The sequence below is a fragment of the Oculina patagonica genome, chromosome 2 (assembly GCF_052425735.1).
Source record: "Oculina patagonica isolate OP01 chromosome 2, crgOcupat, whole genome shotgun sequence".
Classification (NCBI taxonomy): Eukaryota; Metazoa; Cnidaria; class Anthozoa; order Scleractinia; family Oculinidae; genus Oculina; species Oculina patagonica.
The window spans coordinates 30,909,280-30,980,593 of NC_135759.1; the positions used below are offsets into that span (position 1 = coordinate 30,909,280).

A 71,314-nucleotide genomic window follows, 5' to 3' on the forward strand; every position below is an offset into this window, starting at 1 on the left:
TTTTCAAGGCAGGTGTTTTTGAAAACCACTCGAGAATGAATAAATTATCAAAATTGTACAGATCACTAACAAATAAAACTTCTATTTTGGCAACATATTAGCCCGAGTTCGGTTAAACCTTGATAGACGTCGTTTCTTTATCCTTAACTGAAAATAATTTTGACCGAAAATTTAATTGAAACATGGCAAGGACACATAAAAACGACAATATCCAACGAGGGAGTCACCGCATTTTGCTGCCATACTCCAAGATTCAAAGTAAACAAATCCAAGATGGAAATTTGGTATCCTCTGACGACGTGAAAAGTGTCAGGGATCTCTTCATCTTTGGCGAAAAACACTGCGAGCCGAAATCGTTCGGGAAAATGGAAGCTTGGATAAACGAAGAAAGCAGAAAAACAAAGCGAACTAAAAGGGACTTTCAACACTCTGGTAACTTTCTTAGGAGTCTGAAAGCCGAGACGTCCAACGAGGTGACTTATAAATTTGTGCCTTCACCTGAATTCAAGCCGGGAAGTTACTTTCTTTTGCCAGAAAGCTCTCCTGGTTTGGAATACGACGCAGTGCCGTTAGACAGATGCGTTCCCTCGTATACTTACATTAAGCCTACCGATCAGCTATGCAGGAACAATGTTATGAGAAGGGAGTTTTGTGAAGTCGTTGGAAAAGAGTTGTGTGTTGACTGTAATGGGGGCAAGCTGAGACAAAGATTCAATCACAAAATGGATTCTTTATACCCTTGTCTTGAATATAATAAAGAAAAAAGGCCTTATGGATACTGTCCAAGAGCGATACGTCTTACAGAACCATTACCATCAAAAATCGAGCAACGACCGAAAAGCTTAAATTTATACGGAAGAGGCCGCACTACTTTGAGCGGGGATATCCATGGGATCCGCCGACGGGATGAATGTGATGGTGATACACCGATTAAAGTTTTTATCAAACCGCGACCGTTCACGAGTTAAACTAAAGGACATGAAGCAGTTGGTGAGGAAATTAAGAACACAAACGTAGCCGAGTTAGTGTAACGCAAAAGGAGTGTTATGACAGAAAGGTAACCGAGGCACTCTGCGGCTACTATGATAAACTGAACCACTTTGTTCAAATCAAAAGGAATACAATTAATTTCATTCCCATTTCACTTTCAATTTTTTTTTTCTATTTACATTTTTCAATTATACTGTCCCTAATATTACTATTATGAATGGCATGCACCAACCACGCTCTATTTTTTTTTTATCTGTTTGATACTCAAATAAAGCTACTTCCTTACTTAGTTAAACTTGAGAAGAATGCAAACGTGTAAGAGGGGCCCCCTATTAGGAAAGATCTAAAGAGATCTATTTTAATCCCATTGTGAGGAACTTTCAACGAATAGAACAATGATAATTCTGATGAGAATTCCAAGCCGAGCCAGCAATAGCGCAGAAAAAGGGCCAGTGACCAACTTGAAGAACAACTAAGATTATGCGCATAAACCCACTACTTGGATCGAGGACCATCCGAAAACTTTACAGAACTAACTACAGCCACTTCTTTATTACGAGGTTATTAGTTTGACCAACGTCATTAGGGAAGGGGGTAAAAGTGAATTTGAGTGACATTTTAAGAGGTGTAAAGAAGGGATAAAAAAAAATTGGAACACCAGCAGACAGTTGACCGCCATGCAAGAGCACCCAAGGTTGTCAGGGGACTGTTTTTTTTTTGGTGTCCATCTACTTATTTTTTACTTCAAATTTTAATTTTAAAATCACACTTAGTCTTCAATATTTCTTTTTTCTCTAAATTTTTCTAATCCTTTGAGAAAAACTATCTCCTCCTAAACACCCCCAAAAATCAACCAAATATTTACAAAACACCGCAAAACATAGCTAAAAGATTCGTGTAATGAGCAGAAAGTTTTTGGATTGCTTGAAACGCGAACGAGACATACGCATCGTCGTCTAAAATTAATGGATTGGAGGTGCATAAAGACAGAATTAGGGCAAGTTAAATAACTGTCAAAGGAAGACGAGGCAAGGCTATTAAAGCACGGGTAGTCAGAGGAGCCTCTGCAATTAAAATGTACTTAAAAGCTAAATTAATTTAGCCATAAAGCATTCAAACGCTGCCAAACACAAGTTTTTCCTTTCCGTTCTTTTCTTTTTTATCAAACTAGACTGGCACTGCATATTTAGCCTCACAATTCGAGAGCCTGGAAAAGCCCGAGGTCCACATTACCACATGGTTAGCTGTGTTTATTTCGTTACTTTAGAATTCTTGTCTGTTAAACGCGTGGGGCTTGGCGGATTTACAAAGTCTAGGTGTGTAATTATGCCCTGAGTTATATCTTTGAAACAACAGTATACAAAGGGCAATTAATATAAAACTTAAGTCGATCATTCCCCTAACAACTGAAGATATTTCAACCACGTATCGAAATGTGCAGTATATGTATAAATTGGCTTTGCACGTTAGTGGAATGCAATAGACTTAAAAAAGCGATCAAACTTTCTACACAAATCATGTACTGCCATGGTTTACATCTTAAGCTCCTTTATTACACAGCTCTCTGATTAATTATATTTAGCTAATCCTTGAAGTGTTGTGCAATCAAAAGAAATGGAAGTCAATTTTCTTAGCAAACAATTGGTTTGAGCCAGGGGCATGTAATTCTTAGACAATCAACCTCACTGAGGTTTCGGATTCGACTTGTGAGAATTAAAATTTTATGAAACCATTTAAATAAATGATTGAACTTTAAATGTTCTCTTACATCAGGAACGCTCACTTCAAAGACGATCAAAGAGCTCATTAAAACCTTTTCCAGCCAATAATATAAATGCAAATAATTCAATAAGGTCAAAGCTAATTGTGTTCCAGCAGCGGTTGACAGCTTATTTGTTTTAGATAATCAAACTATGACTTGCATTGTTACCCAGCAACACATCGTCGCAGTCAAAAGTCGCACATCAGCAACCGTGACAATAAAATACCTCGGTATCTGTTCTAACTTTTACCGTGTTATGGCCTACAAAGCAAGCCGCTTATGTACGCTACAAGATGTACAAGACATATGGAGACCATGTACTTCTCAAGTGGATGGTATACAAAAGTAAGTGGCAAACCAAACTATTGTGTAAACGACCGCGTTGACGAAAACTGTCTCTAATCGAGCAAGATTTTGTTGATTAAAACTTTCCCTACTATTTCTAGCTCGTTAACACGAGTTTACGGTCTTATGCATCTTCGAAAGCAGTGGATTGCGGCCTATTGCCAACTTAAACTGCTTACACGAATTTCGACGTTGGGTGACAAAGATTTTAGTTTACTCTCGTTGTGTTTAACAAGTGAGTTGTCAAAGTGGCTAGAATGTCTGTGACTGATTTTAGACAAAAGGAAAAAGGCCTCGGGGGGGGGGTGTTTACAAATTGCCCAAGAGTGGTTTTGAGTTTGTATTGTTTAGTTCTACCACAAGCAGAGAAGAACTCGGAGACAAAGTGTTTGTTTAGGCAATTCGTAAAACTATTTTGGCATTATTAAAAGTTGTAGCGCAAATGAAAAGGAACGAGCTTCATTAATATTGTGATTGCAAGAAACAATGAAAGGTCATGATTCCTAAGTTCTTGAATCGTGCGATGCTTCATCCAACGCATTTGCAATCTACTTTTGGGAGTCAAAACGTCAAAACAACTTTTTCACAGTTAATGTTAAGCTGGTATTTTACTTCGGCGAGTTCAAATACGAGTTGGCCGGTGTTTCAAGTGGCTCAGTGTTTGACAAATGTTTAATGATTCCCTATAACGTGGGATACGTCAGTGACACCTGGATAGCACATGTAAAAAGTTATTCAGTCAATCTGACGGATCACTTGGAGCAAAATTTCAAAATAGGACGCAGTCTTACTTATGTTCAACATTGGAGGGAAACACTTGCCTTTTTAGGCCCCAGCTAAAATATAAACACCAGGCTGATTTGCCTTACAATGGCCGGTGATCATTTGCTTGAGTGCACTGCATACTTATAATTATTTTGATCTTTTTAGTCGTTTGTAAACTTCAATTCCGTAATTAACATGGCCATTTGGCGCTATTTTTTTTTAAAAAAATTAAAACTAAATGAGCTTCATGTTGGTACAAAGATGGGCCAATTTCAGTCGGAAGCATATACAAGTTGCAAAACGATGAGAGGATAAAGGACACTACAGCAGTTGACAAATATTTGTTATCTCTTCTTCCACCAATAAAGAAGAACATGTCACATTTCAATTAAAAAAAATCGTTCGCAAGTGTGTGTCATCAATAACTGTAACGTTTCTCGCATGATTATTGGCTAATATTCATCATCAATAAGAGGACAAAACGACAATCAATCGCTCGTGCGCGTTTTATCAAAGCCTCGATCACATGAACATTTCTATTTGCGTCTTACTCTGACTGAAGATAATATTACTTCGACATAGAGATGTAAAAATATTATGAAATCACAATTTCTTTTGATCCACAGCTACATTTTGAGTTTGTTAAGCCCTATGTCTGGATATAAAAAAACTTTGCAAAAAATGGATCATCAAATGAATTGTCACAACTTTATTAGAGTTCGACTCTTGTCTTACCAGTAACTTCCCGTTTAAACTTGTATCCTTCAGGTTTAACCTCAAAACTGTTACAGTAGCCTTCGATAGCAACCAAATCTACCAAGTGCCACACAGCCCTCCCAAATGTGTTCCACTGGAGCAACTTGGAACAAAGGAGACGGAAGCACCGAAGATGGATCATCATAATCCAATGACAGCAGCAAGTGACACTCGTCAAAACGCCAGTGCCTACCGTGATTACATGGCAACAACAAGCGCATGTACAGTGGACGACACTCGATCCATCCATTCCAGCTCAGAGGGTTCACTTGAGAGAGTTTCGAGGACAAATATCTTATCGCGCATGGCAAAAACAAAGGCGTCTTGGGTGGAAAACCAGAAGCTTCCCGAAAATCTACCACAGAGAAAGAGTCCAATTCTGTGCAAGGGAAGACCGCTTGGGAGTTCCTTGCTGACACCATATATGGAAAACAAGTTGTCAATGGATAGAGGAACGAAGGGGGTTCGCGACGGAAAGAAGTTTGATCTATTGCCAATTTCAAAATACTTGGCACAGTACCGAGACGAGAGGAAGTTTAGAAAGGAGAAAAAGTTACCCCTCGTTCGAATTAGCTCTTATCACACGGTCTGTGGCTGCTTGGACGGTTTAGGATCATGGGATTGTTCAGACCAGGACCAGCAACAAAGCAAGCAAACAGCAACCTTCTTCACCACAAAAGACGTATTTAAACCTTTCCATGCAAGGTTATTACCTACAAGAGGCGAGGTTCTATATGTAGAACCTGTACAGGACAAGTTAAATTCTGGCACGATTTTTGATAACGTGAAGTTACCACGACTTCACGGCAGCAGCGGAAATGATACTTTTGTCACTGAACCAAACAAACGCTACAGAACGAGCCAGAGCAGATTTGATGCGAAAAGAAATGTTTCTTTTCCTGTCATAGTCAATTAAGATCAGCGACGCGTGTGTTTAATACGGCTGATTGTCAAGCGTGTTTTCAACTGAGCAAAGTGTGTCTTTGAAGCAGGTAACCTGGCAAACGATCGCTAAAAAGCCCGTGCAATTATATTGACCATAGAGGAATGAAGTTAATGGGGCGGGTCAAAACGAAAGCCACAAGATGTGGCTAGGCGAAGCGCGCTGAAGAAGGAGAGGGGAAGGCCATGCTCCGCCAATCTCAGTCGTTCCTGCCCCTTCCAGTCAGATGCATGAGAAGCGAGGAATTCAGTGATCGCTTGGCAAGAAGCCTCTTCACGATTGAAAAAATTGAGAAAAAAAGAGACTGTTTTTGACCAAACAAATAAACCAAGCTCACCAACACAATAATAGTTGTCGCGCGTTTTATCAGTTTCAGATCAAACTGAAACAGGAGAGGGAAATGCCCAAGATAGACTGCTTGATGACACATGACCTAAAACATCAATGTTTCACGTGTGCTAAAGTGTTTTTCTTGAATACACTTCTTGAATGAACTCTGCTTGGTGTTGTTTACTTTCGGTTCTTTGCTTGTTATATCGTTATGTCCATGGACCAGAAAAAACTGACTCAATATAAGAAATATGGACTTTCTCAAGCGAAACTGTTGGGTGATTATGTTGCATGTAAGTGCTATAAGAAAACTAAATGGTCGCAAATGAATGCGCACATGCTTGTCAAAGTTATTACCGTTCCCAAGGTTGCCGTGAGTCTAATAGGTTTGTAAAGAATACTGTATTTCTAATGTGTATAGCTAAGTAATTTTGTAACGCTAACAGAAATAGAACTTTTATAACAAAGCGCTATAATAGAGCCATCATCAGGCAAAACAAATAAATGCGCTAATTCTCATTAAATGTGCGCATGGCAAATGTACGTAGATGAGCACATATTACAAAAAAGTGGCTGAGAGGTCTCCCAAAATCGGATTGAAACGTGATTAAGATATTATATGGTCAAAATAACAACAAGTATAGGGTCAGTAGTCTTGTTCAACCACATGCGCGCTATATTCAAGAAATATAAGCATTTCTGTGTTTCTATAGAGATAACGATACACGAGTGGAATTCTGGGAGAACGATAAAAGCTTTTGAAAACATTTGATGCAGGCGAATGTCCCATTCGAGTCGTCCCAATTTATGTCAAGAAAATTTCTATTAAAAAGAGATCAAGAAGAAGCAGTAGGATGGTATTAACAGCCAGGCCTTGCGTTACTTGAGGTAACAGAGGTAAGTGTAGAGAGCTGTACTTTTTCATGAAATGGCAAGTAAAATTCACTGTCTGGGACGTTTATGCCACGAAACATACTGTCCATTACTAAAATGCATGACAAAAGGGTAAAAATATTTTAAAATAGGCTGGTATAGGTAAACGCTTTGTGCAACACGGCCTTAAATTTCTCTCTTCTTTTTTTTTTAAATTTACCCGTGTTTCCAGATAGAATTCAATAAACACGACTAACAAATAAGTAGGAAAACGAGAAACAGTTATAGAAACCTGTTTTTGTCAGGTGGTTTATTGTTTTCGCAGACTCCTGATACCAGAGTGAAAAAATTGCTTGATGACAAACATTTTGGAAACTGAAGCTTGCGATAACTCCAATTAACCGAATTTTCCATATTATTGACACAACTTTCTCTATTCCAAATTTCCAGCCTCTTGAAAGAAAATCAACTTTAGCGGTATAAAATTGTTCACGACGTCTTGATCATTCTATCTTCCAAACAGTTATTTTAGTTGTCTAAAACAAAAATGACGTTGTCTTATGAGATTTGACGTTGACACGTTGATGAAGCCAACGGCAGCTGCTTGACCAGATATACCCGTTTCTCTAAGGTACCCGGAGCAAGTTTACTGTCCTTATGTTATATCTTCGTTACGTTTTTAATGATATCCGGAGATCCACAAGTTGAGTTCCTATTATCCGCATGTACTCTGTACCTGAGCTCTTATCCGTATTTTCGCGCTGCTTCCATCTAACAGAACGCCTGGAACAGGCTGCACTGTATTATGCGTCCAGAAGCGTCGCAATTATTTTCACTGCATATTTTAATTTCTTTAATTACTTAACATCTCCAGATGCATTTAATCTTTTCTAAAAACACAATGGTGGTTTGGTATCACGTAAAATGTTTTCATTTTTATCAGTCCAAACATAATCAACAATCAGCAGTTGTAGCTGTGACGCTGGTCTCACCTATCCAGATCGTTCTTTGTTTGCTTAATCTCGCTTTTCAACCATTAAACCTTTCTTTTCTATACAAAGAAAGGCCTCTAAACCATTTGAATTTTTAATAACTCAAACTTTTTAAATTTGAATGTGTTGTCAACACAAAGGACTAACTCTGTAAATGCCTAATGACTTCAACATCGTGTTAATCTGTGTAAACTATCTCTGTGTCTTCAAGTTTACCTTGAAAACATCAGGAATCAAGAGACTTCCCGGCCAGTAACTGAACTATATTCCTTCGTATAATGTGGGCTTGCGAACATTTAGTTAACAAGCAAAACAATTTACCAACAAGAGAAGTTTTCATAACGACCAGCAACTTCCATTCATAATTATCACTTTCACACAAATGCAAGAAAGGTAACCACTAACCGATCAACACCAACGGATGCTACTCTGGTCGCAAATGAGGTAAATGTATAAAAGAACAGAGTTAATTTGCGGAAAATCATGCGCAGAAACAAGCCAAATAATCACAAAAAGACGAATAACCCAAACCATGGTACGAGAGATGTTCGACATAATTACCTTCCAAGAACAGAATCATCATTAGACATTCTCGACAACTTTGATGACATAGAAAATATTAAAGAACGACGGGAAAACGTTGATCAAGTGCGAGATTCGACAGATGAGGATTCAACAAAAGGCAAGAAATATAAACTGCTTCCCGAAGTGACGGCAGTCGCAACACTTCCGTCGTACGAGTCAGTCTTTTATGACATCTGCAGCTCGCGTGGCATCGGCGAGGATAAAGACTCGGGTTTTTCATCCAATTTAGAAGAAGCCGAATGTGAAATAACCGCTACAGAGTGGCATGCTTTCTGTTCGGACATGGAAACAGCCTCACCAAGAAGTAGAAGACAAATTTCTCGTTCTAAAAGGACAGAAACTGGAGCCTTGGAAACTGAAATTAAGTCAAGAACTTTATTCGATGACAAAGAACTGATGCATCATTCAAAGAACTCAGTCAGGACTAGAATAAACAAAGATAATCAACAGGCAGCTGCGTCTCTACCATTACTCCACACAGTACGACAAGACAAGGCCGGAAACTTAAGTGAAAACAAATCTAAAGGAAAGAAACAAGGATCCAAACGTTATGAGCCTGATATAGGAATTGTGAACGGCAAGAAGCTGTCAAACTCTATAGCTCCTGAATTTCATAATTTAAGACCTTTTCTCCCTTTGCTCACACTCTGTCAATGTCCTGATTATGATTCGGCTGTGATAGAAGTTGTTCGAGACTACAATGATCCATGTCGTGGCGTAGCGTCACATATCTATCCACCTAGTAATCCTTATTAATAATAATAAAAATTGTAGTAATAAACTTACATTCAAGTGTCATTTATTAAATAAATGTTTTAAATCGTGGTAATCATCCTTTCTGCTAACAGATGTAACGCGATGCTTTATTTTGTTCCAAGAGAGTGGGTGGGTGGAGAGGTACTGTGAGTGAAAATAATGTTGCGAAGAACGCATCAAAAAGGCCCCCATCTGGTAAACAAAGCTGTATCTTGCCTGATTTGTTCGGAAACCGTCTTTCAGTCAGATATCGGCATCTAAAATAGCTCTTTCTAATAGCATGTCGTTTGTTTAACAAAAATTTTATCCGATCTAAATTTTGGCACCTTTTATCTTCTCTTTGTACCATAACTAAATTATTTATTATTATTATTAGTTTTGAAATTTTTTGAACAGGATTGGCATAGCCCAAGCCATTCGCTTAATTTGTGCAAACTCGATGCCTGATTGGCTACTCATGCAGGCGCCGTATATCGATCAGTTGTCAGCCGCGAGATAGAGCGCTGTTTTTCTTGTAACTTTGGCTAAAAGTATCAAACAAACTGTATGCAGGGTCGTAACCAGACATTTGCCTTAGACGAGGCAAGATCTTGCTAAGGGGTTGTGGGGTGTATGCCCTTCAAAAAACTTTGAAATTTAGAAGCTCTGAAACTCTTTTTTCAACATTTCAGGTCGGCAGGGTTTTAAGGTATTCTTGAGAAAAATAAATATTGTTCAACTTGGAATTATTTTCCCAACAAAACATATTTTGTTTTTAATGTTCGCTTTATAAAATATATACTATATACAAGGCTAAAAAGAGTTAAAAATGGTAAAATTAAAATGATAAAACCAATTTTTGGTTTTTTCTTTTGGGTTGAAAAACCCACATTTTTTTTTTTTTTTTTCGTTGAAAAATTTTTAATGAAATTTTTTTTTTTAAAGGGGGAGAAATGGTTGGGTTTAAATCTAAACGAGGCAAGTGCCTCATCTTGCTTCTTGCTAGTTACGGCCCTGAACTTCTGTGACTTTCTTGACTTATCGCTGTTGGTGCATGTCGGAGTAGAGGCCGCTGACAATCCCTCTTCATCTAACACCATCTGATGGACCTATATAAACACCTAAGTAACACCAACAACTAAATTATTTAGCAGATCTTCCTGATCCACAGGCCATAATCACTAACAGCAAAAAACGAGAATTAAAAATTGGCGATAACAACTTAAAATTAAACTGTAAAAGGGGCTACGTAACTGGCATGTTACCACGAGGAAATGAAATTTTAGTTGGTACACTCTACATTGCAAACATGATTGACACCACAGATCTAAGGAGTTCCGACAACCTAACTTTCTCTCGGCGGGCTTTTACTACAGAGCAGTCCTGCCCGCCTCCCACGTCGGAGGCTCCCTTACACAGAATGGTGATGTTGTTCTATCTTGCTCGATTGCCTGCATTTCATTTTCGGCTGGGGCGTAGCCTGGAGGGGTGGAATTTGAGAAACATTTTTTCTGCTATTTATGTTTAATAAACAGTAACTGGGTTATGCTATAAGGAAACTTTTTTCACTTTTTGCTTTTAGTTTTTTTTTATTTTATTGAAATTGATAATTGACTTTGGCTACGCCCCTCCATAAACTTTCAACCAATAGAGACCGGCTAGGAGATCCAATCAGAACACGGATATTCAACAGGGTGGCAAAATTCTACTTAGTTTTTCGGCTATGATAATTAACTGCTAAGCATTGTGCGCAATAATCTAAAACAGCTTCTTATTTATTAGTTTCAAAACAGCATGGGTCCGTACAACGAGCCATTATTCCAAGATGGTGTTTTCGTGATAACTTTGCTGAAGAAAACAGGTGTAAATTGAAATTAAAAAAATCATAAGAATGAAGTGCCTTGGTTTGACAAAACATCTTCATGAAATCGAAATCACCTTAACGAGAAATGAATTTTTTTACTAATGAATGAGAAGGCATCACGTTAAAACAAGTATATAATGCTACTATCAATAAATGCATTTTCCAAGTTTTCCAAGCTTTTGTTGTTTTGGTAAGCCTATATTGTTTTGATTGGAAGAATATTCATCACATATATGAATTTTGGAGACCACCCGCTACTACTTACTTCCTGCAGAGTTTAAAAAGAAGTTATATAACCTGATAGCAGCCTCACTTGTGTAAATTTCGCGCGAGCGGTATACGAGCCCATCCCATCGCCGGCGTCGTATCTCCGCTCCTATAAAACCCAAACAATGTTTGTTTGCTGTGGCATACCACAAAACGATGTGCATGAACTGATGTTTATTTTTCACAAAAAACAAATTTGCGTTGGAGCATCGTAGAAGAAGATAGCAATGTGCGTGACTTTGTAAAATGAAACAATATATTTGCCTTCTTTTAACACGGGCTCGAGAGTAGAGAAAGTGTTATTTCAAGTGCTTAGTTTAATTCACTACTATAGTCTGTTTAATTATAAAAGTCAATTTGGCTGTGAAGTTTCCTTGATAAAAAAAGAAAGTTATTAATATTTTAAAGCAGCGCCACTCAGTCTGCCATATATAATTATGGTAGGTGTATATAGTAAACACTCAGTCATACTATATATGTAAAATTTTTTGTTGACCAAAACTAATAAAGCATCAAAACAAAATGAATGATTATAATGACAAATCATCAAAGACAAAGTACACACGCGAGTGGCCGCCAACCTTTTGCGCTCTTTTGTTGTTCGATTTGGTTTAAGCCGCAGTATAAATAACTTCTCGACGAATACTGCAACGGAAAATTGATGTCGGCTTTGAAAAAACTGATTGATGAGCTGCTTTTGATGCTTGGTCTTTAAATTGAAAGGTGGGTAAACAACATAGCATTTCGACTTAGCCAAATAAAACACTGGAAACTAAATAATAACAACCTTTATCCATGATAAAGTTCTCAGTGAAGCTTTTTTATACCGAAAACTGAAAGGAACAAAGATATCGTAATATCAGAAGTTTCTTAAAAATAGTTCAGTTCACGCCTTGCACGATGCCTCGCTCCGTAAATCTAACAGTTTTGTTTGTCAGAGATGGATTTAACGCTCATAAGGTCATCTAATCTTTTGACATGCATATAAAAGCGATAAAAGTTAATTTACCCTTGTACATGTAATCATGTTCAAAACTCTATTAAGTAGATAAGTGATGAAAATCACTACTTATGTTCAATTTTGAGAATTAAGTGGCGATGTCCTTTAAAGCGGACCATCGCATTTCGGGTCGGAAAGAAGTTTTCCTTCAAACTTTGCCCAGTGAACTATCTTGGTTTATAAGTAAATGTAACGACATTAGTTTTTTGAAATACGTTAAAAAATTTTTTTCAGAGCCTATAACAGCCAAGGCGAATAAAAGGCTAAATTTTGATGGTCGCTACAACGAAAAACTGCACAAGTTGACGAGCTCGGCACACAAAAACCGCCGACCGCAACAGAAAACTATTATACTTCCATGAAAGGTGGTCCTTAAAGGGTTGTGAAATCATGTTTGTTTTAATATTTTTTTAAATTTTCAGGTTTGGAAAAATTTATGTCTCAACCTCCGTCAGATCGCTTTTTATAAACATGCCAATATACCCTGACTTTGCTGGCCTTTAATTTCCAAGTCCAGACCAGACCATTCTAAATTCCACCTGAATTCTACTAAATGGATGCCAGGGAGCACAGAAATCTAAAAATACCTTGCACTTCTTACCTTCTTTCGTCACAGCGACTTCCAACTTTTCGTGTTTTAAGCGAATCTTTCACACACATTATGCAAATGAGGCTGTAAACCGAGCAACGGTTGTTTTTAACAAAAACGGTTTAATCGTTGACTTACAGCATTCCAAGTCAAAAATTCAAGTCATTTCACAGAACGATCACTTGCAAACGTTTTAAGCGGTTAAAAACGGCGAATTATTCGTCCTGGAACTTTGAATTTGTTACGAATTAATTATGCAGTTTCGCTGTCTGCTAAACTTGGTCAGGTAAACTTACTAGTTGGATTGTGTACTCTTAGGTTTTGCTGATTTCTATTGTTGAGTTAACAGTTTTGTTACTTTTAGAATCTGAACATTTTCTCAGTATGTAATAAGTTCAATTTTAGCCACCACACATTGAAATCTAGGATTCGTGACATTTTAATTTAGTTACTGACATCAATGTACGAAATTAAAAAAAAAATAATTTATTCTGTTACCGTAGCTGAGGACGGTACTTTGTGGCCTTTATTGCCATTCTTCCTAATGAATTTCGTTTTTAACTTCTTTGTTATATACACAGACATCAGTAAATTTTAGTATAAGTCTGTGTATCTGTAAGTTATTTTAAAACAAAAGCTCGCTCGTGCGAACTTAATTTTATTTACACACATCTTATACTCACAAACCCGTGAATATCGACGTTTAATTATCATCCCACTGCTCGAGATATATTCTCCTCCGTAAAAGGAAAGAAAAACACTGCTTCATTGCAAATGAAATACTCTTCATAGAAATACTCTACTGAAAAAAATACTTTCAAGACTGTTTCCTGGACTCAAACTTTATAGATCACTGGGGCGACTTTAACCGTGACAAAACGGAAACTGACGTGACACGGCCAGTAATTTATACCTAATCTGTTCAGAACTAATCGCGATCGCGTGGTTCTTTATCTAGGTTCGTTCGACTTTTTTGCTTATCCATTTGATTTTCATGTTTAGATGTGCTACCACACCTTATACAAATTTCAGTTTGCACAACTACCTCTAAGCTTATAACAAGAACGTCTCTGATCCCTGTTGCTACTACACGGTACAATTTACTACACCTTGAGATTATGTCATTCTTTACCAAAAAAAGAAAAAAAAATCTTTCTCATTGCAAATAAAATACTTTTCATAGAAAATCACTACTCAAAAAGCACTTGTCTGTTTTCTTGACACACATTTAGATCAATCGGTCAAAACGGAAACTAGCGTGACACGGCCAAACAATTATAACTAATCTGGTTCTTCGTCTAGTTTCTTTCGACTTTTTTGCATATCCATGCAGTTTTCATTTTTAGATGTGCTGCCACGCCTTAAACAAATTTCAGTTTGCACAACTACCCCTAAGATTATAACCAGAAACGTCTCTGACCCCCACCCCCCTGCCCTCAGGAGGGAGGGGTTACCCCCATAATGGCCTAAACGGGGAGGCTCCGTCCGAAAGGGGTACCATTTTCATGCTTTAGGTATATAAGAGTAGGAATCTCACAAGTTTAGGTAAATGAAAGCGAAGGGATATCGGTTATTTAGGTATTTAAAAGGAGGTTCAAGTTTAAATATTTCGAACAAACGCACCTTATGGCTTTTCGGTATTTTACTTTTTAAAACAAATTTAGCTTCTTGGAGCCAAAATAAAGTTGTCCCGGGTAGGTGAGTTATCCCTAGCAGAGCGTTTACAAGGCGCTAGGGTAACCTTAGCGCTCAGCTAGCGTTCCCCTAGTGCTAGGGTAACCCTAGCTGCCTTGTAAACACGTCGATGAAAAAAAGATGAAATGTGGGAACGCTAGGTTAACCCTCCGCCTGGGAAACACTAGCACGAGGGTACCCTACCTGCTTGTAAACAGGCACTAAGTAGAATACTAAGTACTAAGTACACTTAGTAGAAATAAGGGCAGTAGGAACCGAATAGTCTGATAGTCAAGGCTGATAGCCTAAGGACTGTTAGATTTTTATAGGGGGGGGGATAGAGGAGGGGGCATGAATTTTAGATGCTCGTTTTTTTTTATTTTCTTACAGCCTAACAAGATATTTTTTGGGGCTCGCTAGAAAATTTTTGGGGTCTTTGCTTTCTTTTGGGATTTACACCCTCCCCCATAAATCATCTTATGCTCCACCCCTAATTGCAAAGGCAAAAAAACCTAAGAAAGGGCCGGAGGGGTTTCAACAGTTATAAAAAAACCCTTCCTTATTAACCTCGTAATTCTTAAATAATTTATTTTACATGTATTTGTCTGAACAGCATTTAAAACAAGCTATCTAACAATGACGTCTTAGTGCGCAATTATAGAATTTGAACCAACCGCGTAACCTGGAAGTACCGACAAAGGCTTGAGAAGAATTTAGCGCCGAGGTGCAAATAACGGCACGCGAGCGCCGTAGGCGCGTGCCGCTAGGGGGGTGTGGGGGCATGCCCTCCCAGAAAATTTTGAAATCTAGAGGCTTGAAAAGGCTATTTCCAGCGCTCTCCAAAAGCTATCTGTGATTTACGCATATTGCGAATTTGTGACGTTTTTGAGACATTTTGACATTTTTGAGACATTTTTTTCACATTTGTAGTAAATAATAAAGATGGTAAATTTTAAGCTCGGTGATAAATAGTAAAGAAATTATTCAACATGACACGAGCGTGGGACAAAGAAAAAAATCTGAGTCCCCGACGGGAATCGAACCCATGGCCTCCCAGATAGCGGTTGGGCGCTCTAACCAACTGAGCTACGAGAGACTCGTTGTTGAGCTGGGCCATTTACTAGGTTGATATGTGACACGCGTCATGCATACTTTTTTCTTTGTCCCACGCTCGTGTCATGTTGAATAATTTCTTTACTATTTATCACCGAGCTTAAAATTTACCATCTTTATTATTTACTACACATTTGATGATTTCGACATTGCTGATCCTAGCAGTATGCAGGACGCGTGTCACATATCAACCTAGTAAATGGCCCAGCTCAACAACGAGTCTCTCGTAGCTCAGTTGGTTAGAGCGCCCAACCGGTATCTGGGAGGCCATGGGTTCGATTCCCGTCGGGGACTCAGATTTTTTTTCTTTGTCCCACGCTCGTGTCATGTTGAATAATTTCTTTATTACTTTTTTCACATTGTTGTCACGATTTCTGGTTTGTTTTAGTTTTTGGCTGTTTAATATTGTTGTGCATCACCCTACATACGTTAAAAAAAAAATGAAAAGAAGTACAAATGTTTATTGTTTCAAACCTCTCGGGAGATAAAATTGTATTTTCAACATTTTATAAGGTTTGTTTTCCTTTTTGTGAAAAAAAAACTGGGGGGGGGGGGGCACGCCCCCCCCCCCCCCGGCCCCTCCCCTTGCTACAGCACTGTATGGTAACTCTCTACGCACCGGATCCGACTTGAACGAAAACACCGTACATCTTCTGAATAGCCTTTGACATTTCCGGATTTACGGAATATCGGCTCTTTGTCCCTTGCTGGTTTCTTCGTGGACGTCCTTGGTGCGCTGGATATAGGCAAGCTGTTCTTGGGCGCCAGAACTTTCCATATGTGTGCCTATGCTTGGCGCACACGGTCATTTTTGCGACAACCGACTCCTCTAAATCGAAAAAGCCAGCTCTAGCCAAGATAATTTGCCATTCTGTGATGTCCTCTCGCGATAATTGTATAATAGCGAGGTGGCTGTCTATCGATTCATCGCACTGAAGCAAGCAGAAAAGACCTGAAACGCCTCGTGAATCGCCACACTTTCCCGTTTGCGACAAAAAGCTCGACATCTTGTTTTGAAATTTTATTTTTGGAGCCAATTACAAAACTTTGGCTCAAACTAATAACATTATCACAGTGACAATACTTACCCGAGAACTGTCTCTAACATTTATTTAAAAATTCGTGCCATTATACCACACTATACACTAAACTATGAATAAAACTAGTTACAGAATGACAATTTCAAATGTCTTTGGACATCCTAACAGCTGGTAACGTGAATTGTGGCAATAGAATTTTGACGGTACGAACCGTCGGGTTTTGCCGACGCAAATCTTGTTTGCATGAAACACGAAAAGTCACGCAAATAAAGTTGTAAAGCGCTAAGGAAGCTTAAGGAAGAAAGTGATCATAAAGACCGCGGGAATTCTGGCTAGGAAAAATGATTGCTGCTTTATGCAAAACAAGTTTATGAAAGTGACTTTGAACAGCAGATTAACTAACTAAAACTGCAACTTTATAAAGTGGCAACAAAACATGTCAACTAAAATACAAGGTCACAAATCAGTTGTTTATTTCAATAGTTACATCACTCCAACTTGTTTGACCAGTTAAAACTGAAGGACTTTTCAAATATTACACCTTGAACGCTTTCAGATTTAGTAAGAACTTATTTGTTCTTCCCTTTTTAAATGAAAAACAGCGAGTTCCAAAAAGTTAGAACGGTTTGTTTGAAAACATCGGTCAAAGTTCAGCAGACAACACATTTTGCAAATCAATTGTGACATTTGTCTTAAAAGCATGCAAAGTTCAAGACAACTTAATTCGTCAATTTTAACCACTCATATCATTTGAAAGTTTTCTTTCTATAAAACTCCTTGTATTTTTCACCTACAATGTCGAAATTTTACAATTTAACCGTTTTTGTTGAAAACAACCGTAGTTGGGTTTACAACCTCATTTGCATAATGTGTGTGAAAAATTCGCTTAAAACACGAAAAGTTAGAAGTCGCTGTGACGAAAGAAGGTAAGAAGTGCAAGGTATTTTTAGATTTCTGTGCTCTCTGGCATCCATTTAGTAGAATTCAGGTGGAATTTAGAATGGACTGGTCTGGACTTGAAAATTAAAGGCCAGCAAAGTCAGGGTACATTGGCATGTTTATAAAAAGCGATCTGACGGATGTTGAGACATAAATTTTTCCAAACCTGAAAATTTAAAAAATATTAAAACAAACATGATTTCACAACAATTTAAGGACCACCTTTCATGGGATTATAATAGTTTTCTGTTGCGGTCGGCGGTTTTTGTGTGCCGAGCTCGTCAACTTGTGCAGTTTTTCGTTGTAGCGACCATCAAAATTTAGCCTTTTAGTCGCCTTGGCTGTTATAGGCTCTGAAAAAAACATTTTAACGTATTTCAAAAAACTAATGCCGTTGCATTTACTTATAAACCAAGATAGTTCACTGGGCAAAGTTTGAAGGAAAACTTTCTTCCGACCCGAAATGCGATGGTCCGCTTTAAAGGACATCGCCACTTAACATTTCGCGTTCTTTACTTTTCATGACTTTTTCGCGTCTCTTAAAAAACTTATAATTTCAAACTAAACACAAGAACGGACGAGTCATTGACAGTAACCGAAAATGTTTTGGCGTAAATATTCGTGCACGACTCCATATTCACGCTGATGAGGTTCGAAGACACTCACTGATAAAAAAAAAAACATTTGCAAGTAAAAAAAAGGCACTTGGATAATAAATCTCTTAATACATTTTTTGATGTGTAATATCGCTAAGCAGTTTACTCATTTTTTTGGATTGACTTGTTTGTGGGATTTTTTTGCAGTTTGTAAATCGCGAAGCCTTACTTGCTATTTACGGCGTTACCTTGTTTTAGATCTGTGTAGCTGAATTATTCTGTTTAATCGTTGCTCGGTACTTTAGAGAATTTCATGTAGATATTTCCTTCGGTTTTAAAAGGCATTATCTAAAGCAAACAAGTCTACACTCAAAGTAAGTTTACCTCGCAAGAAAAGCGACAATTTTCGGCGAAATGATTAAAAGTGCAAGTAAAATGAAGTAGTTGGATAGTAAATCTTCAATAGCCGATTCCCTCTATAGCGCGCGCCTGCAGGGAATCACGGTAGTTGTATTCATCAAACCATGCGCGAGACTAAGCAATGTGTATCGTTGTTGAGTCTCGCGCATGGTTTGATGAATACAACTACCGTGATTCCCTGCAGCCGCGAGCTATAGAGGGAATCGGGTATTACATTTTTGGTATATAGCGTCGTTAAGTAGCTTTACTCGTTGTCTGTATTTTGACACCCTACGAGCTTTATTGCAGTTTGAACTTTGAGAAGAGTTGCTCGCTTTACCGGCGTAAACTATTTGTGATCCGCGTGGCTGAATAGTTTAATTTCGGTTGAAAAAATTTCATTTATCGTTGCCGCTCGGTACTTCGCTGAACAGTACTAATTTTACCGTTGTTCAACACTCCTTTGGTTTATGTAAGCAAGGCAAGGCAAAGAAGTCTGAACTCAATGAAACCAAAAATATGTTTGCGTAAATATTAGTTTATGACTCCAAATCACAGGTTCGGCTCGCACACGCCACACTGTTCAAGTGAACGTACGTACAGGCGGACGGATCATCAAGTGACAACCAAAATGTTTATCAACTTTTTAAGGTACGGAGCTCCGCTCGCGCGTGCCGACGGGATATCCGCGACTAAAGAAATCGGTTACGGTAATTACTGCTAGCCATTGTGCACAATTATCTGACCATCTCAGTTAATAGTTTCAGAACAGCATGTGGTTACACAGCGAACTATCATTACAAGATCACGGTGTTCTCATAATAACTTCCCCCGAGGAACACAAAAACACAAAAACAGATCTCTTATCAGTTTTGAGTTTAAACATTATGAAATATTTATTACTCTGTTTTTTTTTGTTTGTGAATGCATGGTTGAATAAGAATTTTCCCTTTGGCTAATGACTGAAGATATTATTCTTAATCCCAGAGAGCTTTCTTATCAGTATTGTTTTTTTAAAGTTAGCATTTGAAAACAAAACCACAACGATTTGTTTTTTTCTGTTCGTTTAATAGCAGCTGCCTTAAGGCCTTGCCAAAAGTAAACAGCTTTCCTGAAATTAAGACGTTTGTGTTTGACAAAGCAGGATTTGCCCTCTATCTACCACTTATACTAAACTCGATTTTGGTAATTTCGAATGCTTCAGTAAAACTTATTAGAGTCTTATTTTCTGTATTGTACTGATTCTGAGTGTGGAGACAAGATTCGTTAGAGGTATAAAGAATATAAACAATGAGAAGACATTGGAGGTAATTCTTCATAGCAACAGGATCGTGAAAAGGACACCTGACGGGTGGGGATGGAGAAACTGATTTGCCGGCTATGACTCGACAGTAGGATTCAACTTTTGATGTTCTCAGTCATCAAACCTCTTCATGATATAACTTAAAGTATCTCAGTACTCCGAGCAACACGGTCACGGGTTTAAAAATGCCCCGGGGGTACTTTCTGTAGTTGGCGATACGGGGAAACTCCCTTTTTCATGCCGAAGAAAAATAAAAGGGTAGGGATTGTACGAGCTGATGTATAGAATAGCGTAGGGAAAACTTTCATTTAGGTATTTAATCGAGTTTTGCAAATACGACTTGGCTCCAAAGAAATTACAAACGTACCTGGTGCCAAGGATATAGAAACACTAAATCCAATATACCAAATCCTAATCTGATGATAAAAAACGGCTTGCAGCTGATCTTAAAATTCTAAAAACGGTTTAAAACCAGTGTTTTAACAGGCTCGAAAGTGGTGCTAACGTTTTAAGCCTGTTAAAACACTGGGCAGTATCTTTAAGAAGCGGAAAGACCGTCCCGCTACAAATCAGATCAAGGGAATTGTGTAAAAAGTCAAGTGCAAAACATGTGATTTCGCCTATTTGGGAGAGAGTAAAAGATCATGGAATTCGCGCTGCGCAGAACATAAGCCTAATACAAGATCAAATGACGAAAGCGCAATAAGATTTCACGCGGAAACAACAGCCCATGACATTCATCCCGATTACGTAGAAATTTTAGAGAAAAATGTAAACAACAGACAGCAACGCCTTTTCTCGGAAGCGCTACAGATTCTATCCAGGACATTAATTCTGTCAGTGAGCATGTACATTTTCCACAAGTCCATTTAACCTTGGGAACATGCCTGGGAACCGGCGACGTATGAAACACTTATATACATGAAGTGAAACGATTTAACTCTGACGAAAGCCACAGAGAGTTGTCAAAAATTTAGTTCAATACGTTTTTCAACATCTTTTAAACCGAATTTCAAGATCAGCTACAAACCGTTTTTTTTATCATCATGTTAAATACTGATCGCCCATATAACAAATCCTTATCTACTAAATCCTAAGTACCTGCTTTACATTCAAACTACTTTGGCGTCATTTTGGAACAAAGTTAATAAACTCACATACATAAAATGAATTTTTTTCTCTCGATTGACGAAGTTTGTTAGCCTTAATCAATACCGGGCATATCAACGAAGCGTACGGCTACATCACGTAATTAATTCCAGGCCGGGTGAAGAAGACTCTGGGAACGAGTTTGTGTTGGCAAACCGTATGGACATTCCCATCTACATTCTGTACAACGCTCCCACTTGATTTTTGTCCTTTTCTCTTATAAGGAAACCATACGATAGACATAACAAAACGCCTGAATTAAAGTTACTTATCTTAAGTTGGAATACTTTATGTTTCTTTGTGTTTAAATTGCCTAGATGAATGGGTTCTTAGCGGAGCTCCTTAGCGGCCCGTAAGGGCCGCAGAGCGGAGCACCATACCCATAAAAAAAAACACATGAAAAAAAAAAAAAAACACATGAAATAAAATAGGAAACCTCTGCATCCGAGTTTTCATGGTCATCATGGCTAGCGGCATGCCTCGCGGGCGCGTACGGCGGCGTACAAACGTACGTACGGTGTTGCGCACATCCGGGATCTTGAAAGGTCTTGACAACTCGCGCAGTACTGGCGCGAAATAATTTTGCAGTGTGAGGAAAAAAAAGTGTGAGGTCTAAACAGCTAGTCTGAAAGTTAGAACTTGAGACAAACACATTTATTTTGGCTCCTTGTTATGCCGATGACTACAAACGAGAGCAGGGTAAACTTAACTTCGAGGAAACAGGGTTTAAGCGATTTGCGACGGGAAAGAGATCGCGAGAGATCCAGAAAACCCGGACAGAAAGCAGGCGAAAAAGTATAGCAAAGCGCCTGTCGAACCTGGTAGCAAAGTAGCGAAGAAAAGCGACTAAAATAGCAAGAGAGGTGCCGAGGAAACAGGCAAAGAAATAGCGGAGAACAAGGGAACGGAGATAAAACGAGCAGACGAGTGTACCTACTGCGGCCAACTGGTGAGTACAAAACTGCAGTGTTTCCGTCATTTAATATCTCTACGTTTTGTCTTAAGCTTACTTTATACGCAAAGTAAGCTTATATTGACGGCACATTTTACTTGCTTTCGCCACTAAGCATTTGCTTGTGACATGAACAATGTTGAAAAATACTATTCCTTAAAATTCAGTTTTACCAGGTTTTACTGATCAAATAGGAGGATTTGATTATGTAAACAAATAATTGTTGGGCCTTCGAGGAACGAATTCACAAAGAATATCACTTCAACACATCTCGAAGAAAATTAAGCTTACGATTTTTAAATGCTTGTGATATGATTATTTTGTTTTACAGTGCTGGAAGAGCAGCTGAGATGAGAATGAAAGTGATGTCAGTTTGCACGAAGCACCTGGAATTTCGTTAACTCCGAGTGAAATAGATCGATTCAGTGTATGCAGTTTATTGATATTCATGATGGAGGTAAAATTACTGTTCATTTAGTCAGAGTAAATAAACTTCAGCTTCATTACTTAGCTCTTTCGTTCCCAAATATATTAAATAATCCACTTGTCATGTAGTTCTGTTCACTATTGAGCGTTCATGTGGATTACATAACAATGTCAACAATTTTGAGATTTTGAGGTCTGTTTTGCTGGTTTCATTCAGAATGTCAACAGTAAATGTTATATTTGTCATAAAAAAATCACAATCTTGTTGTGGAATTTGGAAAATGCACACAACAAAGGTTAATGACTACTGGAAAACTGGAATCTTTGTGAGTAAATTCATGCCATTTTAGACACTGTATGCAGCTGTGCATGCAAACTTATTATTAATTAAATGTGTATCTTTAAAAATCTTAGTATTACTGTTAAGAAAAAAGCTTTTAAGATGTGGCAATGTTTTTCCTATGCATGTACATGTATATATAGGGGTAGAGGGGAGGGGGAGTATTTAAAGGTCAAACCTTTTAAAGAGGGAGTGTAAGGGTTTGCAGTGATGCTTTGAGTTTATTAAAATATCAGGACCTGAACAATCGATGGAATCGATAATCGATGGCAATCGATAACAATCGATGACAATCGATATCAATTAATCGATTGATATTGATAATCGATGAACAATCGATCGCTAAAGTTTTTGTGATTATCGATTGTCATCGATTATCAATTTCATCGATAATCGATGACAATCGATCAATTAACTAACATCGATTTTCATCGATTATCAATATCATCGATTACCAATTCAATCGATCATTTAACTGCCATCGTTTTTTATTTGACTAGTATTTGATAAATATGTTTACTTTAAAACACACGGTCTCTCTTGTATGTTATATTTTATTAGCAACAACAATGATAACCTTTCCAAAAAATGTCAATACAACGAGAAACTTACTAACTTAACAGTAATAAGGCAATAATTATTTAAAACAAACGTTTTGAGCTTAAGTCTTATTCGCCTCCATCAACGAAGCGTACGCTTTTCGGTCTGGTTTGCTTTCGAACCAACTCCTGGCAAAGTAAATAGAAATCGCAACTTACAGAATTCCTCGCTGTCTAAGTACAATGTAATTTATCTAAAACTCTGTCTTGTAGTCCATAAACATTTTCTCGCTCGTCCGAAATATTTCAAATCAAACAGTAGCAGAGAGAACTCAAAAATACGTCGTCCGTACGTCGGAACGAAAACGAGACAACAGTGGGAGTCTGGTGATGAGTTTCGCCTGTCACGTCCGCCATTTTTGACTCGGTCACGAATAACGAAGTGTCTTTGGAATTCTAGCGCTAGCAAACAGTAGGAAACTCGAATGAAAAACAGAAACATTAAAGCTTATGATGTAAACTTCATCTCAATGGAAAGGAGCTTTATTATTTTTTTTTACAAAACAACATATGTAAGTATTTACTTCATGCTTCGGATTGATTGTGTGTTTAATGCCAATCGATGGCAATCGATGAAGTTCGCGACCACCAAAGTGTGATTATCGATTGATCATCGATTGGCCGATGCCAATCGATGCCAATCAACAGTAATTAATCGATTGTCATCGATTGATCGATTGATTTTCCGATCATCGATTTTCATCGATTGTTCAGGTCCTGAAATATTTACAGTAGAACCCTGCTAACTCGAACTCTGAAGGGAAATGAAAATGAGTTCGAGTTAGCGGGGTTTTTCGAGTTAGCGGGGTTGATTGAATATTTTATTTGCCAAGTTAATAATTGATAGTTTACTGATTTTTAAGCACTTCAGTATACAGTACTGTGCAAATTGAACTTATCTTGCCAGAAACTCTAAAGCGACCACACATTCTTTTGTTAAGAGTGGAAAATGACTGTCAAATACATGATCTGTTCATTGCTATAATCAATGGGCAACCGTTGCGAGTTGCAAGTTCTGGAATTCGAGTTATCAGCGTAAAAAGTTTGACCCAAATTTTGTTCAAGGGAAACAAAATTTAGTTCGAGTTAGCGGGGTTTTCGAGTTATCCGAGTTCGAATTTAACCGAGTAAAAATGACTGAAAAGTGGGGTCAAATCCAAGGGAAATGGAAGTGAGTTTGAGTTAGCAAGGTTGTTCGAGTTATCCGAGTTCGAGTTACCGGTTTTTTTTTCTGTAGTTGACTTCGCAGTTATCAGTAAAAAAAATAGTCTGTGCTGATACATCTCTGTTAAATATATAAGGTATCCTTTCGCATCCAGTAGTTTTGCTTCACTTTATACAAGCTTGCGTTAAGTGTTTTGTTTTATAAATTATTGATTTTCATACCAATTAATCAATTTTAATTTAATCTGTGGCATTTGACTTTTTTCAGGGTTAACATGAATTTCAGAATTTGCAGAGCCACAGACACAAAAACAGAATGTGGACAAGGACATCAAAAGAAAACAGGAAGGATTAAGATTATCCAGCTTGATGTTTGGGTGTCTTCATGATGCCATTTTCAAGAGACTAGTAAATTACATGTAAATTGAAATCAAGAAAAGCTGCAAATGAGCAAAGTTTATATTTTAAATGTTAACGTATTTACAGTGTACTTCAGAAAACAACTTCTTGATTGACCTGTCTCTTTCACATCTTTTTAGATGTAACAAGGGCATTATGAAGTGATCTTTTTAAGAATAATTTATGCAGCCAAAACAGTAACAGCAGAAATGAATGGGAGTTTAAAATTGCTATTTTCAATGTTTTGGCTGGTAAGAAACCACATGTGACCAAGCTAAAATCTCTTTGGCCGGTTAACATGACCTGTAAGTGTCCAAATATTTTGAGCCCTCGACTACACAGGACTTACATGTAGTTGTCTAATTACTGTATATCATAAGATCTTTGGTTGACCTTGGGGGAGGTAGTGGAGGTAAAAAGCAATGTAATAATTTGAATTTGGATTGGTAATGCTGAAACTGGTGTAATTCTTAAGTATAGAGGTTAAAATCGTGATTGCAAGCAATATGCAATACCAATTTCATTCTTATGTGTTGTATGCTGCGTACAATTTATAAGAACAGCTATAATGTTAAAATTAGTGAAATATTCTAAAGCCAGATTAAATTTGCAGTATCCATTAGGTACCATGAAGCAACCAAATTGTGACTCATTTGCTTACTTTGTGAACTTCATGACGAATGGGCAACATGACTCCACAAAAATGTGTACAATAAAGCATACAAATTTTTAAAAGAGCAGTCAAAGTATTGATGCTTTTTTTCTTGCATAGTTTTATACACAAGCAAACATGATTCTATTTTTTCTGCGTAATCAAAGAACAAAACTGAGTTTGAGACACACAAACAATATTCTATCTTCCCAGAATTTTTGTTTTTTTTTTTTATTTCTGTAAGTGAAGTGAAACCCCTTAAGAGGAAGGGGACTCAAAAAGACATGTAAAAGTAAAAAAGGTGCTATCATCCTTTTTTTTTTGGGGGGGGGGGCGAGGGGGGTGGGATGGGGTTACAGAATGTCCCTTCTTTGCTTCCAGTTAGTTTCACTCCGGTTTGCTTGTAGTTAGGTTCACCCCTGTTTGCTCGCAGTTAGCTTTATTCATCCGGTGTGCTTGGGATTAGCTTTCACTCTAGTTTGCTTGTGGTTAGCTTTCACTCCGGTTTGCTTGGCATTAGCTTATGGCAATATGCTGTAAACCCTTTGCTACATGTATGACCTCTGCCATTTCCATTCAAAATTAAAATATAGGCAAATAGTGAAAATAAAAACAAATGAATGAATGAAAAAAAGAAAATTAACCATATTCTTAATGTAGATGTATATTATTTCCTATATACTCTAAATGTTAAGTGCTTTGCTAATTTACCACGTGATATGCCTATCTACCCCAACATGCAGCCCTACTACCCCCTCCTTATCTTCGAAGGTTACATAATTACCCGTTTTGCAGCATAATTTCCCATCCAGACTTCTGGATCATAATGCTGTCGGTGGAATTAAAACGTTTTGATTGATTTTGTTTGTTCTCGGCTTATTTGGTGTTGCTGTATACGGTACTCCCATATAAGGGCTATACGGGTATGTGCTGCTCAACAGGGTGTGCCTTTTGCCTCTCTGACTCTGAAACAGGGTATACAAATCACTCTTTTGACTGTGGAACACTATCAAGTTTAGCTATGAAAATCCGCTCCTCTCATTGGTTTTTCTCCAAGCCACAGACAAAGTCAAGTGAGCGCTTTGTGATGTACGCTAGTGTTTTTATATCTATCTTCATATATTTTTCATTGTGGATATTGTCTGCAACAGGGTACCTATTTTGCACTGTTTGTCTGGAACAGGGTCGCAAATTGAGCCGTTTTTCTCTGGAACAGGTCCAGAGTCTCAGCGACTCAGTGGCACACCCCTTGAGTAAATTTTAGGGAGTACCTCTCCCCCCCCCCCCCCCCCCGGGACACGGTAAAAAAAAGTAAGTAACAATATTAAAATTTATAAAAAAAAAATAAAACGAATATTATATTCTTAGCCTTAAAATTGTACAATGGCTTGAATTCAGGTTTCAATAAAGTGCAAAATAATTAACTGGGGAGCTCCGCTTTTAGGCTTGCCTAAATCTATATATTATGACAAGACATGCATCATGCACGACCAAACAGATCTGAAATACAAACAACAGCTGGAGACTGAAAAATATGTGCATAAATTCTGAAATGCAACCACGTATCGGCTTACTATCATTTTACATTTTAAAATAGCCCAGGAAGGCGACAAATGACGCGCTGATATCGGTCTCAAGGTTATCTTTAAACTAATTTGGTTAATTATGACTTCCATAAAGCCATAAACGGCCATTAATTAACAAGAAAGCCTGCAAATTATCTTAAGACAATTTGAATGGCATTACAATACAATCATTGAGTTATTTACCAGTGTAAGTGCACTTGTCTTTTAATTTGCTCCAACCACGTATTGTGCGTGTGTATTGAGAGATAAAACAAGAAGAATGAAAATTAAATGTCAAGTGAAGGTCATCGTTTATCACAAGGATTGATTTTACATGGTTCTCTTTATTGTTTGTACATGTGGAAAGAATCCTGTGCTGTTTGCTCATGTGAACAGTCAGTAAACACAACGAGAATAACGGATGAATAGTCGTGTCTTTCAAAGTGTAATCCCACATGCAACATTTACTAATGCACTCGCTATCTTCTCCTATCTCCGCTCAGGGTTTTTATCGCACGGAAGATACTTTTGCGGTATTAGTAAGTATAAATAGTCAAAGATAAATCTACATTTTGTCACTGTCATCACTTACGTTTCATTTCAGTTGCCTTATCTAAGGAATTCATAAGGCGGCGGCTGTTATACACATCAGGCAAAAAACGATAACACACATGACAGTATAAATGCAACAATTGCTGAAACTGAACCTTAGACAAAATATACAGAAAATATATCAAATGCATTACTGCTTGTTTATGTATACTTTATCTCTTTTTCTCTTCTTTCAACGATACCTCGTATGTGTAATCCCTTCAGCTAAGAGTCTTGACCTCTGTATAGCCACATGGTCTCTCTGTCTCTTCAACTGTTCTTGTATATCTTTACCTTCACTCACTTATTAGTCGTTATTTTCGAATCTTTGGATGATTAAATTCGCCTTCTTTTCTTTTTATTTATTTTTGCCAGAATAAAACGCTTTTGGGCAATTTGGAAAAGGCGCTAAAGTTGTTAAAATTATGACTACAATTATTACTGATTCAGTCAGCATATAATGTTTCAACAAGACGGTGAAACATTGGTTACAAATAACTTTTTTTTTCTGAATACGAGCTTCGATGTGGTGCATACAATGGTTGTTTAAATAATAATCTGGTTTGATGCCGCAAGGGGCTACCACAAAATATAAATAAAACAATTTATAGAATAAAATATTTCCTTTACAAAAAAAAAAAATCAGCTGTGCCTACGGCATGTTTATGTTCAATTTTAATCAACGGTGTTAATGAGAGAATTGAATATAATTGTTACATAGGGAGGGATGCTAAAACTAGTTCTATCTTAGCGTGACAGAAATGGTGTAGCGTAAACGGCTTACAAAAATATTGAGGAAATTAAGGGTTGTTTTTTGATGTTATGGCGTGAGTTCTCAAGTTTTGATGTTTTTCAGACAGAGACATAAATAACTAAGACTTTGTAAAAGATCGTTTAACGCAATCTCTGGAAACTATTCCAGCATAAAGAAAGACATTACCTTATCTTAATTTGAAAAAAAATGAATTATTAATCTCGGCATTGTCTTTTTTTAATTAAATGTCAAGGTTCTATTTGTCAGTCGTGATTATTAATGTTCCCGCTGTGATGCTTGATGTAATTAAAATCAATCATTATCTGTTTTGTCAGAGAATTGAAAACTGCCAGACTTTAATCCTTAATTACACAAGGCGGAATCACGCAAGCGAATACCTTGTGGGTCGTAATGGGGGCTCAGCTAAGTTTACGGTCTCACGGTGAAGTCTTCCTTAAAGTCGCCAAGTTTATCAACGGTAGAGGTTTGCGGGATTTATACGCGTCAAAGGAGAGCCCTTGGCGGCAGTTCATGGCTAATCAGGTGAGAATTTTGACGTGTTCCTTCATACTATCGACTGCCTCTTAAAAGTCTATATGAATGACTTTACATGGCTATATTCGCGACGTATAAGCAGTATATTTCGATTCTTGTTTAAACAGTTTGAGAGTTGTTTAGAAACAGTCTCCAATCGGGTTTTATTTAATAGAACGAGCAACCGCATACGTTTTACATGACAATAAATATTGGACACGACAAGTTGTATTTTCTGCTAGGGGGTTGTTGTTGCGAATAATCCGTAATCTAAATACGACTCTACAATTTACCCGAGGCTTAGAAGAAGCTTAATTAATAAAGTAGCTGCCGTAGCCTATTGACACATATAAGAATCCCGCTTTTCGTGTTTTCGTGTTACGAAAGATATGCGGTTAACTTACACGCCGTATGTTGTAACCGCAGGCCGTAGGTTTATTCTTTGTCGTGTCATGTAAATTGATACCAAAGCCGTTTTAGCTTGTTTTACAGAAATTGTCCCGATCTAAGAATTAATTTTCCTTTTAACAAGCCTGGACTCTCTAAATTAGGAAACAATGTGCTTAACTTACTCAATTATTTTGAATTTTGCATTGCGTGTATTGAACCAAAATGGTTTTGTATATACGATCAAGTATATCAAGTATTGGTAGCCCTCTCAAGAGGCAATTTACGCCAAATGGGCACCTTTCATATTTATAAACACTTGTCAGATGTAATACGCAGTAGTAGAGAATAACAAAGCTTGAAATTAGTTTACTGGCGATTTTCATTGAGCTTTTAAGGTTATCAGTGCTGTTTGTTTAGATACAAAGCAATCATTATAGGGAATTAGTTCCACAGTGTTGTCGCTAAAATAAGGAAAGCTTGTCACGCTAATGGCACTGGGGTATCCATTTTCCATCCATTTTTGACAGCAATTTTCTTTTGGGTGAAATTTGAATAAAAATATGACAAACGCTTGCAGCAAACGAGGATTGTAATTTTTTAAGTGATTATTTGGCTCGAGCTAAATTAGCCATGATACTGGGCTACGAAGTCGCCTGATTACAAGGGCTAATGAACGGCTTCTTACGGACCTAACATTGCGCATGAGCAGAAACAACGCGGCTGCCACGAGGCCATCATGGCGTCGTTGCGATTCAGTGTAGACTCAAAAATATCTTAGCCATCCTTTCTTGCTTAGGAAAAAATGTTAATGTATTTAATACATCAGAAGAACAATGTTTATTTTTTAAATTTTCTTTCGAGTTTAATTTTTCAAGCAGGACGGCGTTGTAGCGGATAGGCGAGCACAGTCAAAGCTTAGTTGCGATGTGTTATGTCTTAGACGAATTACTTCTCATCCAGAAAAATATGAAAAAACATTGCATCCCTGCTGTGTGGTCTCCTTGTCTTAATACTGCCTGCTGAGATTTTTTCGATACTGGATAAACGGACGTGTTCCGGTGCACGTCCCAAAATGAAGCTTGGTCACGTGATTGGGAGCCAGACTCCAATTTAGCCTCACAATTTTTGCTAACATCACAAACCTGACATTTACTGTTAAGTGGTATATTCAAGCTCTGACAATTATTTTTGCATAACTGCTTCACGAGACAACTTAAAAAGAAATTCATTAAAATGTGACGGGAAGATTTTTTCATCTGTCAGAAAAAATTAAAAACTAGGTTTGTCTTGAGACTATCTTCACCAGTGTGTCTTGGAAGACAATTATCGTTAAGTGTTTATTCCCTGGCTTCGAAAAAAAATTGTAGTCTGTGATTAAAAGCGTTTTGAATAGGCTTCTTAATTAAAGGTAGGCCTTACTGCTATTTTATGTGGACACTAGGACAAGATGCTTGCCGGCAGTAAAATAAAACAATTGACACTTTCGTGTCATAAGAAAATCCTTCCAACTTAATAAGTTTCAGAGGCGGAGAAATCTTTATTGAAGCAGTTGTCAAGATAGAAGCAAAGTATTAACTGACACCTGACTTACATTTCAAGAATTGATCTAAACTCGCGAAAAATATATCTATGTGTTGTATGTATATTTTATTTTTTTTATTGTTGACAAGTCTTCTTCTTCAACTGGAGAGTATTCGAGGAAGTTTCCGACCTTGAATGCGGCTGATCCCAAATAATGTCATGTTAAGAGGGGAGGTGACCGTCAAACTAGCCGATAAGAACAAACAAGGAAGCAAATTAAAAATATGATTATTTTGTATCTTTGTGATTGTTGCAACGATTTTCGTATTTCTGTCGATAGGATTAATATCTTTAAAAATTCACGACAAGCGCCCGGTGAAGTCGCGTTACGCCTTTCAACGTTGTCAGTTTGACATCCACATAGCAGAGTTTTTGCTGCCGCTGATTTAACGGTAAGGTACATGATTCTAAGCGGCTAAACACAATATTTTGCGCTGTTTGGTTTAGCTTTGTGCGTACGTGAGGTGAATGAAATTAATCTTATTTTGTTATCCAAACCTACAACATAAAGGTAAATCAATACTTGAATTGAGATAAACGGGAGATTTCTTTTTATTTTTATGCTGGAGTCAATAACAATTTTTACTCTTTGATAACCAGAAAATCACAAAGAAGAGAATCGTGTGAATAATACCAGGGTTTAGGCCTAAAGATAACGTAGAAGTTACAATAGGACACTCAGTGAAACTGAATGGATTTGTTTAGCGCAGGAAATTAAAGTTATGAAGAAATCGTCATAAGTTTTCTTAAATCAGCTTTTCAGAATGCAGTCGAATAAAGCCGGAAATTTTTATGTTTTGTCTCCGTGGACATGATACAAATGTAGAGATCAAAGGCCTGAAAACGAGGCGAGTTTGTTTCTAGTCCCCTTCTCTTCCTTCTCATAAATAACAATATCGAAACAATAGCCAACGGTGATACTTCGTTCAGGGATAAAAGAAAGATATCAAATGATAGATTTTGATTGGATTAACAGAGACGTATGTATCTCGAGAAATTTTGTTTATTTACAGTCATTTTCGAGTACCTTTCCGTTCATGTGAATAGAAAGAATTCAAAACTGCACTCAAGCACAACAGTTTCCTTAGAAACTATCAGAACAACTTTGTGCTCAGGCATAGTCGTACGTATCATATGCATATCGGAGTCATTTTTTTCTTCAGAAGTGGAATAGTGACTTGGATGAAATGCATAAATGAAGAAGCATTTTCAAGTCGAACTTACTTAGAAATTAACATTTCTGAGTCCCCGGCGGTAGTCGAAACCATGACCTTGCAGATTCCGTTTGCTTGTCTTCCAATCGGTAATTTCGACTTGATAACGCTTCTTCATTTGTGCATTTATTTTTTTTGCAACAATTCTTAAGTGAATGCATCTGGTTGTACCGCAGTGTTTTACAGCTTGCATCAGTTTGTCTAGAAATAACCTAAATCATGTTCAAAAATTAATATCAATCAGTGTTTTTTAGACAAGGAACACAAGCAAAATTAGGGTAAAGTACATCAGATGACTTTACCTGGAACCAAAATCAAAGCTGCTCCCAGGTTCCTCAGAATGACATTATTGCCATGCAAGTGATTGATTAGCAAGTATTGTCCTCAACTAATCATGAACCGATTTTTTGCAAGAATTGTTACGTTCGGTTTTATTTGTGCTTTTCTATCTTCATGAATCAACTGGGTGTCTTACTCGTTAGTTATTTAGGTAACCTTAAAGCTCCAACACCTTTTTTTTCGCAATGAGACAGGTATATAGAACAAATGTCAAACAAACAAGACATAGTTGAGAATCCCACTGACAGGAGGCTGACCAGTTGGCCATTGTGGAGGAATTTAATTCTGGACCACCGAACACAAATCCAGGCTGTGGTGGGGAGGAGGATTTAAACCCGGCACCTCCAGATTACAAGACCAAAACCACTAGACCACAAGGCCTCTTTTTGAAACTATTCATGAATTTTTGCAAGAAGTGTTACGTTCGGTTTTGTTTGTGCTTTTCCATTTTCATGTATCAACTGGGTGTCTTATTCGTTAGTTATTTAGGTAACCTTTAGGCTGAACACCTCTTTTTGTTCTGCACGGGTTATCGCAAGGGGACAGGTATATAGATCTATATAGAACAAATGTCGAACAAACATGAACTAGTTGAGAATCCCAACACGTGGGAGGCTGACCAGTTATTTACAAAATGAAGAGGAATTTAATTCAGGACCACTTGACCAACTCGGGAGGCGCGGTGGTTTGTTGGCGTGGCTCCGTTCGTCGGGTTGGTGGGGGGGTTTTTTTTTTTGAAATTTTTCCCGGGGGCGGAGCCGGGACACAAATCCAGGCTGTGGTAGGGAGGGGGAGTTTATACCCGACACCTCCAGATTACACGACCAAAACCTCTTAACTACGCCGCCTCTTTCTGAAATCGTCCTTTGGGAATCCAAGTCAAGATATTGAGATGATATTTGATGGCAAACTGACTCGATCTTGGTCAGGTGATCCCATTTTGTGTAATTTTAGTGTAATTTCTTACATTTTCATAATATTGTGTTGCGGCTTGTTACAATACTGGTTGACCTTGTAATGAACAAAATAAGCCAAGCAAGTAGTGCTTGCAGGTGTTACGTGTGTGGAAAGTGACTCTCAGTGAATATCGAGTACTTCGTTGAGTTTTTGTACGGTTCCAGGCTAAGTTGATGCTCAAAAAAGAAATCAAAAATTACTACACTGATTTAGAAGCGAACCATTAAAGAAAACTGCAGGATGCCTACCCTTGAAGGAAAATTGCTAACTGTTAGCCTCTCATTGTTTGCGCAAAGTTGTAAAATGTTGTATAGTAAAATCTGTAAAAAAAGATCTTCCATTCAGATTGGCCCTTTGAATTTTGGGTAACAAGCTATTCTTCACATCTGCTTTTGCATCCGTTTTGTAATTCGTTTTGTTCAATGTGTGTAATGTAGTTTGTGTGGGTGGACTAGCATGCATAGTTCTTTTTAGCCCTTTCTAGTCTAGTCCATTCCTGCTCTATCTCCATTCTGATTTTTATTTGTTGTATGTTTATATTTTGTGTCATGTTCTAGGTTATGTGCCAAGGTTAAATATATCGATTTCCGAATCTCAGTCTATCTACCAAACGGTTAAACATTTAACAGGAGCTTACTGGGGGATAACAGGGGGACACCATCGGGAACGTTCTCTGATCAATAATTCAGTTCTGCATTTAGAGGGTCTTTAGACCGCATGCATCATAGTATTCATTTAAGAAATTTCTTTAGTGTCATCTTTCTGTTGTTCGCGTAGGAGGTCCGGCGTTTTGATATCTTAATGGATTAACATGAATTAGCAGTTCTGTGTAAGCTTCAGGTACAACTAATCATGTCACTGAAACACGTTACCGTTTAATGCGCCTGACCCAGTAGAAATTCATGGCTTGAGGATATTATTTATGGATGCAACATGTAGATTTTCTAACAAATATTGAGAAGATTGTGGTCAAGGCCTTTGTGTATCATTTTTCATTAATATTTACCAATGCTTCACGACATTGGTGAGATTTCATCTGTAAGTGTTAATCGCGAAGCGTTTAAGAATGGTGTTTTTAAATAACTTTTGGATTTTTCCCCTCAATGTTGTTATCATGTTTTACATGTTTCGACTAATGACTTGATGTGTAAGATAATAAAAAGTAGGATTCATTTACTGAATTTAATAAACATTCTCCGTATTCGATCCTTTTCTGGTTTAATTATAAGAACTATCATTACATTTGTCACAACATTAGAAAAAGGCTCAAACTAATTTCAAAACCAAAGAAGACTGAAGTGTATTTTTGGTTTTATTAGCATATTTCATTTACCTTATCGGCTTAAAGTACCAGTTATATAAAACGCACAAGTTTTAAACATTGATGGACGTGCTTGCTTAGAAAGTGAAGCCATTTAAAATTAATGAGGTTTCTTGTTTGACAATAATATGATAAAAGAAACAATTAGCTCCTCTTAATTTCAATTGCACTTCGTCGAAAAAGGTTCAATTTTCTCCTCTCCCTGGTAAGTAGCCATTTTTCTGAAAGGTTTTTAAGAATAATTTCTTATTTGAAGCTCTGGAACTCTGTCAAAACTCAGGACAAGTTTTAATCAAGTAAAGAGACGTTGAAACTCTTTACGAGAACGTTCCGCCTACCTTTCAAACAACGTTGGTGGAATAATTGTTTCTCAATTCTCTATTGACAAAATGCAGATAAAAGTTCATTGTTAAAAAACAGAATTACGAAGTGAATTTTGGTCGAATACTCTAGTTTGCCTCATGGAAAAATAAATTTTGGCTCAAAGTTTGTAGGGTATAAGTTACGTCTCAGTTTCGTACTTTAGGAAATACATTTAGGATTTCATTATGGTAGGTGAACTTTACGATGAATTCGTTAGTGACAATTTAGTAACTGAGAGAAAAACCGATTTATGACATGGTAACTTTCTTATTTTATTGTTATACAGTTCGTTGAAGCATGTACAGTAGAATCCCGATTCCTCGAACCTCTCGGGGAAACGAAAATTGCTTCGAGAAATCGGGGCGAAAATTACAGAGAAGTACAATTTTAAGAGAAACGAAAATTGCTTCGAGATATCGGAAATTTCGAGAAACCAATGGGTCGAGAAATGGGGATTTTACTGAATCACTTTAATGTTTTTATGCAGGCTACGAATTTTAGCAACTTTTGAGTCGTGCACTGAAGAGGTCGTGTGTTAGCGGAAATGAGAATGCGTTTGATTTGTTGACATAGAACCAGGTTATCAGAGAACGAAGATAAACTGACTGACTTGAGTTTCATTCTCTGCATGAATCGTATACAAACTAAATAATTACACTTCTGTTTCGACTTATTCAATCATAAAAACCGTAAAAAAGACAACCCCTCTATTGCCTTAACTTTCTCACAGCCTACATCTGCTTAGATTGTAGCCACAACGGTTTTTTGTTTTGTCGCGAAGATTTATTCCAACTGAGTGTTCTCGCTAACGGATTAGAATTTTAATTATTAGGAGAGTGTAAGACCAGCCCTCTGTCATGTTTTTCGATGTTTTGGTTACAAATTCAGGTAAACATTGGGACTGTGCCATAAACCGGCTAACGAACAGAAAATCAAAATTTGTTTCAAAAGTCAGTAAAAATTATGGAAGGCTATCGCAACGAGTGTCATCCGCCTTATCTTTATCTAAATGGGGAAGAGATTTCTAAAAGGTTATTTTATTGTTTGTTTTGGGTTTGAATAACGGCAATTTTTTCACCAGAAGTTAATCGTGATTTCAGTTTGTCGATATTGACGAGCTAATTGCAACGTCCATCATATGGCGCGAGTACGTCTTCAAGTACCGTTATGCTCCGTAGAATTAGAATCAGATATCTGAACGTGTTACTAGAAATTTTATTTAACAAATTGCTATAATTGTACGCTAAATTCGGCAAACAGGCGGCGAGAACCGCCGCAAGTGGGAAAACGAATAAAAACCCTAGGAACTGTTGTTCTGAGGTACACAGAGGTTCTCGCTAGCGACCTCTCTCTTCTTACACTTCGTACATCGGGAACACAACTTGCGTGCCGGTTTGACAAGAGATATAACCTTTGAAAACCTGTCTTGTCAACCTTTCGGGCTGAAGTATTGTTCATAGAATATTGCTTACAAGATTAATTAGTCACACACATTCTGCTTTAAAATAAAGGATCTTAATTAAATCGCCCCAATAGAATCTTTTCACACTGAGCGTAAAAAAGCCTGTTTTCCTGGGTGTTTGAAAGAGAACGGATGGATTACGAAAATTTGACACGAAATTTTTTGCGTGAACGATTTTAATTATCATTGTATTTTCTTCCGCTTATTTTGCATATTAAGACCAATTTCATTCAAATGTAAGCTTTTTATCAAACGACACGAACAGAACGCCCTTAATTTCAAGGCTAAATAGTGAAAACTAGGTTAAAAAAGCCGACACTTACACCGGCGCGAAATCAATGATAACAAACACAGCAAAATTTAACCTGATTAAATTTGCGAAACCGAGTAATGATGTGGCCGCGGGTCGTAAAAAATATTAAAATGATAAGTTCAGATCTTGTTGCGATGTAGCAATATAATTTACCAATTCGCATTTTTCAAATTGTCAATTTAGAAGGTGTTTTGGAGACGTAAAAAACTATCAAGCCTAAAAAAGCATTTAATAATGTAATTTTGCTTGTACGGAATACTTCCTTTTCTTATTCGATGAGTTTGTAGTGATTTCTCGCTTTTGACAGCTGCATACAAAAATTGACCAATTTAGATTGGCGCTCAGTCGAAAGTGTGAAAACCGCATCCGCACTATTGGAAAGACAATAACATATATATCCATTGCTCTTGTAATGTATTCTGTTCCCCTGGATATCACTTGATTAAAAAGTCCTAATATTTGAGTAAAGCAATGCCAAGAGCGCCCTTTCCAAGTTCAAAACAACGCAATTTGACTGGTAAGCAAAACGAAAGTCTAATGAACATCAAAAGCAATTTTCTCAGAGGTATAAAGTAAATTTATTCCTTAAGGTATATTGGTTACTTAACAAATAACGCAAAAAAGCTTTTCTTCGTCGTTAGCAAATCTTCTCTTTGCGGGTGATGGATAGCGCTGGCCGCAGTAGGAACTCAGTAATTGAAAAACAACACCATCAAGCCATACCGCGCATTTGGAGATTGTTCATAAAAAAATACTAAACCGAATTATAAGAATCGTTAGGACAAGGACCTGTTTAGAATGTAAGAAACACCAAAAGAACGTCATGTTTGTGTACCATCGGTAAGTTTTGAGTTCGTCAAGACAATAAATTAATTTACCAGCCGAAAGATGTAGATATGAATAGTCAGAATACGGAAAATACAATATTATCTAAAAGGAATTTATTTAGCTAATTGTTAAGTCCACGCTAAAACGAAATCATTTCAGGAGCTCAGGTTAACTTTGACAGTCAAGGAAAACATGTCGAAAACAATATGCAACGATGGTGTAACCTCTTTACAATGACGTTATAAAAGCTAAGACATTTCCAAAAGCTTTTTGTTAACATTCAATTCGATAACAATTTTTTTATTTTATTTGCAGAGCCTCGGGAAAATAGATCGCGTGTGATACCAAACCAGTGAACGTACAGACTGAATTGTACTTGAGCGCAAGATGGACTTGAAGATGTTCACCGGCAGCAATCGATTATTTGGAACTAGTTGAACCAACAGCAATCGAACTCATGCAAAAATAACTAATTTTTATTAACCACAAGGGTAAGCAATCTTCAAGATAAGAAAGAAACTCTCATTATTAAACAGTTTGCCGGGATAAGCTTCACTGACACAACAAAACAGCCGTGACAGAAGAGCGACACTCGGATCAAGAGTCAAGCATGCTTCTTAGACTGGTCATTCCACTGAGCATCCTGTCAATTATCGTCATAGTAACAAACACGCTGGTCTGTTTGTTGGTGTACAAGGTCAAATCAATGAGAAACTACACCAATGGGTTTGTAGTTTCCCTGGCGATCTCTGACATCTTGACAGGCGTATCTTTCCTCATTCAATACAACGCCGAACTTCATGAGTGGTCAAAAGCAGCACTTAACGTCCTGTATGCCATTGTGCTCTTCGTAGGAGCAGCAAACCTTTGTGCAGTGACTTACGACAGATATTTGGCGATTTTGTATCCATTTTCGTACACGGAGACAATATCGAAAGTTTTCAAAATCCTGGTGCCAGCAATTTGGATTTTCTCAATAATAGTCGCTTGTATACCGCTCACTTGGGAAGGAAATACGAAACTTCTTAACACCAAGATTTACATCTGCCTCGTCCTAGCCATTTGCATAACTCTTCCTTATATCTTAATAGTCTATGCAAATTACAAGATCTTTCGGTTGGTTAGGCAATGTGTGCGGCGCGAACGAGAACTCAGTATCTCTTCAAACAGTATGAAAGCAGGCATGAAACACAATGGCGCAAGGAAAGTATCTTCTGAAGCCAAGGTGGCAAGAGTCTTCGCCATTGCATCCTTAATGTTTGTGTTAAGCTACTTTCCAACTTTGTTTTACACTGCGGCGGCTGCATTTGGCCATGTTGACGTTGTTCCAAACCTTTTATTGGATTTCTCACCTTTTTGTGTCGTGTTCGGATCCCTTGTCAATCCAATCTTGTATTCGTTCATGAAACCGGATTTTCGTAGAGCTCTTAAGAAAATTCTAAGTGGACAACGAGCCTACCTGAACTCAAGAAGATCTCAAAGGTCTTCAATGCCAAGTATTGGTGAGACAAACTCCACTCCCTTTGTGCCAAACAAATCCAAGAAAAAATGTCGAATGGACGACGACGACAACGACAACGTTTTTTATGAAGGAGACGAGCCAGATGAAAGTAAAGTCTAACTAGGATCTTGCAAAACAATCCGCCATAGCAAGACAAGAAAAAAAACGACTTTAAAGGCAAACAAGAACAGTATCAAGAACTAGCCAGTTTGGGGATAGAAGAAACATTATCTTCCTATCTACATAAAACAAATTAAGATTAACAAGACAGACGAAACTGAAGAAAACCTTTCCACTGCGTCATTCAGTTATATTTTTCCAAGGAAAAAACCGCTGTGCTTTTTTACCTAACTCATGAATTGGTAAAGACAGTAATCACACATTTAGATTTTGATTACGTGACGTGCATATACATCTGTCTACAAAATCAAAGACGACTTCCCTTAAACCCTCACATACAACACTGCGAAATAGTCATTTTGAGAAAAAAATTAACAATCACAAACTACTACAAACATTTCCCACTTGATATAAGATGTTGACTTTGCACAAGATTAAAAGTATCATTTGAATCTATTTATTAAGATGTGCAATATTCATAGTAAAGAATCATATGATATATCGTGGCATAAACACAAACGTTTGCGTCATGAAATAGCCCAAAATAATCATCGCATTAGATGTATATATTGTATATTATTTCTACATTGTATGCAATTTCTGTATAGTATATTATTTGTGAAATAAGACTATCAGCTATAATTAATTTATTGCCAAATGATATGTATAACAATCTGTGCGAAAAATGGCTCTCGCATTTAATTTATTTCACAGTTACTCTTCACACTAACCATGAAATACACCCCGAAAACAAAAAGACTTGTTAGTTTTTATGCATACGTATAGTATAGCGTTATTTGACCGAAACACGTCCATGGATGGTAGTAAAACCGGGTTTTAAACCTATTTGGTTTTAGTTGCCTTGTTGTTTTTTTCTTTTTGTATGTATGTTCGTGTGTTATATCATGTTTATTTTTGCATAGCAAATATTCACTCTTTTGATCCTGAGTATACTGTGCAATCTTTTTCAGCCATTTTTAGATATTTTACAGTACTATCGACTGTTTTTGGCATTGAATGATTTCTGATCTTGTGTAATACCTATTAGTGGATAAGGATACGTTCTCTTTTGTTCGGCAAGGTTGAATTCCTTGTGGTATTCGTAAGATGACTTCTTGTTGTAGAATTACATAATAATTATTGAAAACTCAATTTATTCAGCATCAAGAGGTCGCATGCATCAAGATAATTCCAAGCCAAAGTTATAGCTATTTAAATTTAAAGTTATTTCATTTAGTTATAAAAAATACAATTTACGCAAAATTTCCTCCCAGCGGTAAAAATGCAGCCCTAACCTTGGGCGGAGTGAATAACACTTGCTGTGAAGCCGGAAAGATAGAGGCAAATGTTTTGAGCCAGTAGAAAATTTTTTATTCATACCAAAGAGTTGTCAATAAGTGCCAAGAAAAGCAAGAAATAATTCTCAAAATTAAGTTCTATCGATAGGAATGAACCCCACGCGTCCGTCAAAGAAGTGTCGGCGTCAAAAGAATGACATTTTAGACACAGATTTTGAAACTTGCGTAAGTTTTGTTAACAACTGTGAGGACGTAAGGGTTTGAAAGATACGATAGTTTGTCAAAGAGACTACCGGTTTGTTTACTTACTGCATGTTGACTATTCATGAGGGTACCATAAAGTGGTTATAAAAACTCAAGAAGAATGAAACATATGTAAATCGTGATTATTAAACTGCCAATCAAATTTAACTGTTTAAGTTAAACTAATTTCTTCAGTTAAACTTAGGGCCACATTATTATTATTTTTCACTTTAAGAAAGGAAACGTGTTGTGAGAAGTTTTTAAAATCTTTATGATTTTTTTATATGATTTATTTAGTTTGGCTTTGACGTACAAAATGTCAAACATGCTGTGTAAACATTTCCGTCAACGTACGCTCACCGCCATGCACCGTCGTCCTTGTTCCTATGTTTTTCACAAACGTCGTGATTATGTTTTCACTTCAGATAAAAAATAAAATAGCCAAATCTGGGTTTAGACATTCATAAGGAATGGGGTTACTGACGCTCACTGATAAATGTTCACCCCGAAACATCTGCCCCTAGTAGTCGTGAATTTCTTGAACGGTTAAATCATTAATCTCTATTCTCGAAATCTAGTTGCACACCACCAATCCCTTGAACTTGTGCCTTTTTGTCGGCTTTTTTGTGGAGAGATTGAAACTTTGATTCCCAGCAGTAAAGATATAATGAATAGGAAGTCTAATGCATTTTGTGAAGGCGAAAAACAAAGCATCGGTGAAGATAGAAACACTACTGAAACAAGGTATTCTCCTGCCAATCTAAGAAATGAAGCAGAGAGTCAACCGCTTTCACATCCTATCACCAAGTTTCACTTCCTATCACCTACGCTGTTTTCCCAGCTTGTGGCTTGTGCTCAAATCATAACAAAAAAGCATAATGAAATGGGAGGGCCCGATCTTTCGAGAAAACCTCTTATTTTTAATGGTGCCCATCATGCAGGCAAAATTCCTACTTTGCAACCACTTACTATCACAGCTCTTACATTTTGTATGGAACTTATTGTTCAGCCCTTCTCGTATTGCAAATATTCAAAATTTATTGATTGGATAACTCACCGTTCTTTTTAAAAGACTAATGAGGAAAAAAAAAAATTCATTAGTTTTTTCTATCTTTGATAAGCACTTTATAGGAAAAAGCCGCCGTAAATGGTTTTAGCGATTTCCGAACACTGAATTGGGTGCGATTTTTCTCTTTCAGTAGGACTTAATATTAGTGTTTTTCTTATAGATCACTCACGAATAAAAATGTTTGAGAAAGGAGCCAGTTTTGCCATCTTTAACGTTCAACGCAGAGAAACAACAACAGAACATGAACTGAACATTCAGAGAAACATCCAACGCAGAGAAATGACTGGCCTGGATAACACCTTAGCACCTTTTAAAAAAGACCTATCTTTGACCGCGGTAGGATTCGAACCCACCACCTCCGCACCATTGTTTTACCGACTGAGCTACGAGGCCAGACGGAAGCAGGTCATGGGTAATTAAGGTGGTAATTCAGTACAGTTGCGAAATGCGATGTTGCGCCACGCGGCACTGATACCAAAAGTATCAGTATACTTCTTGCTGCGTGGCCCAACATTACATTTCACAATGACTGTCTGCATCCAACAATCAATCATGCAGTATCAAGACAATACAATCGCCATATGTTATATAGTTTCCTTCGCAGTCGTTACGAGCCCAAGCAACGGCTGCGAAGGAAACTATATAATAGAAGGTCAGCTAAGGTTGTGTCCAATATGCTTAGTTGAGTAGCTGCTTTTGTTTTAGGACAAGGGGAATTTTTGGCGTTGTTTACCTATTGTTTCGCAAACTTATAAGTTTGCTATATAGAACACGAATATATAAACAACAACAACAACAACAGCAACAACGAGAACAACAAATTAAGGACAGAAGCAAATATTATTTAATATGAGACAAGCTGTTCAGGCTAATTTTTATTCCTTTTAATGACATAACTTTGTTCGTCCAACATGTATTTAGAAGACAACAGCAAGTGTGTTTACAGCTCGTTTTTACATGACTTTGCAAACAAGGCATCACTTACAAGTTTAACCCCAATCTTTTCTACAAATTCTGCGTATTGTTTAATGGTCGGCGAGTTGCAGCTCTTTTCGTCGGATGTTTTCGTGTAGCATGCAAACCACTGGATCGCATCTCCACAAATGCGTTGGTTTTTTTTCGCCAAGTCTATGAACTTTTGACTGCATATGACATGAACTTGGGCAGCACACGAGATGAAGGGGTCTCCTTGGTCTTAAAAACAAAAGAAAAAGGAATATTTTAAACAAACACTCCTCTTTGTCGTTATATTTATTTAGCCTTGGTTTATATTAGAATTTCACATTTTTGTGTCCAATTTTCATTTTATTTTGTGCAACACCCAAAACAATTCACACGCATAGTCCGATATGTTAGACAGGCAACACATTTTCGATCACGACTCCAGTCTTGAAAGAAATCCTCCACATTAAAAGATAATCTTCAGAGATAGTAAGTTTTTTTCCTTCTTTTGATTCCCACTGACGCGCCAAGTCAAATCTGGTCAATCCACTCCCTCAACTGTGAAATAAATTTCCTTTACTTGAAAAATAAGCGAACAGAGGATTGCAGTAAAGGGACCAGTGATTTTTAAATACTGTACATTCATGCCTTTGTTAATTCACTGTCAGTTTCTAACTACCCTTCCATTGTCTCATCATGATTGCAAATTTCTTACCATAGTCTTCTACCAATACGTACTCATCGGCAACATCTGTGTATAAAAATTTGATCTAAATTAGAAGACTGATATTGTAATGAGTTTATGGCTGAAACGTATTGCCTATAAAGCCTTCCCGGCATGGACAAATTTACTACCCCCGGGGGGGGGAGGGATTCGCATATGAAAGTGACGGGGATGCTCGTCGTCTCGCTTAGGGGTGTAAATTTCGGATTTTTGGTCTCGCTTAGGGTGTTCCGGGAAAAACGCCCAAAACGCCAATATTTTAGCCATAATGGTCTCGTTTAGGGTTACACACGAAGAAATATACAAATATAAACTCCATTCTTAGTTTTTTGGTATCTTTTAGGGGTCAAGAAAAGCTTGAGCCACACCCAGATTGGTCTCTTTTAGGGGTTCTTTTCAAAATTTCCGACGAGCATCCCCGTCCGTTTCATGTGGGAGTCCCCCCCCTCCCCGGGTTTACTACCAAGGCTGGAATTGTATCCATTGATAAAACTCCAGTGTCAGTGTCAGTATTTCTTTTACTGCCTGCTTGTTAAAGCAGGAGGATATAGCCTTGCAGTTGCAAAACCAAAGATCAGGGATTCAATCTCCCTGCCGAAGTGAACACTCAGGCAATCAAATAAGAACTATGGTGATGCTTTTGCTGTAACATGTGAAAAAGGTTGAGATGTCACGTGGATTAGATGACCACTTAGCTTTGAAATGGTGGTCCCATCACCAATATGGAGTCCTCAATCTTTTAAAAGGAGCAACAGTGCAAATACACCTTTCACCCAGTGTATCAACCATGCAAATTTACTTGCACCTGAAAACGACCTCATGTACTACTAACGTGAAAGGACAGGTAAAATAATGCCGACAACTGGCCATCTAAAGATGACGCCGACAACTGTAATGATGGTCTAAATCATAGTAACTTCTAGAATACTGCACGACAATAGCATTGTGCATTGTACTTACCTGTGTTTTCGATGGAATCCTTCAGGCTTTTGAAGTCCACTTGTGGGCAGATGTTTAGCTTGGCTTCTAGCATTGCTACTTGCAAAATCCAGAAGCGGAAACGGTTTATTGATTCCCCTTTGCAAGAAGGATCCTTAGCAAAGCACGATACAACATCCTGTGATTCAATAAGAAGTTCGCAGTAAGTTCCCAAGAAGACCAAGAGACAGAACTTAATTTATTTACTCTGTATTTGCGGTAGAGCGTCTTGTTTTCATGAGAATAATCTATATCCCATAGAGGTGGAACATGAAAGTCATTTTTGGAGGGTAGAAGTTGTGGTGGAAGGGAGAGGGGGGAAAGGGTGAATAAAACGACAGGGAAAGATGAGAAAAAGCAACAAAACTCATACGGGTCAAAGATAAGCAAAAACCGATCACCTTGCTCCTTCATGCAAAGCTAAATTTACATCAGCGTGTGGACGAAATAACACACATAGAACAAACTAACGAAAACCTTAGTCTTTGTAATTTTACTTTATTTACCTGAAGCCGTGAGCAATGTTGTTCAGGGCTTGGTTTGCGTTTGAGAAGTGCTTTGTACTGAGAAATACATCCCTGAAGCAATTGGGTTTCGCCGCATTTCTTCGCTCCTCCGGCAGAAAACAAACTGAACGAGACAACAACCAGTAAAAGCACGCCAGTTGACCTCGCTATATTCATGATGGCTCTCTTGGTAAACTGTGGGAATACAAAAGGACAAATTAATGCTAGACAATCTTGTAACCCGTTCACTCAACCCCGATGACTTGGAATTCATTGACCTGTGGAGAAAATATGTAGGAGAACAGCTAGGTTAATTGTCCAAGACTTACCATTCAGCAATTTCGTGTATTAGACGAGGTTGAGTTCTAAACTACAAACACGATAATTTGCAAAAAGAAGTTTTTTCATTCGGGCAGTGAGGTTGTATTTACATATTTTATTAAATAACAGCAATTTTTGTATTAATGTTTGTACAGCGGGATACACTGTATAAAATACTGCGCACTTTACTAATATTATATGTACATCAGCAAACCATTATTTGTGGAAAGCAGGGTTGTTGAAGGTGACATGGTGGCCTTTCAACCAATTAAGGTGGCCCGAACCTATTTATTTACGCGATGATTGCATTTTTGAATCGCGCTTTTTGGAAAGAAAAATTTCACCGATTTCTTCGAACTTTTGCGTCCTGAGTGAAAAATGTTCGAATTTACGGAAAATGGAATTCGATATTTTCAAAATCTAGTTTTTACCAAAAATGTCCATTATTTTAAAACTCGACGACAGATTTCTCCTAAACTTTAGCAAATAAGCCTTAGAGCTCTCAAGTTTTCTATCAGGAAGTTTCATGACAATCCTGACCATGCAACTCGCTGCACAAAATACTGGTAAAATTTTTTCTTAAAATGCTACGCTAATGCATTCATGTCAACCGACGCACAAATAGCGGAACAGTGAAGCCAAACTATCGGTCATCTGCAAGGATAATGATCCCCAAAACCTTATCAAAAAGAAAGTGAGTAATCAGAAACCTACAGCAAATACAGACAGCGCAACAAGAAACACAATTTTATGACAAAAACGTCAATCGAATAAGATTAAAGCGTTTCGCCACTCAGCTGTCAAGCCACTTATGACAACATTTCATGACCAAAACCCTCCTCTAATCACCCTTAAATTCTAAACTACTTTAGCTAGTTGTAAACGAAGTTCTGTTATTGGCTTAAAATGTATCCCAATACGTTCTTAACTATCAGAGCAAACGTTCTGTATTTAGCTGATGAGATGCTGAACAAAACGGCAATCGAGAATCCCCAGTCATAGAAACTGCTCCATCGCATCACGAACATATAACATGGATCTGCTTTGAGCACAGATATCGATCCAGGACATAAGAATACAGGAATTCAACACCAAGTGAAAGATAATTTATCCAATTCTCTTAAAGGGCTATATCACTGTGAGTATTTTTTGTAATATATAAAATCATCTCATAATCAGAGGAAACCTTGGAATAATGGTTCACCAAGTTAGATAAACACCAAAGAAAAGATAACAATAAACTAAAAAAAAAGAAAGAAGGATGGCAGTGAATGAGAAAGATTGAGATGGACTGCGATTGACAAACTTAAAAATCAAGGCTAAATTTATCAAGATACGTCATGCGCTATAGAGCGGTTTTCACTTGAGTGTCGAAAGTAATTCGCGTTCGCACTGGTTTGCATTACTACCACTAAGTGATTGGTTTAAAGCCCTCGCGCCACTTTATCAACCAATCAGAAGTAAAACCAGAACCAATCATGACTCGCTCACGCACGTTTTCCCGCGCTTCGTGCTGGCTGCTTGTATTTGCTTTGAGTTTTGATTGGTTTACTAGATTGTCTGTGTTCTTTGTGATTGGCTAGAGTGATTACTTTGGTTTTGGTTTTACGACACTCATTTGAAAACTGCTTTAGGACCCGGAGAAAGGAGAAATTATATTTGATCAGTAATAACATATAAATAAAGGAACCTTTGTTTAAATACTGTCCCATTCATTAATGGCGGTAAAAGTGAACTACCGTTTATGAAATAATCAATATATGACACGTCTTGTGTTTCCAAATTCCAACAACAACAAAAATTGATCGTAGGGAAAGAGCATAAATCTCTGATTAGCAGTTCATTTGTTGAAATAGTTTGATTATATTATACCCAGGAAGGAGACTATACAACGGACCCAAACTTAACAAATAATCGTAATAAGGGCAGATTTCCTATCATGAAATTAAAATTAAAAATAATAATTTGCAAGCAAATAAAAGATTCATTTTAATGTCCAGCGTGGGCGAATTGTTTAAAAGCTTTGTACCCAGTATTCAGTGCTTTGTTTCCTTCAAAAAGAGTGAATTAAACCGATTTCCGTGACCCATAAAGCCATAATGCTGTCGTAACACAACTGGACGTTGAGAAAAACGAGAGAAATTCCTTTCAGTCTATGGAAATAAGGAAATAAAGTTGTCTTTTCGAAAGAAATAAAATAATAAGCACCTGAGTCCTACGCAGTCCTATGACACCATTCTAGTGTTATGGCAACACTACGTGAAATCTAAGAAAACGTTTCTTGCAAGTAGAAAACAAGAAAGTTTTTGATATACGAACACACACTAATTGTATTTTGGGATTATATCTTGCAAAAATTGTTGTTGGTTAGCTATTGTGCCGTGGTTTGGCTATTGTTTACACTGACTATTGAATCGTTTGTTCACAATCCGCAAAATTTCTTTTTCTCTTAGTGAGACGGAAACATCTTGGAACTGAGTAAAATTTTATTTCATGCTGCCGTTTTTTTTTTAAAGTCAGCTGTGCCTACTGCATTAAAATATTGTCCAGGTCATTCATTTTGGACTTTTGGTTCTCTAAAGGCTTGTTCTCTTTTATTATGTTTACAAACGAACTTAGAGCTGAGCCCAGAACCAACAAATTTATAACATGCCATTTCCCAAAGCCTAATGGCGCTATATACCTGTCTCTTGCAGCCCTTGAAGAATGGAAAAAATATTACATCACAATCCGTTTCAAATGATGCTTGCCACACACAACTGAGATTGTCAGTACAAAACGTGTGTTGGTTGCCCCCGGATCAGAAGATATATCTCGAGAACGTGAGCCACTGCACTGCTTAACAAACAACTAGTCCTGGTCTAACATAACTAAGAAATCCATCTTTAAAATTTTCAATTTATCAAGTCTGCAGCCACACAAATCATGAATCGCAAAAAAACGCCACCTATCTGTTACTTTTCTTAAAAAGATTCTCTCACTGCATCGCTTAATTCAGGGTCTCTGAAGAACTGAGTTGCCGAAACCATATTGACCACTATGGTTCTTTCTCGGCGGCACGAAGACAATACAACTTAAACGTTATTGAGACTATTATAGGCGTTCCAGGACAAAGAAGTAACAAAATGTACCTTGCGCTTGGCTAGATTAAAGTAAAGCATATGGTCAACTGTACCTTACGTCGAAACTAAACTGTCCCAGTTGCAAAAAGTTCGTTCTTCTGCTTGAGAACTGCAAAATCCCGATCACAAAGGTAGCGCATTCACTTAAGGAAATCTTTTATATACACATTAGTGATAATGTGAAAGAGAGCAGCTGCATTGAATAAACATGATTATTAAATATTTTGAGCTTCCGTTTTAGTAAATAAACGAGGCAAAACGTGGTTGTTAAATTGTTTCTTTTTAGGCAGTTTCTGCCGGTAAACTAATTCTGGCGGATGCAGCAAGTTGGCAGCGTTAAGTTAATACATTAAGTCCCCGGATAATTAAAAAAACCCGATCCCATCTCTCGATGAAGTGCTAGAGCACTGACGACTTTTTTGCGATGTTAATTTATGCATTTGTTTGGTCAGAGGTGTAAAAATGCTCAATTTCGAGAAAAGAAACGGTTAATTAACGTGTTTTCTTCAACGGAGGAAGAAAAGAAAGTTGCCATTTTGTTCTATAAAGTTTCGTCTAAAAGGGAAATTGTCTTTTATATAACATTTTGAATGGAAACACGAATAAATTAGCTAAATATCCTAATTTGTTCTAATTTCTTAATATTCAACAGGCCTCGAGACTAATTGAACTTGACATTACATCGCTACCAAAGAAAAACACAAATTACGAATCCGGCAAATTTGATACAGAACATCCAAACATCTTGGCACGCATGCAATCCACAGAAAGCCTTTCTCCCTTGATGGTAAAACCTGACATTTATATTTCGGCGGAGGTAATTTGCTGTCTTCACTTGGTCTCTCATCTTTATCTTTCAGCTGCAGTATTTTCCTGTTTTCCTTTTTGATACCCTCGAATATCCATCAGAACCGCATTGCGTCAAATACGCCTTATTGCCGACATGGAACTAGGATCTTCCTCTTTCCATGTATATAGGGCCATGAATGGCCGATCAACGTTACGGTGAAATTATGTTCTGTATGTTTGATTTCACATATTTGGCAGAAACAGTTTTCTGTCACTTTTCTCTCTGGTCGCTGAAAAGGCCTAAAAAAGTTACTGTTCGTTTGCTTTTTGGTAATTTCAGGTTGTCCATATTCTTTGATATATGTCAACAGCATATATGCACTTGTTAGCTCGGGTCTCTCAGAGTCAACTTCAATTTGAAGTTTCTTTCCACTAAAATGCCTGAAATTCTTATCAGCCATTTTGGCTAGTGAAAGTCCAAAACCTACTTGCCTAAACTGCATTTCTACTAGCGTGTGGCTAGTTAGCTACCGTTAGTCTCGAGCCCTAAATTATCGCAATTTGCAGTTAATTAACTTTATCGCGAGTTTTCCTAAGTTTAGGGAAAGCTCCTAGAACATCAAAGCAAATGCATATTCCAAAAAAGGCTGGTCGTCAAATGAGATCAGAACAAGAGGACAAAAATGTTAGATTGTTCATTAGGTTCCAAAGCTGAAAAGGATAACGAGTCTACAGACTTTCGTTCTGACTTGATGAAGAAGTCTACGATTAGGTTACTATGGCTACGACATTGAGCCATACCAATCTGTCTAACACAGACCAGATGAGACAACATCCACAGAAATGTTTTGTTTTGGTTAACAAAGAAGAAGGACGCAAATATTGACGTATATCAGCCAGTTAATATGGATAATAAGTGATCCTATTATCTAACAGGAAACACGAGTCTTGCCTCCATTTTATAGGAAAACAATGGAGAAACAAAACCAAATACTGGACCCACGTAATAATACTGAAGAACGCCCAAGATAAACATATGGAAGAATCGGTAGTTTAATATCTAGCGTGTTGAACTCCGGATCGAAAAGTCCGGGTTCCAAAGCTGGGCGGTTCAATATGTGTTGCGTTCTTGACTCTCCACCCGACAGTACAAATGGGTATACAGGCCAAACGGTTGCGAAAACCTGACAGAATGCCGGGGGGCAAACCTGCCAACCTTTCTAGGGACATTAGCAGTGTTCCTATCCCGGACACTCGTAACATGAAGCGACTGCCCCTGCATTCGTGGGCCAGTATATGCTCATGCATATGAAGGCTTTAACTTTGTTAAGGGATGGACCATTATTTTTTGGAGGGGGAGGGAGAAGATCAAATTCCAAGACAAACAATTTTTTCAGTGTCGTTGTCTGTGCAAACAATTCTTGCCGGCTTCATCTTCCTGCAGACAATGTTTTTTGATGTCTGCAAACAATCTATTTGAGCTTTGTTGCTTTTGCAAACGATTTTGTTTCAGGATTTTTGATGCCCCCTTCAAAAAAAGGGGGTCCGTCCCTAAACAAGTTGTGTTGAGTATTGTAAGCAGTTGATCCTGTCGCTTTGGAAACATGTCCCACAGTTTAATGAAGCATGTGAAAAAACTAAGTTTTTAACATACATTTCTTGGCTGAGCCGGCTGATTCAACAAGGGAGTCGAGAGTGACGGTCTTTCAGCTTTTCTAGTTCTTTCTTCCTTAGCTTGCTTACACAACCAATATCACATTTCATTTAGAGCGGTCTTTGATTGACTGTCGAAAATAGTCATGTGTCGGTCTTTGTTTGACTGTCAAAATTAGTCATGTGTTTGCCTTAGAAACCTGCTCTGGCAAATCAGAGAACCAAAAAAGCTGCCTTTAATTGCGACCAATCTGGAGCACTGTAGGGTTAAGCAATCGTACCTTCTTGGCGTTGAACGATTTTCCTCGCTTGGCACTGGTGCCATGCTTTGCCGTTGCGTTTAGATTGGTCAATTGAGTAATTGTTGTAATAGACGAATTGGGCTCACGTGTTTACATCTTTGTTGCCACCCATACATCCCCTCCCATGCACTCAGTTGCGTGTGACAAAGTGCACAATTGTAACTCCCCATAGAATCACCACGCTGTCTGAATTGGGTGGCAACAACTATGTAAACACGTTAATTTAATCCGTATATTGTGATTTGCTTTATAGGTTGGTTTGTTTTTGGTTTTATGTCTGCATGCCATTATCCTGCAATTGTGCCCTAAAACTAGGATAAAGGAGAACGGGAAGAAAAGAGGCCTCACAAAGGAAAGGAGAACCTGATCGATATTCTTTTCAATATGACGTAGCCTTCACCCCAAAAAACTAATGGCCAAATCGTGTTGGTGTGTGAACGACGCAACAACAGCAAAGAAGTTGGCCAACTGTTGGCGATAAAAAGAACTTGTCTCTACTCTCGCCAACGTGATTACCAATCGTTTTTGTGTCGTTCCCACACACCAACTTAAGTTTGCCAACACGAGTTTCCCAACTCGAGTTTGTCCTGTGAAGGCCGCTTTATAGGATCCCTCTCGACCAGTATGCGTGGCACACATAGAGGCTATTGGCTGTCGTCTTGTGGAGGTGCCATGTACTAAAAATATTCAAAGGTTTTTCGTGCTTACTGTCCAAACGTAGTGTCGGATCAATCTCAGGAAATTTCTAACGCGTGGCTCCCACGTTGCCTAATATACGATACGGTTTCCCAAATAAATAGCAAAGGGCTTCAATCAAATTCTTACCTTTAGGGATTCAAACATGTAACTGTCTTTTGGAAGTTGTAAACCATATTTTTAAATATTCTGAACAAGGTTTTTAAACTTTTTTTTTTGTGTCCTTGATAACTTCTCTTGGGACAAGTTGTTAGTGCCAAATTTCCGGCAACAGCTTTTTTCTTCCTCATAGCCGCACCATTTAATAGATTGATCTGCTTACAGGTGGAACACCGTATTGTGAAATGTTGTTTAAACGTAACAACAGCAATTAACCCAAATAACACTGAAGCGAGGGATTTACTGAATCCGTTCATTATCAGGAGGCAACATAACAAAACATAACTTTAAATGCAATACATGGTGTTCACAGTTTTAAGGAAATCCATTTTGACACAATGACGAAATATCTGAACGGTCAGTTTCAGATGAGAACACGACACATAACTTACGGGGATCAAACAAACTTGCGTTTCCATGCGTACACTTATGTCCGTCCAGGATTGAACGCAAGTATTGTTTAATGAGTACTTTATGTTTGACTGTGTTATTTGACATTGTAACAGATTTTGGTGTGTTTTGGTTTGTGATGCCTGGCATAAGAAACGTGCATCTCATTAGCGTTCAATGCTGGACATATCTGATAAGCTTGTACGGCCACTCTGTAAATCCCATGTTTAAATAAGCGTGATCTGTGTACATATTAATCAGGTTTGGAAGCTGTGAACGCACGTTACACGCTTCAATCCTTACGGTTTCTTGCTGCTATGCAAACTCCTTAAGAGCGACCCTTTATTATACAGAAATAGCAGTAACACAGGCATATATACGCCCAAGCTTTCACATTTATTTAGCTTCAAGAAAACGTTGACAAATCTAATTTGGCTGAACGATCAGCATGTCACAACAAACGATCCACACGATTAGGACTCGCAGTCAGCTACTAGATTGTTTACCACTTCGCCAACGAACTTGGCATAGCGAACTATGGCCGATTGTTGGTCACAGACGCTGTTATTGTAGCATTCCAGCCAATCCCTGCCATCATCGCAGATGCGGCGGTTAGCCTTGACTGCGTCAACAAACATTGAGTTGCAACTGAGGTGAAGAGTTTTTGCACACTTCTTGTCGACTTCAGACATGCCTAATAAATATAATGTGGAATCGTCGAGTCCTTAATATTGAAATGAATATTACATGTTCAAGAAATTAAAAACATGCAAGGAAGTATAAATGAAAGAGGACTGTCCTTTTGCTTTTGATGTCGATTCTAAATAATAGCTGAACGAAATGTTTCAAAAGTGAATATCTTATTTGCGCTTTTCTTATCCCATCGTATATCAGTAATTGTATGTCCATTTAACGCTTCACAACACTAATGACTGACTGGTAAAGATTGAAGCGCAGCCAGGATGAGACATAATAAAAATTAATAAATAACATTCACTGGCTAAAAATATTAAAAATAATGAGCTTTCGGCTGTCGACGCTCTACAGCCTTCGACGGATAAAAATTGAATACAAAATGAATAAAATATATACAAGAAAGGTGAGATAAAAAGAAAATAATGAAAAACAAAAGCGAAGTAAAAATGTGCTAATTAAGAGGCTATTTTTTAAAAAGAATACAGTATTGGCTCGGAATGGGCTTTGAATTATTGTCAGCATGCTTAGTAGCAGAGGTGTGCCAAGCCTCCAAAGTTTTTCTAATTCGAAAAGAGCCTTTGTCAATGACACTAGAGTTCACAAAGTCTATGCGATGGTCGAATGAACACGCATGTTTCGCAATGTTTGAGCCATTCGCACAGGTTTTTACATTCCTGATATGTTCTTTTTTGCGGGTTTCAAAACATCGGCCGGTTTCACCCACATAGCACCAATCACAATCAGCACAAGGGATTTTGTAAACCACGTTCGGTTGTTGTTCAATTGGTGGTCTAAATTTAGGGGATGGAAATTCTTGTTGTAATGTCTTGTGTGGTTTATTAATAACTTGAATGTCGTGCTTTCGAAGAATCCTTGTTAGTGGTTTCGTGACACCATTGATCAATGGAAGTACAGCGTAAGTGTTGGAATGCACTCTTGAAAGCTCATTATTTTTAATATTTTTAGTCAGTGAACGTTTTTTATTGACTTACTGGTAGTCCGCAAGTGGTCGTAGATGCGTTTAGGCTTTGCTGTTGTCAAAGATAGAATGAAAAAAAAAAAAACATTAATGAAAATTTTACATAACACAAGCACAAGGAACTGTCACAGGCCCTAGTATGTTTTCTAGGGAGTGAGCGGGCTTGGGTGGTGCCGAGAGGACTTCTCGTAATTTGTGGTATTTTCCTTGAAGCTGGGTAGGCTATTAAGGTGTGATCGTGCCATACAGTTTTGGCGACCCATGCCTATGAAAATAAATATTCAGTCTGTGTAAAAAAAAACTTACAGAATTATCAAAATGGATTTCTGGGTATTATAAGACGCTCATTCAACTTTAGACCAAAATATACGATATTTCCAAATTCTATTTCATACCAGAGCCTTCCCATGAACTTTGGCTCGCGAAAGCAAGATGGCATAAAAATAACCAGCGTTTTTAAATAAAACGTCTTTGAAGGAGCTACGTCACGGACAACGCATCTTGAAAAAAAAAATGGCAAGTTTTTTCAAGTTTCTTATTGGACCAAAGAATCTCTCTCTCGTTAGTCGGATGTCCTCAGGTTAGACATAACTCGAATCTGCAACTTTAAAATTTTGTTTGGGAACGAGTTTAACTGGCCCACCAATCTCAGATCTCAAAACAATAACAGAAAGCAAAGCAACAACCTTACGCTGGCTACAGAATTTGAAAAAAAAAAAGAAAATTGGTCACGTTTTTAGTATACAACTTTACCGCGACCACGAACACCCAGTTTAGCTTCTACGGACTTTTGGTCTCTGCATGCTAAAACCTCATGTCCATATTGACGGAGTTCGTTAATATATTTATTTGAAAAATAGCTCTTACAGTCGTCAGGCAGCGTGCTGTAGAACCTTTGTAGCTGTTGGTCGTCAATAGGACACATGTCAAGAAACTTCTCCAACGTAGCAACCATTAAAACCCATCCTCTCCAACGTCGTATCACTTCACCCGATGTACAGTCAGAGTTCTCGGCCCAAAAGCAGTGAACCACATCCTGTAATTGAAACAATGAACATGGAATCAGTTATGTGCTGCGTCAAGAAATTCCCAATATTAATCAAGAACGCTTTCACGCTGAACGCTTAACAGCATATATAATGCCAGCTTTGAACACATACCTACAAAGACTAGACTTTTTCCTCAATAAAAAAATTCGAGACAATGCACGCCAACGCGCGACAATTTATGTTTGCATTTTTTCTTCTGTATTAATTCGGTCTCTCTCCTTTTTTAATGAAAGGGGGGAGCGGGCTGTTAACTGACATACAGATTGTTAATAATGTTAAACATTGTTGCTTTGTCAATTTGTTAATTCGTACTAAAGTGCAATGCCTGGAAACTTGGGTTTAACATTTTTTAATCCGTGCTATGAGGACTTTGCATAGCTGAGCTGACCCTTCAGTGAGGCATTTTCACTCGACGCTTTCTTTGAACGTGTAATTCGATTGAATTTTACACGTGTAAACACCAATTCTTTCAGGTCAAAGCCTACTAAATTACCGTTAAACGTTGACAGTGAGAGCTGATATCTGGCATTCTGTCCAACTCTTGCACATATTGAGATATGCAGTATTTCACTTGGCGTCGTTGACAATCGGCATGAGATGATACAATTAAACAGAGTATGATAGCAAGGCAAAAAATAACCCGCTTCATTTTGATGTCTGAATCTGCAACAAGAAATTACAGGCAATAATTAAAAAGTGTTGTAAACGTGTAGACTTAAAGAAATCCTGGCAAATATCATTGGATATTAGTCTAGAGCATATTAGTATAGGACTTGTCCATGCCCACAAATATTTTATCCATCACCAGAGACAAAACATCCCAATGAGTTGAGAGGTTTATTTGTGTCATGTATGTTTAAAGAAATTTAAGGGCGCCTGCAGGTCGGTATCAGACATTCATGGACACAAAATATTACAACCCCACAAACAAATGCATTAAGCGTCCCTCACATTTGCTTCCCATGTGCAGGGTCCTAAAGGAGTTTAAGGACCCAGGGCTCCAGGCAAAAAAAACCCGGCTCCACGGCGAAATTTTTAGGATTCAAGGGCTCCGTTCCGGCCACCTTCCCTCTGGGAGTCTGCTAGTTGGAGCAGACTCAGAAAAGGGCGACGGCCAGGAAAACAGAGCAAAGTCTTGATTTCGTGTCATAATTTGAAAAATCGATTTCTTTCATTTTCGACCCATAAATAGCCATTAACTTGTAGTTTGTTCCGCTAGAAGTCCTTTTATTTTGTTTTCTTGCCTCGACTCGCCGAAAATTGCATTGACCAAAATCACTCCAGCAAACAAAACTGCTCAGAGAGGCTTGGCCACTACCTATAAAAAAAATAATTTTCTTTTATTGGAATATGGTTTCATGACTGTAGTAAAATTCACCAAACCAAAAAAAATCCAAAAATGAGAATGAGGTTTTTATGATTACGGAGACTAGGTGTTGGATACGGCAAAACTCGACATGGTAGGACTAAGCCATCCTTGCCTTGTTTCCCGGTTGGGAAAAAAACTGCAAACGACTACACTGAGAGACCCTCTCATTCATTCCTTAAAAAAGTGGCAATGAGTATTGCTTTTTTGACAGTTGAAGGCACAGCTAATCCTTCAAGAAAGTGCAGTGATCAAACCCCGCGGTTGATGCATTCCTTGGAAATCGTTACCCTACAACTGTGTCAAGGAACCCTCAATTTGTTTTCCTTTTTGGAACCCTAGAAGCATGGCCAGCTTTACAACCTTTTGGAACGGACATCATGAAATAATACAATAATTTACAAGCAACCTTGCAATACTATTGATGTACAATTCTAGCTTCCCATTTGATTTCCTATTGTAATTAATTTTCATGTGAGAATGCACTACCCGTCCTGCAAACAACCCCACTATTATATACCCTCGCAATTCATACCCTGTAAAAATCTTTTTGCTATTTAGGGTGCAGTATAAAAGGCTTAGCTCCACTAAACCGTACCATTCATTAAAACGCACTACCCTCGATCAGGGAAACCTACAAACAACTGCAGTAATCGACATTCGTGTTGGAAATTACACTACTTAATCTGAATTGCCAACCGACCTACAACGCTACAAAAAAATCATAAGATTTAAAACTACCTGTTTCTGGGTATGACGTAGAGTGGTTGTGATATGATGGTTAATAGGAATACCTACTTTGAAAAATGTGCGCAAAGGATCGCAAGCTCTTTCCAAGCTTATAACTGCAGGCGACTGAACTTCTGAGGTGTACAAACCACTAAAAGATGAGAAAGTGTCTTTTTGCGTCTTCGTATTAATATTTTCTTCTGTTTACAAACGAATTATATTAAGCTGAAAAAAATAAACAAAACAGGACTATGATGACCATTTTGCCGCCAGCTAATGAAATATGCGTTATTTTTCTATTTTCTACCACTATTGTAATATTAAATATGGCGAACATGTTATTTTTCAATGTTTCTTAAAATGGCCTTTGGTAGTCTCGTTAAAACTTTCTGACTGAGTTGGAATGCAGCGTTAAAATCGTTAAAACGCTAGCGATAGCTAAAATCAATTAAAACAAGAAAGAAACAATTATATCATTATATAAACGACTACTCGAATTATGTCATTTTCATTTCTTTGTATTTTTCAGTGTTTGTGGGAAACTAACATCTGAAGTTGATAGCTTGATATATCGCCTTATGGAAATTTTATTAGTCACGTTTTAAAATATTGCAAAATTTAATGTAGCTAGTCTCGGTTAACTCGTGAAATATTTTAACAAATCCTTGGCAAGGTGATGAGGTGAAACTTTTCCTTAATAATTTTGAAATCAAATTATAAAACTAAAATCAAAATCTAGTGCGAAATGATAGTGAGGGTTTCGTGAGGAAATGTTTATTTTAATATTTCTAAACAAATTTTAGTTTAAAATTGATTAATTAAAGCGGTTAAACTTCTCCATCTGTCACTGCAAATAATTGCCGAGTTAGCAAGATACCTTTTTCATTTCTTCATAAAATAACTTATTTGACCGTAATGAAATTTGAATCGGCTACTTATCGAATTAAAAAATTAATATAACATCTTGGTGGACACATCGGGAACACAACAAAACCTGTCACTTACAAGTTTCTGATTGAGCCAAAATTAAACATAAAATTTAAGATCTATTCATGACAACGAAAACGCTTTTACTGACATTCGAAAAAAAGAAAAACATCCGCTCAAAAGTAATTAAAATGTGTAACATTTTATGTCATCGCCAATAGTCATCACTTCGCCGCTTTGTTTAACTTTGTTTTACCATATACGAGCCGAGACAACTAAAAATGAGCAATTTAAAATTGATTATGATATTTTTTAATAAAATAAGGCTGAAATACAATAAGTAAGGACATAAAAACCGACGTTCGAACTTTCTCATTTTCCCGTACAGGTTTGAAATCACACATATCTTCACGAAGGCTATTATGTTAGCTTAAATGCTATTGATAAAGTATAACCCTTGCCGTTTAATGATCTTGAATCCTGTCATATCATTCAGTTTACATGAATATACCGTATTTATTCGATTAAGCGTCCAACCTCGAATAAGCGCCCATCCTGAAAATAGGAAGAGTTAATAAGCAACCAGGCTCGAATAACCGCCCTACCCCCACCCAACAAAAAAACCTGAAGTGCACAAGAGGAGTATTGAATATTGAAATTGACTAAGTACTACTAAGAGACCTCCCCTGTGACCGAGTTTTCTTAGTATTTTTGCAGAAACTTTCAATGAACAGTCTAAATTCTGCTTTGGTACATCTTCACGTTTTGCTATTATTTATTGCTTCGTTACAAAAATGAACTTACTATTTGCTGAAAGTAGTGAAAATTCAATAAGCGCTCAGCCAATAAGCGCCTACTCTCAAGGTCCAAAAATTTAATAAGCGCCCAGTGCGCTTAATCGAATAAATACGGTAATATCATAACACCTTTAATAGTTAAGGTTGATTAGACCCACCAGAAGTAAAAGGGGGGCCTTTATTAACAAGTCCAATACCAATGGTAGACAAAATAAAATAAATCGAGCAAAACATTTACGTGACTACAGAATCTCTCGGAATATGCCCAGAGTTGAGTTGTTTGCCGTTCTGCTGAGATCCTTTCTTCCTTTTATTACATACCGATTGTTATATTTCGTTGTAATTTGTGTTTTTAATTTTTTTTTATTAATTTTCTTTTAAAAAATGAAAATTAGCGACAGATAAGGAAGAACTTTTGGTTTGTTATCATGCGAATGAGTAATTAATTGCCTTTTGAAATCTCTGTCGAGGGCACTGCTTATCAGTTAGAGTCAAACTGGTATGAAACATGTTATGAAAACAGGGCGGGGGCAAGTCCGTTCTGGGAAACAAAATTAATAAAAATGTGCTCAGTTCACTCGCATGAAATGTCCCCTCAACCAGACCAAGTCCTATATTTATATTTCCTCATCAGGCCACTTCGTCGACTTGCTCCTTCATCGTGTACCCGGCCGTAATACGCCTCTACACTGCCAGGGGGTCAGACGCGTGCTTAGGGACGGACCATTATTATTTTTGGAGGGGGGGGGGGATGAAAAATATTGAAAAATATTGTTTGCAGGGCCTGGAAGAAAAAAAATTTTTGCAAACACGATTTATAACAAAAAAAGTAAGAATTTCTAAAAAAAATGTTTGCAGAGGTGCATAAACTAAAAAAAAGTTTGCAGAGGAAAATTTTTCACCCCCCCCCCCCCCTCTCCAAGAAAATAATGGTCCGTCCCTTACAGCATTTCTCTTTAAAACTATGAACCATAAGAATGATCGGTAATCAGTCGGTCGTCTGTCGGTGGCTTGTCGGACTTGTCGGCCGACAGTTGACTGACAGTCGGTTATGGGAAAATGTTCTTCACAATCACCCAAGCTTTCGACTGTTTGATCTACGGTCTTGGACGGGTAAAATAAAATGATAAAAGTCGATTAAAAAGATAAGAGGCGATAAATGTGATAGATTACAAAAAAATAGAAAATAATGTATTCAAATGTTGCTGTTTACAAAATTCCTTGTGTCGATTGTCCTTGGTGTTATAAATATCGGTGAAACAGGCAGGTCTCATTCAAATACCAGAAGAAATGAACACATACGAAATGTGAAAAACAGCTGCCAAAGGCTCAAGGATCGCGAACCATGCATGGTCTCTTGACTATGCCATTGACTTTGAGTGAGAATGACTTGTATAATTGACAAAGGTAGTGTTCAGAGTATGGAATCTTGGCATACCATGGCAACACCTACCTGGACAATGTAACAGTCATTTTAGCATGGAACACTTAGACAAAAAACGTTAGTATTGTAAACGTTTTGACATGAGGATTTAGCAATCGTAAGCTACGACAACTTGCTCTAGGAGAGAAAGTAAGAGGGCGCATAAATTCCTTGTTATTAAAAACCTTTTTAGAGCTATTATTCCTAGCAGTAGCTCAGGAAAATGTTTCACTTGAAAAAACACAGTGTATTTGATGATAATTGAGTGAATTTTATAGATTGTATTTATAATCCCCCGGAGAATTAATGAAAAACGCAGGCCACTTGAAATGCTTAGGAGACCTCTGTGAAAAAATTCACCTTGTTATCTTGGTTTGGTGTTTTTCAAGTGGCTTGAAACAAAATCAATCTAAACTGAAAGCACGTACGTTTCCATCTCGGTAAACATATGAATGAACAAAATGAGGGTATAAATCTGATCGGGTTTTTGGTATTTAATTCGTTTTCTGTATGAGTGTTTATCGTGTCCAGGATCATGGAGTATTATTTGAGAGATGGGAAATGTTTCTTTTATTCTGCGTGACAATATCTATTTCTTTATCTATATCTATTTAGTATTGCCCATTAACTCACATCAAACATCTTTCAAGCACGATACACGAAATCATTTCATGACACATTTTCCATCCTATATATTCTCTTAAATCATTTCTCTAACTGACTGCTTGCCATTCAAGCAAAATCTCAGGCTGTCTTTACGTGAGTCATATCCGGTAAACAAACAGATGACTTCAAACTGCTAATGACATTATAACAGCACCGTTAGATGCATCAATAAGCTGCTTAATCCTTTACTGCGATCACTGCAGTCTTAGCTTATCTGTCCTAGTGTCTTCGCCAAACTTTTATCCTTTCACTACTTTTTGATATTCTTTATTTTATTTATTTTCTTACTATATCAGTTTTATATTGCAGTCGTATAGAATAGGCTAAAATAGGCTCTGTGGTTGACCACGGCTAACAGCGCCATTTACCATTTCTTAATACAAACAGAGAGGTTTTGGGCTATTTTCTAAAGGAGATGTTTAATTTATTTTATCAGTGTTTTTAGTATGGAGTAATAGAGATACCCTTGTTTGGTGTACAAAACAGCTGTGAAGACACTTGTCACGGGTCATGTCTCTACGAACCTTCTCGTTCTGTCGGACTTGCCGTCGGCAATTTTTTTTAACTGTTTTGGATCACAGAAAGTGTTTTCTACTTTTTTTAATTGGAATACCTCTTAAACGAACGGCATCAAGGAAAATAATGATTTTAGTTTTCTTTAGTTTCCTACTCTGCAACTAAACTATACATTTGGCTTCGAGTTTTCAATTGGTATTAATGGTCATCAATGGCCAGTTTCATTTGAAACCGACTTGACCGTCTCACAGGATACAACCATGCAAAGAAATATATGATTTATCTCGGAAAATTAAGCTGCTGATCATCTTCGTCTCTCATGGACCGCATTTGTCTTGTACGACTAGCTGTCTCATTGATTCATCATTTTAGTTTTTCTTTTTAAGTTTTTTTATTTACGATTTTTTCCGCAGTCTCTCTAGTGATAATTTGTAAGTGAATACAGTGATGTTTTCATCTGTGTGTACCTCTATATCCATGCGTGCAACGGAAATTGAATGCTAATTGGATGATCATTATTTAAGCAAAGCGGATTAATTATCTTCTTGCCTCCAAGTCTCCTGTAACAACGATCGCTGACTTGAGACAAGATTATATTCGATGTTATTTGACATAAGGTATTTAGAATTCTTTTAGTCATTGCATCGATCTTTTATTTACTCTGTCGCACCTAATATTATCCAATACTTCATTGAAGAGACGTATATAAGGATTTAATCGCTACTTAGAAATTATCGACAATTACTGAGAGATAACCTCTGTTATCGTCAGGCTAGTCTGACTTAAAGCCAGGGTTTGTATGCTAAGAAAAATGAGAAATGAAGACATGCGTGTTTTTCTTCTTTTGAGAACTGTCTTTGACATATTCAGAACTTATGACCCTTTTATTGGAAGATAACAACCGGACCAATTAAAAATTGTATTTCTAATAAACACAAAACATATTTTTCATATACAAAACGGTTATTCGTGTTTATTTTCACGGTATTAAGCTCATATGATGTCAACGGTTCATTGTGCTTATGCAAAGGCGAGATCCCTGAAAACCACGTATAGCTCCCCATGAGCTATTAAAAAGGAGTTTGGCCTTGGTTTGGCCGTTATAAGGCGTGGTCCACGGCAAATAGGCAAATTTGTTTCAATCTGTAACATTACGTAGTCTTTAATGATATACCATTCGCCATTGCCTTTGTCATTATCGGCAGGAATGCAATTGTCGGGAAACGTTTCTGTTTACATGGAAACATTTGACCTCTCTACGGGAGAAAGAATCGGATGTCCACTTACTGTATAATAAGCATAAAAACCCATTAGCCTCCACAAAAATGTAGCACTTCGTGTTTATTTTCAAAGTATTAGACGGAAAATTGAACTTCTGTCAAGAATTTCAGAGGCCCGCAGCAAATGGTAAAATTGGTTTCTCAGATGAAATGAAAACTGATGGATTTATAGAGATACCTTGAAGGGCAAAAATCTTTCCGGCTCACTCATCGCTTTTTCTTAGTCGATCACAATGATTTTTCTTGGTATTGGCTTATCAGCTATGTGGCCTGTATATCACGCAAACTGGCCGCTTGAAGAATGCTTAGAATGATCTGCTCATCCGACTATAAATACAACCTCGCTTCTCCGTTGAACGTCACTATACAGAGGACCTCTTAAATTCAATTTCTTTTTGGCACGTTACCTCAAGGCGTCTGTGTCTCGATAATAAAAATCGGATCAATTTACAACGTATCAGTCAACCAACAATCAAGAAGAGACAGCGCCTGAAGTCATAAAACCGAGTTTAACTTCGCAATAGGAAGACAATATCGAACACTTAATATGCAACCAAGTGAAGTCGCGATCCCTTTGGGCTGCCTGTCACTCTTAGTCGTGGTCACAAATAGCTGTGTGTGTCTGCTAGTGTACTTGCACACAAAGTTACGGACCTACACAAATGGATTTGTTGTGTCTCTGGCAGTGTCGGACATCCTCACAGGTGCGCTGCTCCTTCCTTTGTACATCACCGTACCGACATTCCCCGGGACGGGATATGTCGTGGGTGCAATTTTGTTAACTGGAGTTGCCAATGTGTGTGCTGTGACTCTTGACAGATATCTGGCTATAGTGAAGCCATTTACTTACTATGCTACCATGTCTAGACACTTCGTCAAGTTCATAGTCGGCTCGTGGGTTCTTCCACTACTTATCTCGATCATCCCTCTTATTTGGAACTCAAAACCTGGTCTAGCTCATACAGTCTACATGTTTTTGCTCCAAGGTCTAGGCGTTATTGTGCCATACATTTTTGTCTGCACGGCATACTACCAGATCTTTAATCGAGCAAGAATCATCGTAAGAAGGTTGCGAAGGGAAAGCAGCCTAAGCTGGCGCAATCACGAGAACAAAAACAAAGGAAGAAAAAATTCAAACGACATGGTCTCCGAGGCAAAAGTTGCCAAAATGTTTGCATTGATTGCAATTTCCTTTATCTTAAGTTGGATGCCAGTCATTTATCTGACCAGTGTTATATCAGCAGTCAATAACTATGATTTGGTGGACAAGCTATCTCCAGTGTGGCTGATAGATATTTCACTCTTTACTGTTGCACTAGGGTCTATGGTCAATCCTGTGATTTACTCATTTTTTAAGCCTGACTTCCGAAGCATTATTAAGAGAATGCTGCGAAAGCGAACTCAGAGGTCATCTCTGAAACACAGTCAAACCTGCGTGATTGACGTTGCTTTGATTCTGAAAAGGCTAGAAAGTGGAAAAGACGGCAAGGAGACGAATTTATAAACACTGTTGACATAACGTTTTGAAGATCTCACGCTCAAATTTTGGCAGAGCTAGACAGTCACGTAATGAATGAAATGATGTCTAAAATTACTTCAACAAGTCGGCATAAAAGCATTCATTATTCGCAGATTTCCTTTCACTGATTACCTTTAAACAGCTCGATATTTACACTGATTTGCGACAGAGGGACAAAGTGTGGACCAGTGTGGTGCTAAAACAAACTTAAGATAGTTGTCCTTTTTTAACGTTTTTATCAGTGGTCGATATAAGTCGATAGTTTATGCTTGTGACAAATTACACTGACAATTCGAGGCTTCTCTGCTGGACGCAGCTTTTCCTCCCGGCCAAGGACTCTTCAGAGACCTTACCCTTCTGCTTTGCTTTGGCAAACTCGTTAAGCATCGAACTCAAAGTCGCGTTCGAAGTATTGTGTACATTTTTTGCGGTTATGAATTATTTCACTTGCTGTTATTACTAATATTGCTGTTATTAGCATTAATTTGATAAATGTTATCGATACAGCCGGTATCTTTCCGAACGTGCAAGAAAGCATGGAGGAGTAGAGACTGCCTTTTCATCTGCGTCGAAGACAAATGCTGTATTTTAAGAATTGAGTTTTGTAACAAGATTATTCGATAAAGAAAAGACAAGAAAAGATCAATCAATAAAGTAAACAAATAACACTTGAGGTGGAATCTGTTTGCTAAATTGATTACTCCTACTTATTGACCATATGGTGAATAGCGATACGGAAATGTTACTCTAATCATTCAACACCTAAACTCATTTCTTAAAAAAAGTGCGTCAAACAATTTAGTACTACATCAGGAAGGCTAATTTTATTGCGGAAGCTCAAGGGAGAGCACCGAGCTTGCAATGGAGATATAACGTTTACATGGTGCTCGACGTGCTCATTTCCACATTTCCGAGGGGTTATCGAGGAAAACTAAAAACGAGCTTGTAGTCCAAGGGAGCTCAGTACAGGCAAGAGTAAGGTGCCACCATGTTAAACTCAAATTAAAAAGACCACTTTTTCTGGCTTTAATACTCAAGATTTCCTACCATATAATAAATCTCTTAATTTAATATTTTCAGGAGTTCTAATTGAAATTGGTGGGGGCATATTAAAAAAGGTACCTTTTAGTTTTTAATGGACGGCCGCATTCAAAAGAGTCAGCTATACATGCTTATAAGGAGGAGCTTATAGAAGAGGGGTACTACATCTCACCTTTACGGTAACATATAAGCATCTGTTTAATACGGCATATTTGTAAACAAATGGCGCTTAGAGGGTCCTTAAAGTTAAATCATAACATTTCTGAAATGTTTTCCCTGTGTAGTAAAGGCGATACATACGGTATTCTGATCTCAGTTCAATAATCTTTGCAAGCAGTTGCACCGGAGCAATTTCATCTCGATGTTTATAATAACGAATGACTTGGTCTTTAGTACGTGGGTGGTGAAGGGAGGGGACACTGTCATTAATAGCACAAAAGGCACGTTCTGCTGTGAATTGCATAATCGTTGAGTGATTAAGTTGGAATAGTGGAATTCGTCCAGTTTTGGCCCCGAGTATTGAGTGAACTCAATGTGTTGAGAGTGTCTATTGTTCTCACTTTGTCTGAAATTTGGAACATGATCAGGGGCAGATACAGGTTCCACATGAATGCCGCCCGTTTCATTTTTTATAGCTTTCTGTTCCCTTATCTATCGCGTCGTTTGAGCACGAATGCCATTTTTAGCATGGCATTTTCGATAAGAAATGATTCAAGGTATTTGGATGAGCGTGAGATGGGTCACGTATGTTAAGTATATCCTGCCAGTCTTCATGATACATCAACAAGTGAGCTGTTAAAAGTCACAAGGATGGACCGAGTGGTGACACTCGCTTCTCTTGAGTATCTAAGTGACACTTGTAGCAAGCTTGGTTCTTGAGAAGACTGATTTACATGCGGCCACCACATGGAGGGCTTTAAAGTCTAGAGTTCTAAACTATTTCAGTTGTGAGTTGTGAGGCTATCATTTGATGGATATCGGTTATGCTATGTTGTTCCTGTGGTTATTGTACTGATTGCGCACGTAAAGAGATTCATTCACTGAATAACATACCCGTAAATCAATAACCTGTCGACAGAAGAAGAAACCCATCTGCCCCCGAAGGGTACTACTTGAACATTTGGGTGGGGGTCTGCAGCACGTTTATTGAAAACTTTACCCACTTTGTGGCCCAATCGGCCTTAAACACCATATCTTTTGAGCCGCCCATACGTAAATAGTTTATATCAGGGAGCTAGTATTTCCCCGTAACCACCTCTGTCTCCAGACCAGAACTGACACCAAAGGGAGGTCTATTTTGCGTATTGTGCTGTGCAAAGACAGAAATTGAATATTAAGATTGCTTTCAGAACGATTTATCGTTTTTAACTTGGATCACTGAACGACATTTCTATAAAACCCTTGTTGGAACTTGCAGTAAATCATGAAAACGCAAATTGATGCAATGACAGACTGTTGTTTCATTTGTTAATTCATTCACTCACTGATTGCTTGTAACAAGATGTTCATATGTTACTGATACGCCTCCATACATCTTCGCATGTTCTAACTGCTTGTTAGATTGTGCAGGAGTAGTAAGTACGGATAAACCAAAATTCCTTCTTATATGGTACAGAAACGAAGAATCTTTAACTTACATTATAATGAGAATATAAGTAGTTAGCAATTTCAAGTTACAACAAACAATATCAAATAAAAAAACTGATGATAGCCTTTAAAGGGAACTATTTCCGGCCCATGATATGAGAGAAATGAGTAGCAACCGAGTGAACGTGCAAAAATGTAGGCATAATATTTGTTTAGCTATTTTTCAGCGTTATAAGTAGCTTAGGTTTCTCCGTATTATCATAATTGTTTTTCAAACGCAATAACCGCGACAGGAAATTACTGCATCCGAGAAACAATCACAAAATCATTGTATTAATAATGAATATGACATTTCGGTTTTAGACTAATTACTGTGGAAAGGTGGAAATATATTAACAATTCAAAAAGAACCGATTCTTTCTTGTCCAAAATATTTTTTATTGATTGTTGTTCCAAAGGTTTTTGATTTAATTTGTGACACAGATTTCTTTATTTTGATGCTCCACTGAAGGATTATCCACTTGCCGGTCTGGTTATGACAGTAATTTCACAATATATTCTTTGTTATCTTTGGAAATACAAAGGACACCGCAAGGCAAAAAAAAGACAGGATCGACATGAAATTTTCGTGAGTGAGCTTCCTTCCATTTTCCCCTTCTGACCACGAAATCGAAATCTGTTTGACCGCGCGAGGGCAGAAACTACCGTTCGCGAAGAGGTGGTGATCACAGGAACAAACGGCTGTTAAAAATGTGTATCGCCCAACATCTCTTGTATGCTAACTCGAGAACGCAATCGAATGTAAACAAGATGATTTTGCGAAATTCTTTGGCTAAACGTCTTCAAAATTGTCTTCTTTCTTTAGCATTATCCATTTCAATTTCGCCCTCGATGCACTACCTCTAATTACAAATTATACCCGTAACCAGTTCAGCTGCCGTAAAGTGTACATTTGTTATTAAGCTGACCAATCACTCTTGAACATAGTTTCAAGAGGGGAACAGAAAATATTGGTAGGAAAAATAAAGAGACAATCTCGTTTTGTGTGTTGCTCAAAATTGATAATGATGCCTCGATAAATTGAAAAAGAGATAAAATGAACATGTATTCTCCCGCTGGTTCGGTGTCAATTAGTCCTCGACTTATGCAAAACAAGCCTCTTCCTCGTTATAATGAATACGATCTACTTACTGTACAACCGATTTATTCAAACTGAAGAAGGCTTTGTATGTCTTTAATGAATCTTAATTGCTCTTTAGTGTATTTCAAAGCACTGGACAAGAAGGTAAATATTATCTCATGTTTATCTGACTGCCTAGCACCACGAAGTGGTTGGTAGGTTTTCTTTTCCGAAGAGCAATTAAGATTCATTTCCTATCTCAATGTTTATTGTAGATTGCTCAATAATTGGTTTTCAGGATCGAGAAATTGCACGAAATGTGACGGGAAGTATCAACACAGATAGAAATATCGGTTAAAGTATTCCAGTATTTGAAAGAGTTGCTTTAGCAATGAAACTGTGAACCATAATCAAAGATATATTTCAGTTTATCTAAATTGCACTTTGGAAGCTAAAGCTGCCTTTTCAATGTCTTTTTAATAAGCTCTCCTGGGACGCGACAATGTATTCATAAAGGAAGCCAAAAGTAACTGCATTGAAATCAATTCTGCTTTGCACTCAGCAAGAGATTAGTAAACTAACAAACATTTTTATGATCAACACTGAAGATTCGATCAAGACGACTAAACGAACTGCCTGGAGAATACAATTGGTGCCCGCGGGTCTGCAGCTATGAATCAGATCACATCAAAACAAAGCTGCGTAAAGAGTTGAATACATTTATCATCTAAACGCAAGAGACGGGCAATTATAGAAGAAAGCGTCGCATCAAAACAACGACTAAGACATGGCCGGAACGGATCAGAATATCTATGTGGTGGTTTTTCTCAGCATCCTTTCAGTTCTTATTGTTGTTTCAAACTTCTGCGTTTGTTTCTTGGTTTACTTGAAGAAAGCTTTACGAACGAACACAAATTGGTTGATGGTGTCACTTGCTGTGTCGGACATATTAACAGGAGGAGTTTTACTACCTGTATACCTCGTCGAACCTACATCGATTGCCACTGGTTATCTAGTGTCCTTGATATTACTCTGGGGTGTCGCTAACCTATGCGCCGTAACTTACGATCGATATATTGCAATAATAAAGCCATTGGAATACCCGTACCGAGCACCTAAGATACTCAAAAGGGCTCTCATACTGTCGTGGCTGCTTCCAGCCATATACTCCTTACTTCCCCTATTCTGGGACACAAATCCTACCCTCAAGATACATAAAGCGTACATGGTTTGCTTGCAGTTTTTTGGTATCATCGTGCCATACATCTTCATTATTTTTGCCTACGTACGAATGTTTAGGCAGGTTCGACGAAGTTTGTCAATGAAAAAGAATATGGAATCCCTCAGAGTGCACAAGAATGAACGAAGACGAATATCATCGGACGCCAAAGTGGCCAAAGTTTTTTCCATAGTTGCTTCAGCTTTCCTACTCTGCTGGCTGCCAATCATCTACATAACTACCGCAGATATTATAAATAGGTATGACTTAATCCCTGATGCTCTTTCTATTGTTTCCTTTTTTACCATAGCGACCAGCTCACTGGTGAATCCACTTATGTACGCTTTTCTCAAACCCGATTTCAAGATGGCCATTCAGACCTGCTTTCGAAAGAGCACTCGCACAGACACAGGGTCTACCATTCGCAGTCTTCCACTGGCCTCCTTGACCGCCGTCGGGACAGGAAGGAAATACGAGAAAAGATCAACAATTCGCATAGACAAGACAGAGGTCAATTCGTCAAAAGGAAAGACAAATTCCGTGTAAAATTGTTTCTAGTGTCCACTACAAACTGCTAGTAAACCATTCCATAAAAAAAAACTCATAGTGGCAATAATCTACCACAGCGCTAAAACGAGTTCTTGCACTCTTTGTATATAACGTCTCGGCTCTTTTCGGCTTGAACATTACTACATTACCAATTTTACTACATTATAATCAAATATCTGCTTTAGAATGAGTAGAAAACCAGGCCCGGTCCGTGAACCAGGTCAAATAATCACCATTTGTGAAAGTGTGAACGCTGACACGATACACTAGTCAGTCGCACGATTAAAAGTGTAATTTAATATTTTTTGTTGTTCTATCCGTTATTTTTATTCGTTGTTCCAAGCAACTTTTACTACTTGAAAAAAAGGTATACATAATTACCGAGTTTATGAAAGCAAAAGGCTCAGTGAGATCATTTAGCCTCCCTTCTTTCCCTGCGTTATCAAATTCCTGTTGAGAAAGAAAAGCTTTTTTCTCGATTTTTTAAAATGACTTCCAAGAAGACTCCTTGCTACTATTAATCAATTAGTTTTATGCTTTATTCTGTATTTGTTAATGACAAAAAATATTAGGGCTTACTCAAAACAAGGAAGCCCCAGAAAATCTCTGATTATTTTTTCAGTGAAAACTGGCATTTTAAAGTTTGGAAATAAATCAGACTGTCCGTTATCTGTAACCCATTCGGCCTTGTTTGAGATTGGCGCGAGCTCTGTACGCCATGCTGGGAGCCAAACATTTTCCGTCTTGGCAGATCAACTATTAAAAGTCAATCCGGTACGTATTGCAGCATAACGCCAAATTTACTTATTTCTTTTATTGGTAAAAATATTAAGACATTTCGACGATGGTCGAAAGGCGGATGGATATTATTACGTTTCTAAGAGGGTTTAAATTATTGGCTGAGGTAATGTTATCGAAAGGCGATGTATTTTCATTTTAAGAAATAATGTCATTTACCTAATTTTCCGTTTCATTCATAATCGTTTTTTACTTCTAAATTTTTGCAGTGGACTTAAATACATCAGTTTCTTATTCGAATAAATCATGGCAGCAGAGAAATTAGCATACTTTATCTGATACGTAGTAGGTTTACATAGCTATTTTCCCGGCTTTTGTACTTTTAATGTTATTTTTGTCTATATTTCCTTTTCAATAATTAGTATGACGTTTTTTTTTTCGCACTTTTACAGACTTCAAAATGCAAATGTAGATTGGTACTTTGAAGCAAAAAAAGAGAAAGAATGAAGTACAGATGTTTATCATATTGTTGATTTCAGCCGTTTGG

At 37.6% G+C, this 71,314-nt stretch overlaps 6 protein-coding genes and 1 long non-coding RNA gene across 14 annotated transcripts; 5 read left to right on the plus strand and 2 right to left on the minus strand.

Annotated features, from left to right (window-relative positions):
• Positions 1-2,941: 2,941 nt before the first annotated feature.
• LOC144641971 (uncharacterized) lies at positions 2,942-5,984 on the plus strand. Its single transcript, XM_078500980.1, has 2 exons — positions 2,942-3,097; positions 4,631-5,984. Exons 1-2 carry the CDS (start codon positions 3,009-3,011, stop codon positions 5,532-5,534), a joined length of 993 nt encoding a protein of 330 aa, XP_078357106.1. The 5' UTR covers positions 2,942-3,008; the 3' UTR covers positions 5,535-5,984.
• A 5,848-nt stretch (positions 5,985-11,832) lies between these two features.
• Positions 11,833-39,442, plus strand: LOC144644114 (histamine H2 receptor-like). 6 transcript variants are annotated; one of them, XM_078503529.1, is made up of 2 exons: positions 11,833-11,930; positions 38,069-39,442. In XM_078503529.1, the coding sequence occupies exon 2, from the start codon at positions 38,364-38,366 to the stop codon at positions 39,372-39,374; it is 1,011 nt and encodes a 336-aa protein (XP_078359655.1). In that variant the 5' UTR covers positions 11,833-11,930; positions 38,069-38,363; the 3' UTR covers positions 39,375-39,442. The 6 variants fall into 6 exon arrangements, with proteins under 6 accessions (XP_078359655.1, XP_078359654.1, XP_078359656.1 ...); XM_078503528.1 differs by lacking the exon at positions 11,833-11,930 and adding an exon at positions 28,815-28,994; XM_078503530.1 differs by lacking the exon at positions 11,833-11,930 and adding an exon at positions 31,251-31,348.
• LOC144644096 (uncharacterized) lies at positions 21,363-26,400 on the plus strand. Its single transcript, XR_013569035.1, has 3 exons — positions 21,363-21,958; positions 22,293-22,418; positions 24,759-26,400. It is a non-coding gene; the product is annotated as an uncharacterized LOC144644096 (long non-coding RNA).
• Positions 39,443-42,846: 3,404 nt separating the features above from the next.
• On the minus strand, positions 42,847-48,726 carry LOC144641972 (uncharacterized). Of its 2 annotated transcripts, none has more exons than XM_078500982.1 (5): positions 48,631-48,726; positions 45,135-45,329; positions 44,611-44,767; positions 43,642-43,677; positions 42,847-43,178 (listed from the first exon to the last, which is right to left on the minus strand). In XM_078500982.1, exons 2-5 carry the CDS (start codon positions 45,309-45,311, stop codon positions 42,925-42,927), a joined length of 624 nt encoding a protein of 207 aa, XP_078357108.1. In that variant the 5' UTR covers positions 45,312-45,329; positions 48,631-48,726; the 3' UTR covers positions 42,847-42,924. The 2 variants fall into 2 exon arrangements, with proteins under 2 accessions (XP_078357108.1, XP_078357107.1); XM_078500981.1 differs by lacking the exon at positions 48,631-48,726 and adding an exon at positions 45,464-45,554.
• Positions 48,727-52,941: 4,215 nt separating this feature from the next.
• LOC144644117 (uncharacterized) lies at positions 52,942-57,570 on the minus strand. Of its 2 annotated transcripts, none has more exons than XM_078503536.1 (5): positions 57,455-57,570; positions 55,784-55,953; positions 55,109-55,277; positions 54,255-54,293; positions 52,942-53,260 (listed from the first exon to the last, which is right to left on the minus strand). In XM_078503536.1, the coding sequence occupies exons 2-5, from the start codon at positions 55,937-55,939 to the stop codon at positions 53,040-53,042; spliced, it is 585 nt and encodes a 194-aa protein (XP_078359662.1). In that variant the 5' UTR covers positions 55,940-55,953; positions 57,455-57,570; the 3' UTR covers positions 52,942-53,039. The 2 variants fall into 2 exon arrangements, with proteins under 2 accessions (XP_078359662.1, XP_078359663.1); XM_078503537.1 differs by having other exon boundaries at positions 57,398-57,518.
• A 5,230-nt stretch (positions 57,571-62,800) lies between these two features.
• Positions 62,801-65,159, plus strand: LOC144644097 (octopamine receptor beta-2R-like). Its single transcript, XM_078503515.1, has one exon. It carries the CDS (start codon positions 63,542-63,544, stop codon positions 64,496-64,498), a length of 957 nt encoding a protein of 318 aa, XP_078359641.1. The 5' UTR covers positions 62,801-63,541; the 3' UTR covers positions 64,499-65,159.
• Positions 65,160-68,465: 3,306 nt separating this feature from the next.
• On the plus strand, positions 68,466-70,314 carry LOC144641973 (octopamine receptor beta-2R-like). Its single transcript, XM_078500983.1, has one exon. The coding sequence runs from the start codon at positions 69,049-69,051 to the stop codon at positions 70,024-70,026; it is 978 nt and encodes a 325-aa protein (XP_078357109.1). The 5' UTR covers positions 68,466-69,048; the 3' UTR covers positions 70,027-70,314.
• The last annotated feature ends 1,000 nt before the right edge of the window (positions 70,315-71,314 follow it).

What these genes read in the sequence shown, in the direction of transcription:
- LOC144641971 (XM_078500980.1), top strand. Translation starts at nt 3,009, where the DNA reads ATGGCCTACAAAGCAAGCCGCTTATGTACGCTACAAGATGTACAAGAC. An exon ending in CAAGTGGATGGTATACAAAA is followed by an intron (nt 3,098 to 4,630) that starts GTAAGTGGCAAA and finishes TGTATCCTTCAG; the next exon opens with GTTTAACCTCAAAACTGTTA.
- LOC144644114 (XM_078503529.1), top strand. Translation starts at nt 38,364, where the DNA reads ATGCTTCTTAGACTGGTCATTCCACTGAGCATCCTGTCAATTATCGTC.
- LOC144641972 (XM_078500981.1), bottom strand. An exon ending in AACATTGCTCACGGCTTCAG is followed by an intron (nt 44,768 to 45,134) that starts GTAAATAAAGTA and finishes ATTGAATCACAG; the next exon opens with GATGTTGTATCGTGCTTTGC. An exon ending in CGTATTGGTAGAAGACTATG is followed by an intron (nt 43,179 to 43,641) that starts GTAAGAAATTTG and finishes TTTGTTTTTAAG; the next exon opens with ACCAAGGAGACCCCTTCATC.
- LOC144644117 (XM_078503536.1), bottom strand. Translation starts at nt 55,939, where the DNA reads ATGAAGCGGGTTATTTTTTGCCTTGCTATCATACTCTGTTTAATTGTA. An exon ending in CTCACTGTCAACGTTTAACG is followed by an intron (nt 55,278 to 55,783) that starts GTAATTTAGTAG and finishes TTTCAATTACAG; the next exon opens with GATGTGGTTCACTGCTTTTG. An exon ending in CAGCACGCTGCCTGACGACT is followed by an intron (nt 54,294 to 55,108) that starts GTAAGAGCTATT and finishes CTTTGACAACAG; the next exon opens with CAAAGCCTAAACGCATCTAC.
- LOC144644097 (XM_078503515.1), top strand. Translation starts at nt 63,542, where the DNA reads ATGCAACCAAGTGAAGTCGCGATCCCTTTGGGCTGCCTGTCACTCTTA.
- LOC144641973 (XM_078500983.1), top strand. Translation starts at nt 69,049, where the DNA reads ATGGCCGGAACGGATCAGAATATCTATGTGGTGGTTTTTCTCAGCATC.